Raw genomic sequence first — 72,089 nt, 5'->3', positions numbered from 1 at the left:
AAATAACTTTCAGCTTTAAAATTGAGTGTATAACAAAGGCAAGACGATTTCTACAGTTTTAAAATCCATCCTGAGAAATAGTGCCATCTAAGATTAGTCAATTGGTTGAGTTTCTGAGAGAAAAATTTATTTCTGGGGACTAATTTGCAAATTGTACTTTATAAGAAAATGAAAGTTATGCATCATAATGTGTTTCCCTTTTTACTTTAGTTTCTAAGGAACTTAGGAATTAGATCTTAGAAATTTTATAGCAAAATGAAGCTTCCAATGACAGTAACAACTTCTCGAGAGCTTTCTTTTGCTTCTGGATATAGCATATTACACTAGAAGTGTATATATTTTTAATTTTCAATGTTGTTTAGCTTTAAAGTATCTCAACGTTTATGGAAAATGCATAATATAAATAAATGAATAGTGTTTAATAGTTGGTTATTATAAAATGAATAAATAAAAAAGTCACATCACTAACATTGCTTTCTACAGGTTTTTAAATTTTACCATTTTTCATTGAGATGAATTATTTAATGTACTAATAATGTTATGTTTTTGTAAGGGATCTTAAATCCACTCTGATCCAAATGATTTATTTTCAAAACACCACGAGCTTTCAAATCAAAGCTATAAATCTACAATGCCATGAATTACTTGATGGTAACTTCTTAGAAGTATAGCTCTTCAAAATAAAAGATAAACAATTTTTGGATGGGCAGTTTGTAAATCTAAACTATTTTGATGATGAGAAAATTTGCTATTTGCTACAACCCTAGGTCTTTGCAAATAGCCCTTTTCAGCATATTGCATCACTAGCATCTGTAGCTCTACTTGGTTATTTTAGTTAAGAATTGAAATTAACATGTTCAAAAGGGACTGGCAGGCCCTATTGTCAATTCTTATGCTAGAGTTGTATATATCTTCTTTTCTTTTTTTTTTTTTTGTTTTTTGTTTTTGACAATTTGGCTGGCAACCTCCATAGAGATTCTACTCATTTAGGAACTAAATGGAAGTGGAAGTGATTACTATCATTGATATATGAGTGACTTGGAGAAATTCCATGCCAAGGAGATTATTTTGCTGGATTAGATTATTTCATTATCTACTAATTTCTTGTCAGAATTTTGAGTCAAGTTGTTTTGAATACAATGATATGTATACAAACTTTGTTGTCTGTGACCATTTATTATTTTGATCATTTTTAAATGCATAAATTATTTTTAAAGTTAGCTTTCTCAGAAAATATTATTTCCATGAAATTATTTATTCAATGTATTTTCAACTAAATGATATATGTACACATATACAGGCAATTGAATTTATTAAACACCTAATGATTGGCCTTATTAGACATGGCACAGGAGCCAATGTCCTAACACTAAAGGAGGTCTAAGTGGAAAAGAACACGGCCATGTCAGGGATGAGGTCGGATTAAACTTATCATTTCATATATTTAGTGTGTCTTTTTAAATGGCACAATTAGAGTAGACTTTATATAATTTCAACAAGTAAGAAGGAACACTGGAAACAGAAGCATTCTTCTCCAGTCTCTGGAGGGAATAAGGGAAGCCTCAAGCTACAATTTTTAACCTGAATAAAACTTTTAAAACTCAACTCACAAGTAGTGCATTTGGCCTTGAAATATCAAGTGACTGATTAAAAAGACTTTAAAAATCAATAAAACTGGTTGATTAATCAAATCAATCAAAAGTGTTGATCTGGAATCACCCAAATGCCTTATCTAACCTACAATATGTTCCCATCTTCTAAATTTCAGTTTCCCCTACAAAAGGCAAAACCACCTAGAGTGCATTAATGACTGGACAACTTGAAATGCCTATATCTATGGCATTTTTCTCCCCAAATAGAAGAGTGCCAGGTAAAATAAAACTTTTTTCCAACTGTTGCTTTCAAGAATATTCACTGGATTTTCATGTTTTCGGATTTAAGGGGGATTTATGAAAAAGAGACTGAAGGCGCTTGTTTTCAACACCGTTGATATTACTGATTAGCTGATAGTCCCGAGGCATTATTTTCATTGTGCAAAATAAGCATAAAAATACTACAAGCAATTAATTGCCTGCTTTTCGTATCATGCTTTGCAATGGCCTATCAGCCTTTTATTAATATTAATGAGGAGAATTAGCACAGAAGATCAGGGAGCCACGATAACGCTGAGAACCTGTAAGGACCCTACGGCTCCCTTGCTTTATTATTTTTTAATCAAAGTAGCTGACTTGAAGGCACAAAATTAAAGAACAGAGTCTTTTATGACTCCACAATGACTCGAATTAAAATGATCTATACTTGCAAAATTCCCGGGAACCATTTTGTGCTTGTTAAAAACAGTCAAAAATTGCATAAATTCATGATTTAAGGGCTGTGGTTTCCTTTTCTTAATGAACAGTCCACTTTATGTGTTTCTCCCAACTTGCACATGTGGACATAGTAAAGCAAAAGAGGGCGGGCAGAATGAGCAAGAGAGAGTTTAAACTTACGATTTACACTGAGTAAAAGAGAAATGCTCATTTGTTACTTCTTCTAGGCGCACTACAAGTTCATGGCATTTACACACAGTTTCATTGAATGTCCTTGAAAAACGTGTGTAAAAGAAAAGAACTGGGAAAGCCACTTTTTCGTTAGTAACACAGAGCTATATAACAGATGGCAATGGTTTTGTAATAGAGCGCTGCAGTGCCCAGCCCTTACCACTAGGCCATTGCTTGCCGGAGGTTACCCCACACCCACTGTTACCAGGCAGCGGTTACCGGGAGACCATTAGTGCGAGACAGAGCCACGTTACAAGTCCTGCTTAGCCATTGGTCAGTGCCGCAGTGGGCCCCGCTCCCAAACTAGCGTCAATGAATATCGTTAGAGGGGCATTGAGCCAATGTTCGGGGAATGGTCTTCAGGTGGAGAGTGAGGTAAGGGGCAGATCCCAACCTTCTCCCTGGGGCCCTCCAGCTCACCCTGCCAGGGCCCAGGCCCTGAAGCGCAGTGAACCTTTCCCCCATCCCTGCCTCTATGACCTAATGACAGCGACAGTCTGCATGGGACACAGTCTAGGGGACCTGGCCCCCACTGTTTGGGCAGCCTGAGGAGCCTGAGGGCCAGTTGGGTCCTGGGCACCTGGCTCCCTCAGCGATGACAGCTGGGCAGGGTCTGGGAACCTGGCCCTGAGGGAGCCACCAACTGAGATCTGAGTCTTCAGCTAGGCCTGGGCACTAGCGTGAGGACCCAGACTGGGTGCTGGATGAATGATCTGGGGCAGGGTAACTGCCCTCCGCACCCCCTACAGGGACCCCCTACTCTTGGCCACGCCTGGACCTCGAAGGGTGAAAGTTGTGCCTTGGGACCGTCCCCTTTCTTGTCAGTACAGAGAGTAACATTTGTTTGGTGGAGATTTACAGGAACATCTTACCTGACTTTGACCTGACCTCAAGAACAAAGGATCTGACACCAAGAAGTTTGCAACAACTAACCACACCCCTCCCTTACCTTTCCTATAAAAGGGCTTTGTTCAAAGCTTTCTGGGAGTTTGTTTGTTTTTTTTTTTTTTAAGGCAGGAGACACCCATCTCCTTGCATGGCCCTGCAATAAACCTTTCTGTTTTCCAAACTCCAGTGTTTTGGTATTGTTTGGCCTCACCGTGCATAGAGCACACTTGCATTTCAGTAAGTTTAAAATCCATTCAACCTGGAAACTGAAGTCTCAATTGAGGTGCTTAAGTGCATCTATAAAACTTATTTTCCTTTTGACAACCAAAAATTACAGTCTCTAAAGAATCTGTATGTTGTTTCAAATATTGATGTTCCCATCAAATTTTGTGTTAAAATTATCATGCTGTACAAAACTTTTAAAACGAGTGACTTACATTAGACAAATGTGTAACTAGAAACACAGACAAATGACTCTTTCAAAATCATAATAACAATATGGATATGAACACAATGAAATATTGTATATTAATTTTAAGATGGCATAGGTCCAATCTCAATTAATGGAATTCAGAATTCTAAAACATTCATGAGCAAAGTCTCTTTTACATCATAGTGGCACAAATAACAAATTTCAAGGAGATAGAGTTCTCATATTGGTAAAAAGGTGGGAGCTGATGTTGAGTTTAGGAAATTCCTGTATGTCCAGAGAAGGCAAGGAGATCTCCATCAGATGAAGAGGGGTCCAGGACACAAGCTGAGTTGGAAGTGTTGGGAGTTAAGTATCAGAGTAATCTTAAAAAAAAATATTGTCCTGAAAAGTATTTCTCAAATTGTGGTCTGGGATCACCTTTATCAATGTCAACCCAAGAGCTTACTTAAACAAAAGAACAAAGCAAAACAGATTCTTGGACACCCACCTCAGACCTATGAACTATATGTAATCTCCAGAAGTGATGCCTTCGCAATTTCAAAATGATTCTGCTATGGGAAATCAGAATAATGGTGTTCACTGTTTTGTTTTGTTTTTTAATAGTAGATTTTTTGTTTTGTTTTGTTTTTCTTATTTTTCTTAATCATAAGAGGACTCCTTATCTATAACAAAAAGAAAAAGAAAACTGGAGTTGCTCTGCTGAAAGTATACTGTGAGAGCATTGATCTCCTCAATCTTGGTACAACATTGTCTTCAAACAGCTATATCCCCCCAAACACTGAGACACTTCCCAGGAGTCATAATCATTCTCTACCTCAAGGATTTTTTTCTTCCTCCCCTTAAAACCCTTCCAGTCCTCTCTATCTTGTAGCAGCAGTCCTTAGAGAACATAGCTGAAATGTCTGATAAATCCTAACTTGATTTAAATTTGTTTTATGTTATTATTTGCACCAGCATTATAGATGCCATTCAAAATATTCTTGGGTAGAAGTTCAGAATGTGGACACTATATTGGCAAAGAGGTTTGTGTTATCCAAGTCACACAGTTTACTGGTTAAACATCTCCAGGGATAATCTATCTCTCACCTGGAGTTTCTTCTCTGCCTTTTGCCAAAATTGTGTCTGTTTTACCAGAAGCCCAGTTGTTCTTGATGAGTTTCTCCATAAAATAAAATAACTTTATTTTTGGTGTCTTACATTTATTTAAGAAAAAATAAGGATACATATGACATCTTATCCTGTAAGAAATTCTTACATTTAATTAAATCCAACTGAGAAAATTCCTCATTCTGATTTGAGTCCTTACCCAATCCTTCTTCAACCAACATCCTCCAGAAATTTATTATATCTTTTCTTGTTCCAAGTGTCAGCATCCACTTTCTGATTTGGATTGCTCTTCAACTGTGCTGATTGAGAAGATGTAATTTGTCTAATTCTTCATACTTTGTACACTAAAATTATTAACTTAAAGCAAACAAAAACAAGATTTTCACTACTAATAGGAAAACCATGTTTGCAAATGGATGTAAATGAGTTCATGTGAGTGGTTGTGAATGACACAGAGACCAAGGGAAGCTACTGGGAATGAAGAGCAGATAGCAATCTGCCCAGATATAGAAGGAGTTTGTGTCTATAAAACAAGCTTATTACAGTGCCTAGTACATGGCATATGCTCAACAAGCATGACCCACTGTTATTATTTACCTGTATTATGACAGATGCTTTCACATGTGTCCTCCACCTTCTAAATTAACCAATGCTTTTCATTCCCCATAAAACCTATAAGCTAATGCCCACTGTCTGCAGAACTGCTGTGGCCAGTTGGTTTATCTCTTATGCTATCTGCCTTTCTGATCCCACCAGGTGAGTTTTACACTTACCAAGATTAATTTATGTTGATCTACAAAATTGTTAATGCCATCTATAATTTATTAATTTATTTAAAGTTTATGTAATATGTGTTTGAAAAGAAAACTCTAATTAGGAACTTTGGAAGAACTTTATCAAGTTTAGAGATTAAAAACTTTTTAGAAGTTGCGATAACATTTCCAAATGTTTTAAATATATATTTAAAATATATTTCCAGCTATAACTATCTTTTGTAATTAACTGATGAACAACCATAATGAGAGAACTTACACTCTGTTATTATCACCCTGAGGGCACTGAAACTTGGACTGACATACAACAAAGACAGGAAGTAGATGAAGCAAGGCTAGAAACCATACAGCCTGCTTCAGAGTTGTGTGCAGGGTCCACACTAAGCTTGCAAAACCCCACTTAAAGAAATAGAAAGTTTGTTTTATTTTAATTATTCTCAAAGTCATCATCATTATCAGTTACTCTCCTTAGATACTTTTTAAGATTCATTTCTCACCATTCACTGGTCCTAACAAATGCAGAATTAAGAGGATTTAAAAAATAGTTTCCCTGTTAAATAGTTTTTTCTTTTTTTAAACTTAAGAAAACATTGTATTGTGTTGCATTGTACTGTATTGTATCATATTGTATTGTACCATATCCTATTGGATTTTCTCACTTAGGATTTGTATCTAAAGTTACAAATGAAAACATGCCTTAAGACTGAACCAAAAATGGGAATATCCATGGTCCCCTCCCTCTAGAATACATTAAGTGAATTGGACGGCTGAAAGAACCACCATCAATTTGATGTGCAAAATTTTAGTGTGTAGTCATTATTATATTTAAAATTTGAAATCATCTGCATATTAGTCGAGAGTGGGAAACTGCGGTGGGTATGCATGGAGCTTCCCCTGCATGGAGAGGTTGGCACATTCCCATCCACTCCCAAGGTGGTGGGTAATCCATAAACACTGAGGAGTCCCTCCAACTAGGTCAGCTTCCTAATGCATCTGAGTACTGACAATACAAATAAACTTCATGATCAACACGCCAAGACCTAGTTTAATTTTTCAAACTGTATTTTGCATTTTGATGAGGGAAAAAATATCTGAACTGAGGGTGAAACAGGGAGAACAATGGTGGTGTGCATGCTACATTTTTCATCTTAAACAGCATGATTTTCTTTAGCCATTTCTGGAGTAACAAATCCAGTAACTGAAATTCATGCTTGGAATGCCTTAAAGGAATGCAAAGGCAAGTTGGTTTTTCATCTTAAAAAGCTATTCTGGTTAATTTGGTCTTGAAAGGGGATGGAGAAAAGGTAGGAGATCAGATGTAGAGAGAATATACTCATCTATCTTTGAAGTTACAGACTTGAATCTCATTGTATGTTTAAGGCATGTGAAAAATACATGGAGTATTCTACTGGGTGGTGTAGGCTTTTTCTTTTGCTCACTATTTATAGTAAGTACTTCTTAAGTAACAAGTTATACTCTGGGAAACACTGTACCAAAATCAGAATCTCATTTGCACCCTCTTCACAGGTGACAAAGATGATGATGATGGTGATGATGATGATAATTAAAATAACACAGTTAACAAGCTGTGAGTAAAAACCACCTAAAATTCTACCATCCTGAGAGTCACCATGAACATTTCCATAACCATCGTTTCACAGAGCCTCATAAACCTCATAAATGGGATAATATTATATGCATTGTTATCATCCAGAGTAGTTGGCTTTTTTTTTTTTTTTCTTACCTTCATGGTCATTATCTTCATTTGAAAGGAAACCATTATTTACTAATATATATTCATATAATTTTATTTGTGCATTTATGTATGAAGATAGGTTGATTAACATGCATACATATACAGAAATTTTCTTTGTTATTGTTTGTTCTTTCAAAATGGAATCTCCTACTGCCATCTTTATTTATTTTTTTAGTAACAAAATGTAAATTTTTCCCTCAAGTCAACAGGTTGAAATCTCATTCGTTCATTTAAAATATTGAATAATATTTCATGGTAAAGATTTACCAAAATTTGTTTATAGACATTCACTTTATTGTCAGTGGAACTTTTTATTTTTAGGATATATATTTCCAGGAGATATCAGGTTGAAGAATATCTATAAATTAATTTTAAGAAAGATTGCAAAATTGCATTGCCTATCTTGGTTTTCTTCAGAGCACTTATATCATCTATCCTTTACTTATTTTATGTTTCTCCCACTAGAAGAAATAAATCTATATAAACTAAGGTTGAATCCTTTGTTCATTGCTATATCTTCAGAGCCTGGTACATATCAAGTGTGCAATTAGTATTTGTTGAATGAATAAATGATTATTTAGGAATTGCTAAAACAATGATAATTAATAAATATCATCATGAATGGAGGCCCTCTTCTTTGTATTCCTGATTTAATGGAAATGACAGAGTTCCTCCATTTAAAATAATGTTGAAATTATATGATAAAAACTATTCATAAAAAACTAACATGCTTTTCTTTTGTTCCTCTTTGCTTAGAGTTTTTGTTGTTGTTTTAAAGACAAATGAGTAATGTCATGGAATTACTTTTCAGCATTTACTATTTAATTATGTGTTTACTTCTCGAATTCACTTATGTATCACATACACTGATTGAAATATCCTTGTGTTTCTGGAATAAATAACATTGAGATATAGTATTTTTTATATACCACTGCATTATATTTTGTTAACAATTTATGAAGAATAATTCCCTCTATAATTATAATTAAGATTGTTCTGTAAGCTTTTGTTTGGGGGTTTTATTTTTGTTGTATTTTTGGATTAAAATTGTACAGTCTTAATAAAATGACTTGATAAGATATTCACCTTTTTATAACACCTAGAATATTTTAAATATTGCTGGAATTGTATATTCATTAAAGCTTAGGTAGAATTTACAGTGAAACCACCTGGGCTTTCACTGTTTTAATGGCAGACCTTAAATCAACATCAGAGTCTCTTCTAAGGTAACTGTTCTATAAAAGTTACCTATTTTTCTAAACTTAATTTTGTTAATTTTTTTGTATATAGAAAATTGTTGACCTTTTCTAGTTTTCAAAGTTATTTTCTAGAATTGTGTGTATCCTATTTCATAACTTTGGGTTTTGGCTTTTTACATTCCAGATTATACTATGTCTGGTATTTTTGTTTTTCTCTTTTTTCTCCAAAGTAGGCTATGGAGGGTTATCTATTGAATTGCTCTTTTCAAAGACCTACACTTTAAATTTACACACATACATACACACACATATGTATGTCTACTAAAAATAAGTTTCTGTAGCCTAACCTGTGTTTCAAACACTTGGTGTCTATGTTTCCCTATATAGAGAGCCTATAGGGAGAACAAGAAGCCTGGATAATTAGAAGCACCAAGATGATATTATGAGTGTTTTTTTTTAATCTGGACAGAGCCAGTGTAAATCCTTGGTTAGAGTACATCAAAATCACTTGGCCAGCATTTAAGTCAATAGGAGAGTATTTAGCTGACTTCTAAGCTAACCAAGCAGGGACTTCAGTGGCACACACAGCAAAGAATATAGTCTTTACACAGTTGGTTCAGAAAGTCACTAAACAACAGCAACTACAAAAGCAATAATGACTTCTAGATGGAGAGGGGTCTGATTTCCAGATTTTCTACATTATATTGTTTAAAAAGTTCAGTTTTCAACAACAAGAACAAAAAAATACAAAACATGTAAATAAATAAGTATGGTCCATCCAAAAGAAAAAAAAAATCAATAGAAACTGTCTTGAGGAAGTGCAGACATTTTACTACATGAAGACTTTAAATCAGTTATTTTAAATATGTTCAAAGAACTAAAGGAAAGCAAAGAGCTAAACTAAAGCCTAAAGAAATTATAAGAATAATGTCTCACCAAATAGAAAATATCAATAAAGAGCTAGAAATTATATTCAAAAATAAAATGATAATTCTGGAGTTGAAAAATATAACTTAAATAAAAATCACTAGAGGGCTTCAACAACAATTCAGAAGACAGAAGGATCAGCAAACTTGAAAATAGGTCAGTAGAAATTATCCAGTCTGAGGAATACAAAGAAAATAAAGCCAAATGAACAGAGTCCTGTGGCATACCATCAAGCTTACCAATATGCACAAAATGGGAGAAAACTTTCCAATTTTGATGAAAAACATGAATCTACACATGCAAGAAGTTCAACAAATCCAAAAAAAGTGGAATAAGCTCAAAAAGCCCTGTATTAATCAGCATTTTCCAGAAAAGCAGAACCAATAGGATTGGTGAGTGTGTCTCAGTCTGTCTGAGCTGCTACAAAAAAAATACTGCAGACTGGGTGGCTTATAAATAACAGAAGATTATTTCTCACTGTCCTGGAGGCTGGGAAATACAAGAGCATGGCACTGGTAGATTGGGTGTGGTGACTGGTGAGGGCCCACTACCTGGTTCATAGACTATGGCTTCTCACTGTTTCCTCACATGGTGGAAGAACATGAGGGAATCTCTCCAGAGCCTCTTTTATAAGGGCACTAATCCCAGTAATGAGGGCTCTGCCCTCATAATCTATTCACCTCCCAAAGGCCCCACCTCCTAATACCAACGCATTGGGGGTTAGGTTTCAATGTAGGGATTTTGAGGAGACTATAGCATTCCACCCCTGGCTCCCCAAATTCATGTCCTCCTTGCATCCCAGTAGCCCCCAAATTCTTAACTTGTTCCAGCGTCTGTTCCAGCATCCACCAGTTTTTTTTTGTTTTTTTTTTTTTATCAACTTAAAAGTCTAAGTCAAACTTAGCATCTAAATAACATGTGAGTGAGACAATTCATTCTGAGGCAAATTGCTCTACCACTGTGAACGTGTGAAATCAAACTTGTCATGTGCTTCCAAAATACAATGGTGGGACAAGATATAGGATAGAAATCACCATCCCACAAGTGAGAAAAAGGAAAAAATAAATGGGGTAATAGGTTCCAAGCAAGTCCAAAACATTAAGACCCACTGGGGTGGTGGGCCTGCCTTCTGGTCACACTAGGGTAGTGGCCCTCCTCCTATAACTTTAACCAGTTCCACCCCCATGACATTGCTAAGTGCAGCTCATGCTTCAGGTCTCATGGGTTGGAATCAACCCCAGGGCTGCTGCCCTGGTTGAATTTGCATGCCAGTCTGGGTTCACTGGGGCAGTCTCACCCCACGGCTCCACTGGGTATTACCCTAGTGAGGAAATCTGCATGGTGGCCCTACCCCTGCAACAGCCTTCTGCTTGGGTTGTACACCCATGGTTCCAGGAGGCCCCATCTTTTGAAATCTAGGTGGAGGCAGCTATGCACCCCCTGCTTCTTTGCTGGATAAAACACAAGCTACACCAGGGCCTTTGGAGCTGCATCTAGGGTGGCTGAGGAGCATGGCACTGGAATTCAGGGTGCAGAACCTTCAATGTGAGTGCCGAGCAGCTTTGGTCCCTTCTTTAAAATTGTTCTGCCCTGAGCAGGCTTTGTGTTCTCTCCTGAACAGTATTCCTCATTTCTTTCACTATGGATAGGTTGAGAATTTTCCACATTTTTAAATTCTGCTTCCCTTTTAACAATTCAATCTTTAAGTCATTTCTCTCTTCTTGCATTTTACTTTAAGCATTTAAGAGAAGTCAAGCAATACTTAGATATTTCCGCTGTCAAATATTCAATTTTATTTTTTTAAAGTTCTACCTTCCACAAAACCCAAGGACACACACATAGTTCAGCCAATTTCTTTGCCACTTTATAGCACCATGGCCTTTCCTCTATTGTCGAGCAACATACACCTCATTTTTGTCTAAGACCTCATCAGAATAGCCTTTCCTGTCCATATTTCTACCAACATTCTATTCACAACCACTTAGTTATTATAAAAGAAAATTGAATAATGTTAGTTATTATAAAAGAAAATTGAGGTTCTCTTTATAGCTCTCCTCTGTTCCTTCTGGGCCTTCATCAGAATTGCCTTGAAAAGTCCAGGCATGGCAAGTAGACTTTTTCTAACACACACCTCCAAAATCTTCTAGCCTCTACTGATTACCCAGATCCAAAGCTGCTTCCACATTTTTAGTACTTGTTAAAGCAGCACCCCCACTTCTTGATCTAGGACCCAGTTTTTGGTCTTAGTTTGTTTGTACTAGTATAACAAAATATCATAGACTGGGTAGCTTATAAACAACAAGAATTTACTTCTCACCGTTCTGGAGATTGGAGAGTCCAAGATCATGGTGCCAGTAGCCTTGATGTGATAGCTGGTGAGTTCCCACTTCCTGGTTCATAGCTGTCACCTTCCCACTGTGTCCTCACATGATGGAAGAGTGTGAGGGATCTCTCCATAACCTCTTTTATAAGGGCACTAATCCCATTCATGAGAGCTCCACCCTCATGACCTAATCACCTCCCAAAAGCCCCACCTCCCAATATTATCACCTTATCATCACCACTTTAATGGTTAGGATTTCAGTGTATGAATTTTGAGGGGACACACAAATATTCAGGAGATATGCATATATGTGTGTGTGTGTGTGTGTGTGTGTGTGTGTATTTTAAGGAATTGGCTCACATGTTTATGGAGGCTGAGAAGTCCCAATATCTGTAGTCAGCAAGCTGGAAACTCAGAAGAGTGAATGGTGTAGTTCCAGTCCAACTGCAGAAGACTAATGTCTCAGATCAATAAGTCAGGCAGAAGAACATTCCCTCACTCAATATTTTTGTTCTATTTGGGTCCTCCATTGATTGGCTGAAGGCCATCCATATTTGGAAGAATAATCTGCTTTACTAAATCTACTAATTCAAATTTTACTCTCATCCAAAAATGCCTTCACAGACATACCCAAAATGATGTTTGACTAAATGTCTAGGCATCTCATGGCCCAATCAATGTGACACATAAAATTAACTTTTACAACTTCATACCTAGTACATCACACATTTTTAAAAGATACAGTGTCAAATGCCAAAGATAAATAATCTTGAAAGCATCAAGAGAAAAATGAATTATCACATGCAAGAGATTCTCAATAAGATTTTCAGCTGTTTGTTCATCAGAAACCAGAGAGGTCAGAATGCAGTGGGATGACACCAAGTGCTTAAAGACATATTCAAAGTGTTGAAAAGTGAATTCTATATCCAGCCAAAAAAGTAATGCATAGTTGCAAATACACATTGCTTACTAAAATAATCCCCACCCTTTGCCATTCTGATGGCATTATGAGAAAGCTAAGCAAACTCTAAGGTATGAATAAGGGATATGGGGAGTTTCCATTTGGAAGTACATATTACTCATCTGTACACATCGTAACACCAACAATATATTCATCTTATTATATGTCCATTTGCTTTGGCAATACTAAACATTTATAGAGCAAATAATTTAAATGTTGAATTGTTTTGTTGTTATTTGCTAAAACTAGGGCATGACTTTCAAATAAACTCATTTTAGTCTTTTTCTATAATCCTGTCAATATATTAGAAAACCTCTTTAAAAATTATAAAAAGTCACTTTATGCTGGTTTAATTGAAAAGATGTTAAATTATGATTTATTTTCCTCTTTGATTTAGCACAGTGATTCTTACATTCACACCAATTACAAAGTTATCCCCCCATCCCCTAGCCCAGTTCACATGTTCAATGTTAAATCATACAGACAATGGTTGTTCTTCAGAACACATTCTCAAAGATTACACAGATCATAAGAGCATCTTATTTCCCTGTATTTTACTGTATTAATTTATCAAACTCATTTTTAATCTATTCACATTTTCTGAATAGAGTTTTAGCAGTGTGCTCCATTGTGTTAAAAGAAATATTATTTAAACTGTGGAAAACTCATCTTTAAGAGTTAGTGTCTTTTCTTAGATTTGTTATTTCATGGTGAATTGATACTTCTAGCTTGCATGTCTTCTCTCTAGGCATTAGATCCAAATTAATTCCATTTATCCAATCACTAAGTTCAGGTACTAACATGAGACAAGTGCTGTGAAACTACCTTCATAGAAGGCATAGTCTAATTATAGAGGAAAAAGCCAGTATTCAGGCATACATCATTTTATTGTGCTTCCCGTTATTGTAGTTCAAAGATTTTGTGTTTTTTAAAAATTGAAAGTTTGCGGCAACCTCACATCAGGCAAGTCTATCAGCACTATTTTTCCAACAGCGTTTGTTCACTTTGCCTCTCTGTCACATTTTTGTAATCTTCTCAATATTTCAAACATTTTTGATGTTATATGTTATGGTGATCTGTGATCCGTGATCTCTGTTGTTTCTACTTTGACGTGCTGAAGGCTCAATAATGATTAGCACTTTTTAGCAATAAAATGTTTTTTAATTAAGGTATACATGTTGTTTTTTAAGACATATGCTATTGCACACTTAATAGGCTATAGTGTAAACACAACTTTTATATGCACTGTGAAACCAGAAATATTTGTGTGACTCAATTGTGATATTTGTTTTATTGTGGCAGTCTAGAACCAAACCTGAAATATCTCTGAGGTATGCCTGACTCAGACAGGACAGTGTTGATAAGTATTGATACTAGGAGGAAGAAACAGAGTGCTCTGAGACACAGTAACAAGTGACAAACTTTCTACTGGGCAATAGGGAAAGTCAACTGAGATGATGTAAAAATGATCTGAGATTTGAAGGATAAGGAAATCCAGTTGGGAAAGCAGTGAAATATTCTAGGATTGGCTAGCATGGGGTAGGATTTCAGTGTTTACTTGCATAAGCTTCAGCCATTTCCATGTTATTTTAAAGTCAAGAATAAATGCTGCTTTGCTTTAAAAATTACAGGTCATGATCTCACTGTTGCACATTCATTGGCAGGGAACCTGGTTTTCCTGGTGTTGGACAAGAAGTGAGAAGGGACATCTTTAATATTCCATTTAAGAAAATTAGGGCTGCTTCTATCTTCAAAGTGAAATACAAATATTTCAAAATTCTGGAAAGATTTCAAAGATATTCTGTCAATGTTTCTAAAGAAGAGATCTGAAATTTTTTTCAAGAAGTTACTAGTAACCAATTATTTATCTGTTTGTTTTCAGGTAGTTGGCATTTAAAAAAAATTTTTTTTTCTAATTTTAGGTTGCTGGGGTATTTTCTTTGCATAAAGATGCAATAAATTGAATGATTTTTTGAGAAAGAGAGGAAGTGATTTGAGGCCCAAAGTTTTCAGTTATCCCATGAGAATAAGTGCAGGCAATTTGTTATTCCACCTCAGTATCCAAAGGTATGAGATTTAAATGCTTATATACAGAAGCAACTAGGTGAGCATTCTAAATTTACAGTTCCTCCTGAAGTCACACAAATGTTTGAGATATTACTGTAAAAATTACTTGTTAATATATATTTGCATATCTTTGGAACAGTAAAAATTACTTTTAAAAGTTGTTACAAGTTCCAAAGCTAAAATATCTGAAAAGCTCATTAAAATGAGATGCAATTTATTCACTAACTCACAGGTGAATATTTTTTTAGTAATGATAGAAGAGCAAGGCTAAAGAAAAATACACCTTTCATGCATTGCTGTTGAGAGGCTAAATTGGTACATCTTTTCAGGAGAAACACAACGATAAGAGTTTAAAAATAGGCATGCCCTTTGACTCATAATCATATTTTTAGGAACTTATCCTTAGGACATTGATAAGAAATTCTAGGAATAGATGTATATAAAAGTGTGCTTTATGGTCTCATAAACTTGCAAGTGACTTATACCCAATTAGGGAACTTGTTAAATATATTATGGTATATTAATATAATACTATGCAAGTATTAAAATGATATAATTAAGATTTATTTTCATTGAAAATATTTATAATATAGGTTCGGTGAAAATTGATTCATAATCATATTAAGATGGATTTAGGGGGTTCTTGTTCAAAATGGCAACATAAGGGGATCATGAACTTACCTTCTCTCACAGATACGTGAATCTACAGATACATATGGAATGATTCTCTCTGAAAGAAACCTAAAAACTAGTGGGGTCAATAGGAAAAAACACACACTGAAACAGGTAGGAGAGCCTGAGACACAATCTCATCATAAACCCACCCCTAGTATGGCAACCTACAATCAGGAAGGAACACACAACTCTCAACTTCCCCCTAATAAGTGAAAGTTTTGAACCCCACATCCAACACCCCATCTTTTAAGACGCACCTGAGAGATGGGTCCCCACAACATCTAGCTCTAAAAGCCAACAAGGCTTGCATCCATGAGACCCTAAAAGCTATGGTGAACTGAGAAACAATTCTGAAAAGTCTCACACAAATCAGATTTGCTCTGGCTAATGCCCCAAGACACAGTGCAGAGACAGCCATCTGAAACTTGCCCAGTCTTTCTGTGAAAGAGGTCTATTTGTTTATCTTAAAAGACTTGGTGTGAGGGGCAAATGTCTAGTTTAACACACATATAGGAGTCAACTGAAATACTGAACAAAGATCATGGAGGCCAGCATGTGCCACCTTCCTTCTCTCCCTCTACCTTGCTCCAGGTTGCTGATGTCTCCCAGAAAGAGCCTTGTGCACACATCTGGGGCCCTGGTTTTTAATGGCTGCCACCCAGTGGACACCCCTTAATTATGTGGTTCTGGTAACCAGCAGGGCTTGCATTTGCAAGTGCACAAGACTGTAACAAATGGAGAAATAGTTCTTAGCCAGCTACTTCAATCCCTCCAACAGACAGAAACACCCAGTCTTTCCATAAAAGAGGTCTATCAGGTTATTTTCACAGCTACAGAGAGCTAATTAGACATATATCTAGGAGTTAATTGCAATTATCTCCAGAGACTTGTACCATCTTCATGTTCTCCTTCTGCCTCATACAAGATTGCCAGTGTTTCCAAGAAAGGACCTTGTGCATACATCTGTTGCTCTAGATTTTAAGGCTGCTTCTTAGAGGACACATCCCTTGAGAGCCTGGCTCTGGTGGCCCAGGGGTTTTTGTTCACATGTTCAACAGCACTGTAGCAAACAAAATATTTCAAAACAAAATAGTTATTGTTTAAAATAGAACAAAATAGTACTTAACTGGCTCAGACAGAAACACCCATATCACAGTCTTCCTCTGAAAGCTGTATATTTGCATACTTTAAACTCTGCTTCCTGAGGGTCTTGCTTCCAATCAAACTGAATCTAGGTGCTCACTGAGATAATCCCGTCAGGGCACTGACAGGTCTTGGTAAACCCTCAACTGCTGGGGACTACTTAGAGCAAAGTAGCCTTCTTGGAAAATCACAAAGTTTTGAGTGGCAACGAAGAGCGAGGGCAGGGTTGAACAATAAGTTTTATCTCTTACATAATTTAATCCTTCAAGACTGGGAGAAGTGGCTGTTTTTATGAATGCATAGAAATCCAAACTGAGAGTCAAGAAAAATGAAGAAACAGAGGAATATGTCCCAAACAAAAGAACAAAATAAAACCTCAGAAAAATACCTTAATGAAATGGAGATAAGCAATTTGCCTGAAAAAGGGTTCAAAATAAAAGTCATAAAGATGCTCACAAGCTCAGGAGAACAATGCATAAACAAAGTGATAATATGAAGAAAGATACAATACAATAACTGAACTGAAAAACATGATGGAGGGGTTCAACTCTAAACTAGATGAAGTAGACATCCTATCAGAGCAGCACAAGGAAAAAATAATTTGAAAGCATGAAGAAAACTTAAGGGACTTATGGGATAATATCAAGTGGGCCAATATTTGCGTGATAAGGGTCCCGTAAGGTGAAGAGAGGAAGAGAGAAAAGAGCATAAAACTTTGAAGAAAAGTGATGGTTGAATACTTTCTTAATCTGGGGAAAGGAAAAACACATTCAGATCCAGATATCTTACAGAGCTTCAAGTAAGATGAACTCAAAGTGATGCACATCAAGACACATTACATTTAAACTGTCAAATGTTAAAGACAAGGAGAGAATCTGAAAAGCAGCAAGAGAAAAATGGCTTTTTACATGCAAGGTAACTGCTGTAAGTCTATCACAAGAGATTTTTCAGCAGAAACTTTGCAGACCAGAATGGCAGTGGCACAATATATTCAAAGTGCTAAAAGAAAAAAAAAATAATAATAATAATGCCAACAAGTAATACTCTACCTGAGAAAATTGGTGAGGTTGTAGAGAAAAGGGAGCCCTTGTGCACTGTTGGTGGAAATGTAAATTGGTGCAGCCACTATGAAAAACAGTATGGAGGTTCCTCAAAAAAAATTTAAAAAATAGAACTATCATATGATCTAGCAATTCTGTTTCTGGGCATTTATCCAAAGGAAACAAAATCACTATCTGGAAAAGTTATCTTCTCCCCATGTTCACTGTAGCATTATTTACAATAGCCAAGACATGGAAACATCCAAAGTATCCATCAAGGGATGAATTGATAAAGAATTTTTGATAGGGCTTCCCTGGTGGCTCAGTGGTTGAGAGTCCACCTGCCGATGCAGTGGACACGGGTTTGTGCCCCTGTCCGGGAAGATCCCACATGCCGTGGAGCGGCTAGGCCCATGAGCCATGGCCGCTGAGCCTGCACGTCCGGAGCCTGTGCTCCGCAATGGGAGAGGCCACAACAGTGAGAGGCCTGTGTACCACAAAAAAAAAAAAAAAAAAAAAGAATTTGTAATATATATATATACAATTGAATATTATTCAGCCATAAGAAAAGAAAGTTCTGCCAATATTTTTTAATAATGTAATTTACTTGAGGACATTGTTAAGTGAAATGAGCCAAATAGAGATAAATAGATATTGTATGATCTCACTTGTATGTAGAACCTACAAAACATAAAAACACAAACAAAACAGACAAACAAAAAGAAAACCTAAACTCATAGCTACAAAGAACAGATTGATTGGTTGCCAGAGGCAGGGGCTGGGGTGGGGAGTAAAATGGGTAAAGTGGTCAAAAGGTGCAAATTTCCAGTTATAAAAATAAATAAGGGCTTCGCTGGTGGCACAGTGGTTAAGAATTCCCTGCCAATGCAGGGGACACAGGTTTGAGCCCTTGTTCAGCAAGATCTCACATGCCGCAGAGCAACTAAGCCTGTGCACCACAACTACTGAGCTTGAGCTCAAGAGCCCATGAGCCACAACTACTGAAGCCCACATACCACAACTACTGAGCCTGTGTGCCACAACTACTGAAACCTAGAGCCTGTGCTCTGCAACAAGAGAAGCCACCAAAATGAGAAGTCAATGCACCACAACAAAGAGTAGCCCCCACTTGTCACAACTAGAGAAAGCTGGCATGCAACCATGAAGGCCCAACACAGCCAAAAATAAATAAATAAATAAGTCCCGAGGATATAATGTACAGCAAGGTGACTATAATTAATAATATTGTATCGTATATTTGAAAGTAGCTAGGAGGATAAATCTTAAAACTTCTGATCACAAAAGAAATCATTAACTAGGTATGGTGATGGAAGTTAGCTAGATTTATTGTGACAATTATTTCACAATATATACATATCTTGAATCTTTATGTTGTACACCTGAAACTAACATTACGTTACGTGTCAATTATATATCTATAAATGTAAATTAATCTTTTAAAAAGATGGAGTTAGTAAATAAGAATTGCAGAAAAACTTATAGAATGCTACACTCGCAAAAGCGTTTGTGTTTATTTCTACATGATAAGATTAAAAGTGATTTGTTTTTTTCTGTTTTTGATCATCTACATTTTCTAAAATAAAATATATATTCCTTTCTTATGAGGAGAAATAATGTATTATTTTTCAATTAAGTTTCTAAATGTAATTTACATTAACAAGTAAAATACCGCCACTAAATGTAAGGTCAAGAGGTTTTTAAATTTTGCTTTCAAAGTTTTGACTAAAGGTTTACCTGATAGAGATGCAAATTTCTAGAGTGACATTAAGGATATTTTTCTTATTTTTCCAACTCCTGAGTCACATTTCTAAGTTAAATCCTTATTTATGAGATTTTATGACTGGCTATATAGAAAAGAAGCATTATTCAGGATAAATGATATTTGTTAAGGTTTTACAAAATACATACAAGATACAGATTTCATATGGAAACAATTTGGAAATAAAAATGATTATACACTGATTTTTAACTCTGTGAAGTTTCTTCCATTGGCATTTATGGTGGTTTTTCTATCATCAGATGGCAATGTCTATACAAATATTTATACTTTTAATGCTGGTTTAACTGGTAATATTTCTCAATATTGTCCCATTCAAGGTGACCTCAGAGATTATTCAAGTGAGTTGTATTCCTCAGAAAGAATTGAATATTTGAAGGTTCGTTGCCATTATTTAAAAATAAAAATTAATATAAAAATATTAATAAAATAAAGAGAAAAAAGAAAAACAATTAGTGATCTGAATAAATTTTCAGAACCATTATTATGATCCTATGATTGTCTTTCAGAGACACAGAAATGCTACAGATGATCCTTTCTCTCTACCTGAATGTTTAGACTGGAGTCTGGACAAACCATTTAGTCTCTCTTCTTTTTTTTTTTTTTTTTTGCGGTATGCGGACCTCTCACTGTTGTGGCCTCTCCCGTTGTGGAGCACAGGCTCCGGACGCACAGGCTCAGCGGCCATGGCTTACGGGCCTAGCCACTCTGCGGCATGTGGGATCTTCCTGGACTGGGGGAAGAACCTGTGTCCCCTGCATTGGCAGGCGGACTCTCAACCACTGTGCCACCAGGGAAGCCCTAGTCTCTCTTCGTTAAATATCATTTCAAGGAAGGAGAAAATCTTCCAGATGAGAAACTGAAGATAACATGATGCTAATTTTCTCCTAATCCAAAATTCCTCTGGAATATTAATAAAGCATTTTTGAGTGCTATTAAATAAATGGGATTTATACAACAATTTCTAAAGCTAACAATGAAAACCAACAAATTCAGGTGCTTCAAATCATTCAAATATATCATTTAAGACATAGCAATCTCTGAAGTCAGCTGAGCAAATGTTTCATTTACTGCTGAAGAAACTTCTAACTTATCCCAGATGATTCATGAGTGAGTGACTGAGTGGTGAGATGGAACTGCAAATGAATCGACTATTTTCTTCCATTATTTATATGTCTGTCTGTCTGCTTATCTATCTGAAAAATCAAAATCCCAAATAAAAGTGGAAATTATCTTTTTCATTAGTGTTCATAAATCCTTGGGGGTTTATTTTTGCAGAAAGTTGGAAGGAATATCCTTGAAAGCAGAGAGAGGGAGATAGAGAGGGATTAGCACATTGAAATTATTTGCTGGCAATTTTCAATCTCTTTATAGTTACTTTTCCCCTTGAATTGTCTGGCAAATTGTTGATTTTATTGTTCATATTTATTTCATTTTTGTCTCCTTGATTCTTGTAAACTGCATATGAAATATGAAGAAAGCAAACAAGTAAATTTGGTGGATGGTCTATCTTTAGTCAGAATGACCCACACCAGAAAATTCCAGATGAGCTCATGATTTTAATTGGTGATGAAATGACATACATGTATAATTCTAACTTCCTCATTTTCTGATTTGTGATTATTCACATGGGGCTGAATAGGGTAGGAATTCTTTTCAGAGGTGTGGCTTTTTCTTCCTGATAGGATTTTAGACATAGAAGAGGATTTCTAGGTGTACTGGTTAGATGCTATAGCTGAATTATAAGGGAACCAATGGCACTTTTGAGGGTCACCTATGTTGTAACTAGAAAGAAGAGTGAGCACACCTCATATACCAGTATAAATTATTGGAATTGTTACATCTTTAATTTGAGACACTTAAAATTTTTAACACTGCAATTAACTAAATATAGTAATATAGTTAGACTATTAAATTATCTGTGATTAGATGTGCTATTAAAAATCATAAACCAAATCATCAAATCCAATCTTTCTTCTAGGATTTTTATGATTTCAGGACTTACATTCAAGTCTTTAATCCTATTGAGTTAATTTTTGTGTATGGTATAATATAGTAGTCCAGTTTCATTCTTTTGTGTGTTGCTGTTCAGTTTTCCCCAACACCATCTATTGAAGAGACTGTTATTATCCCCATTATATATTCTTGACTGTTTGTCAAAAAGTAATTGCCCATGTATGTGTGGGTATATTTCTGGGCTCTCTATTCTGATCCACTGATCTGTGTGTCTATTTTTATGCCAATACCATACTGTTTCAATTACTATAGCTTTGTAACATAGTTTGAAATCATGAAGCATGATACCTCCAGTTTTGTTCTCTCAAGATTGCTTTGGCTATTTGAGGTCTTTTGTGGTTCCATACAAATTTTAGAATTTCTTGTTCTAATTCTGTGAAAAATGTCATTGGAATTTTGATAGGGATTATCAAATTCCATCTTGGTAACTTTTCATGGAATCTTTTTGCTGGATCCTATGAATCTTATATAAGAATTAAAATGCAGTTAACATAAGCAGGAAATAGCTGGGAGAATATTAAAATATGGCACACAATGTTAGATTGGAAATGAACTTTGAAAATGACATTGCTGAACATGAATATCATTTTATAAGAGAAATAGAATCCCAGAAAGATCAAGTGACTTACTGAGGTCAGAGAAATTGTTTGTGCAATGGGTAGGTATAAAGACCTCTACCGTTTTTCATACTTCCTGCCACTTCCTTGAAATTACTAGCATTCACATCTATTTCTTGTAGCCATACACTTCTGGCCATGACACTTTACCATGTTATATTGATCTGAAAAGGACCTTCAGATCCTTTTCTGTTGTCTCACTCTCTTATACACTAACTGTATCACCTTAAAAATATAACTTAACTGCTCTGCACTTTTGTTTCCTCATTCATGGTATCTATGATTATTAGTATCCATCTCATAGGATTTTTAAAAGGATTCAATAAAAGAGTTCCTCAAAACAGATTGACATATCAACTGGCATTGAACTTGGTGTTGTTTATTGTTTTTATTGTTAATAATATGATTGTTTTCAGATAAATAGAAGAGGAACACGATGATGAGGATCTCTCTATAAAAGAAAAGAGATATAAGGAAAGTAAGTCTGTCTAGAAAATAATATTTTTGAGGAAGAGTCTGTAATTTTGAATTCAGGTCATCAACACAATCTCCTTCAACATAGGCTGTGCTGATGAATGTTTGAAACATAAGGAATAGCTAAAATGCAGAAATAACTCAAATGTCTATCAACTGATAAATAGATAAACAAATGTGTTATATACATACAATTATGTGGTGTTCAGCCTTAGAGACATTCAACAACATGCATGAAACTTGAGGACATTATGCTAAGTGAAATAAGTTAATCACAAGAGGACAAATTCTGTATGATTCTATGATACATGGAGTGGTCAAATTCATGGTGGCCAGGGGATGAGAGGAGGGAGGGAATGGAAAGTGTTGTTCAATTACTATGGAGTTTCAGTTTGGGAAGATGAAAAAGTTCTGGAGATCATTGGTGCTGATGGTTATACTACAATGTCAATGTACTTAATAGTAAATTTTAAAATGGCTAAAGTGGTTAATTTTATGTTATGTATATTCTATCATCATTAAAACAAAAGAAACAAAAAAACATAAGGAAAGGGTGTTGCACTGAAGTATAAAAGTTTTGAAGATCTGTACCACAGGAGTCTTAGTAAAAAACTGAGATGGAAAGCCAGCAGTGTGCAGTGGCAGCACATAGTGTGAATGAGGGAAATATGTATTCCTCACTAGAACAGTGGTTATTAGCACAGGGAACAGAGGTATAAATGATTGTGCTTCTTCAGAAATGCCAGTTCCCCACATTTTCCAAGCCAGCAGCAAAGGAAGAGGTGGTCACATCAGTTGTTGTCACCTAACCCCAAGGAGATAAATTATAGAATTTGAAAGACCAGAGGAATTATGACTGTTTATTTTCATTCAGATATTGAATATAAAGAAGAGTTGAAAGAAACTATTTAAAGCTTTCTATGTGTCAGAGACTATGGTGGTTACTTTATGTAATCCCATCATATTTATTTTTAAGGATGTCTAATATTTTCTGGAATGGAATTGATTATCCTTCAGGAACAAATACTCATGCACAATTTTTTACCCTTCTACACTAATACATCGATTAAACATTTACCAGTAGAGCTTGAAGTGTGTGTGTGTGTGCATGTGTGATGTGAAGTATTATCTTTTAAAAGGATAAACCACTATAATTTTTTACAAATTTATTTATAGGCAGTGGCAACTTACAGGCATGATTTTCTGAAAGAGTTAAAAAAAGAGCTACCTAAATCTTTCCAAGATGCTAAGAAATAACAGCTTAGCACTACTTCTGTTATGTCTTTATATTGAAGGTCATAAAAACTAGATAGGCCAGATGTTAAAGAACCCAGCCCTGGAAATCAGACAGGTTCACTGATGTGGTCCACAGTCCTAGGTGGAGACCAAGTGGCAAATGTGGATTATTTCAAGGAACAGGCCAAACAGAAAGAACTTGAAACTCAAAGTGGAAAAAGGCAGAGGATAATCTGTGAATAGGTCTCAGATTTACCATTTACTCTCTATCTAACCTTGACCAATTTACTTAATTTCTTTATGCCTCAATAGTCTCATTTTTAAAACAAGGATTTCAATATCATTGATATTTAACTCACAAAGTTCAAGGGAAGATTAATTAAAATAACACCAGTATAATAAGTAATGCATAGTAAATTCATACAATGTGCAAATAATTTAGACATTAAATTAATAAATTAATACATTAATAAGGATGTTCTCAATAATAGCTATGACAATAATATTTAATAATATGAATTGATATAATAAATTAACATAAGTATAAAATTAATATTAATTATATTTAACCAACAATATGAATAATTATAATTAAGATTAGTTTTATGTAAGACTATTAATAAAATTAATAATGAAAATAAAAATTCATATTACTTTTGTGTCAGGCATAGTGCTAAATGTTTTATAGCTGTTACAGTAATTCACACTGTCAACAACCCTATGAGATCTGTATTATTATTCGTATACTCCTGCCCCCCACTGTGAATAGAACATAAGACACAGAGAAGATAAATAACTAAAGGACACTAAGTGGCAGAGTGAGGATTCCACCGCAAGAGGTCTGGTTTCAGAGCTCATGCTACTCACAGACACAGTAAATGTGCATGAATGGTAATCAGTGGCACTACCCATTGCATTTAACTCAGAAAGAGCACAGGGCACACTAGCATATGCTAATTGTCATTAATCAATTGATTTCTTCTACTTCTATCTTTTAATTTTACAAATGCTCTATTTTAGTTATATTAGTCCTCTTATAAGGTGAACAGTCAGCTCCCTTACATTACTACTGAAAATGGACCTGTTCTTACATATAAAAATGGAAGGTGATGACCCAGTTGGTGCAATAGGATTTCTCTTAAATACCTACCACATTAAACTTGTAAATTCAGATATCAAAACTGGGAAGAACTAGGGAACTGGTGAAAGAAACAATGCAGAGGACAAGCTTTAAGCACAGGAGAATGAGTGAGCAAGGGGGATAAGAAAAATTTACCTGCTCTAGAGTCATCTAGATTGTTGAAATAGGTAGATTTTATTTAATGTTCCAATCTAAGAACCAAGCAGATTCCCTAGACTGAAAAAATACAGATGTGGAAAATATTTCTAGGGCAGAGAAAGAAAGGCTTCAGCATAGTTGTCAGGTTGGAGAACACCCATGTGGTTGGAACTATGGTTCTCCAAGCCAAAATTCCTACTCCTACAGTGGGATTGAGGCTTAGCTCAAGAAAGGCCTTCAGTTTTCATATGACATTCCAGCAAAGGGTGAGATTAGTCACCTCACACATAAAGTCTTATGCTGGAGGAGATCTTCATGATTAGATAGTATTACAAGAAAGTTCAAGAAGGAGACCTAGGGTGTTAAATAATCAGTCCCAAGTCACACAGCCCATGAGCTTGGTCTTAATGTCCCCATCTGGTTTTCCTTCTACATATCTACTTTTATTTTATGTCTCATTTCCACTTTTACCACTTTACTAGGCAGCAGACATTTACCATTGAAGGGTGCCTCTTGCTTAACTTTCTATGTCAGAAGACTTCTTAAACCATAATCAACTGGGCTGACTGCATTTTGTTTCCCAAAGACAATTGCATTTTTAAGTATAGAAACTGAATCTACATTATAGTTGTGCCTATTTCTTTTTCTTAAACCAGAGTGCTGTCAACGAGAAAGCTGGAGGCTGTACTATCTACAGGCAGCCTTCTTTATTTTATTATATTATATTATATTTTATTTTATAATTTTTGATTGTCAGCCCCCTTTACCTTATCTCAATTTAAAGATGTCCAGAAATGGGCACCTTGTTGTCTACTGCAATGCCTTTTGGTATTTTGTTACTTAAGTGCATCCCTGATAATAATATTGTGGAGATACTCTTTTTATTTTAATTTAATTTTTATTTTTTTCTCTGCCTAAAGAGGTTTTGTGGCAAAATCTAGCAAATGTCACTATCAGCTTGTAAATCATTATGTTAAAGAAGTAGAATCTATTAATGTATGAATGTGCAAAACAGTCCTAAGACATTCTCAGCAAGGCAGAAGGGAACAAAGGAAAAAAAAAAAGGATACTCTGCAAACTTTTAGCAAAGCCTACTTATATATAAAGCTGAAATGACTATAAAGAGTTATGAAGAAGCAGAGAAAATACATCATATTCTGGAAGACAAAGCTTGTACTGTTGAATTGCTTTGCATTTTAATGTGTAAATTTGCTCTTGGCTTTTCCATTAAAAAAAAATCAAACCATTTGGCATTCTGTGTGAGACATAAATGTATTAGAAATGTACAGCAACATTTATTAAAATATATAATGGAAAAAAAGGCTAAGATTAATTTTCCCCTTCTCTTTTTATTTGAGGGCCACCACTAGGACATTTAATATGGATTAAACCAGATTTGGAAAGCTTTCAACTAGCCAGTTAACACAAATGACTAAGAGCTTAATTGGCATATATCTTTTAAATACATTCAGTAGAGGAATTGGACTGTTTATTGCATTGTAATTTATAGGTTTTTTGTTTTTGATTACATAAGGGAAATGCATTTTTTATGCCTTAAAAGCATTCTTTTGTGATGTCAAAAATGTATTACATTATTGTTCAGAAAAAGGTGTTTCAATTTGGTGTGAAAATCTAAAATCACCAGAGTGGAAAAGATAACAAGTAGATTCTTCAAAGTCTTGCCATTTGTGATTTTTTTTTTTTTCTTCCAAAGTTATTTTCTTTTGGTTAGATAATGAGTGCAACTCTGCTCAATGGCATCTTTCAATTCTTTCTAAGTGTTTAAATCTTATATTTAGTATATTTGTGGAAAGTCAGTTTAAACAGGATTAAAATAAGTATTTAGTTACTATTTCAAACAGACATAAGGAAAGAAAATGACGTTGAAAATAAAGTTTGAGTTTTTTCTTTCTTTTTTTTTTTTACAGTTGGTGGTAATATAAAAGTAATTCTGGGCTTCCCTGGTGGCGCAGTGGTTGAGAGTCCGCCTGCCGATGCAGGGCACACGGGTTCGTGCCCCGGTCCCGGAAGATCCCACATGCTGCGGAGCGGCTGGGCCCGTGAGGCATGGCCGCTGAGCCTGCGTGTCCGGGGCCCGTGCTCCGCAACGGGAGAGGCCGCAACGGGAGAGGCCGCAACAGTGAGAGGCCCGCATACCGCAAAAAAAAAAAAAAAAAAGTAATTCTATCTCCACTTAGGTAATACCTAAGGTAACTATGTGGATCAGCTGTTCCATCAAAGATAATTATAAGAAATAAACTCCTAAAGAGGCAAAGCAGCTCTTCTTGCAGTAAAGTTTATCAGCATACTAAGGAGGATCATTTTCTGAAGGCGAGGCCCTTTGTAACCATTTCCACCTCCTCACATGGCAGCCCGTTTCTCTCCCGAGCTGGTCCCTGTGGCCCTGCCTCCTCTGTTTATCCCTCTTCTTATTGCCCTCCCCACATTCATCATACTCTTAACAAAGACAGTAAAGAATCACTGCTTATTCTGAAATTGTTGTGAACTCTTATCAGTCAAAAGGAAAAGGACACTTTCCTTTCCCTGGGAGTTTGCTGTAGTGACTGTTTTTGTAGGTCAGCCGGGAGGGAAACACTTTCTTTGGGATCATATCCTTCATTATTCAGAGGAGAGATAGTTATCATTCTGAGAAAGGAGAACACCCAAGCCATATATCTCCCCTCCCATTCTCTCTTCTCCAAAGAAAATGATTTGCATACATGTTTCCTTCTGAGCTTTGTCCAAGTCTGCTTTTGACATATGCTACCTGGAAAAGTGACTATAGAGAGAAAACGGGTACACTAATCAGGCATTGCCAATGTGGGTTGGAGCAAAGCAAAACTCTTCACTTCTGACGGGAAGATGGCCCCGGGGGGAGATAGCTGCCCCTTTCCAGCTCCCGAAGACTTCTTTAGATGTCTTTTGAAAGCAACTTGCTCTGTAAACTCTGGTAAACTACGTATAGTTCCTATAGTTGCACTTATCCAAAATTAATTATAAATATTCTACATATTATGGGGCTCTTCTGAGGCAAATAAAAAATAATACATGTGAAATGGTTTTGAGATATCATTATGAATTCATGAATATAAGGAATTGCCGTCTTTAGGAAATCAACCAGAACTAGTCTCAAAAGTACTAACCTAAGCTTACAGTTTGATTTTTAACTTTAAAATATTCACATATTCACATATTGCATACTTATATATATAATATTTATTTAGATAATCTTCTCTCTTAATTCACATTTGATTAACCTGACCTGTGTAATGATACAGAGGTAAATGTTTTATAACTTTATATTTAAATTATGCAGAGAACTCTACTTCTGACTTGCCTTATTCTAATGTCACATCCTATGTGCACCTACTTCTATTGCAGCAATTGTTATCATATTATAAATATAATATACTAGTCTTTAGACTGGTGCTTTTCAAATATTTTAAACAGTGCAATTTTTCTAATGATATCTCATTTAAAACTTCAAAGCATAAGACATAAAGTTAACAAAAGTGTTAGTTCCATTCACAAAAGTGGATTTTATATATTCAAACATGGCATTTATTTTTTAAAGATTCGACCACTGAAGCAGCAATACTATTTATATGAGGACAATAACCACAGCCTTTTTAAATCAGTTACTATGCTTGGCCTCTTTTTTATTCTATCTCTTGAACTTGTATCTACTGAAAAGCAACGACACACTGCCTGTTTCTTTATCCTTCAGAATCTGGCCTTTTTCTTTATTTACAAGCCAACATAAATCTTTTAGATCCTTACAGAGCCATTTAATGGGTCTCTCTATGGAGTATACTCAGTTTTCACTCAGCCTCTGATTATCATTTTCCTTAATACAGAGAATGCAAAATATAATATTTAGATTTGACTTTTTTGACATGGTATTGTGGTGCTTAATAATATTAATAAAACAGTAATAAACACTCACTGAACTCTTACTCTGTGCCAAGAATTATGCTAAGTAATTTATGCATAATGGATCTTTTAATTAAAAGAAAAAAGCTACAACAGAATATTAAATGATTATTTTATTACAAGCTTTATTACATTTTTTACTCTGTTAATAAATGTGCACCAGACATCAGTGACCCGTTTGTAGATAATGTGAGATAAGAACCAGTGAAACAATATTCACTAGGTAAATCAAAAGCACTCAACTCTAAGGAGGGTCATTTGTTGGGTAGAGAAGTAATTGGCCTCTATTGGGTGTAACCCATCAATTCTCCCAAAGAAGAATTAACCAGTTGAACAGGATTTTTATTTTTTTAACCACTGATTGATGGAAATGTCAATCAATGTATTTGTCAATCTTATTAACTCAGCCATACTTAAAGGCATTAAAATCACATCAGTGTTTTGCTATTTGCCCCTCTGCAACCATGTATTCATACTAAAAGGCGGGTACAGAAATACTGTCATAGAATCTATACAAAATGCTCAAATGAATCATATAATTAGAGCATTCAGTGTTATGTTACTTAATAAAGTGGTATTTTTGTATACGGTTAAGGGTACACGTCTTTATAAGTCTGTACGCATAAACAAAGTATGACCATATGTATTTATTGTATGTTTTATATATGTATGGGTGTATATGTGTGTATACATGTGTATGTGTGTATATATATATGATATCTATAGATAAACACATCCACATCTCTCCTGTTACTTGGTTGGATGCCTTAGGACACATTTTACTAAATGAATTTATATTATATTTGCATTAATATTTAAAACATAAAAATATATGGAATTTTCCTAAAAATACAACAGAGAATGTGTAATAGTAATTAATAAATTAAATGAAAGAATACCTAGGATCTACGTATTGCTGAAGTGAAGGTCTATTAATTCCTGTTCTTCCTGTGCACAAAAGTGGGGGAAACTTTTATGGGAGACAACTGTAATTTTCATAATGTCTAGCTGCCAACATGCACTGGAAAATGAGAATGACCTTTATTTAGGGTAGTGAATGCTCATCAAAGCTCTCAGCCCAGGTGACTCAGTCATGCTGTTAACAGCTAGAAAGAGCCCCCAAAGGCAAGGTCATTATCTGATGATGGGCACTTCTCATCTAGATGCCTCCTTTATGTGCAGAAGTTGAGGGGAAAATAGAAATATACTCCTTGTGAGAAGATCAGCTCTCAGATAAAGTTTTCTTCCCAAGAAGTGACTTTTCCAAGCTACCTCAATCCAAACAACTTGCATGTGGTGCATTTTGAAGATGGATTGTCAGCTGTGCTCCCACAGCTGTGAGAGTCTGGCACACTGGCTCTCAAGTCAGCTAGCAGGAAGACAGATACTGTCATTTGGGGGGGAATGGATCACCCACAGATGTTTAGAGGAGGAGGAGAAGTGTCTATGTCCTTTGGCAAACTCATCAAAATTAAACTCTTACACACAGGCACAGAAAGAACTGGAATCACTGCCTAGCCTGCCATCACATTACCCAGGATACTTTCAAACCATTCATCCTTAGGTGGAAAACAAAATTGTTTGAGATGAAATTCTTTGGCCCTCGAGCAGATGGTACCACATACCTCCATGTGAAGGAAACGCAGTACACCTGGATTTTTTTTATTGCAAAGTTTCTTAAGAGCAAATTCCTGCTCTAGAAACCCAAGACCTATTTTTTTCCCCTCTAGAAATGTTCCAAACTTAGAGTTAATATTTGCTTATGAATACATTTTCATTCTTTCCTTGCCCTACTGTAGCAGTACTCTTTCTTTATACGCTACCTCTCACTTTGTATGCTTGAACGGACCAATAACGTAATTGTCAGGAGTCATTCTGACTAGCAGACATGTGGTTTTGTAGAAACATGCCACTTCAGTCCTTTCTGTTTGTGTTCTCTCTTCTTGCACACTTTTTGCTCTTCTGCTTTACATAACCCAAACACTACTACTCCATTCTCAGCTCTACTATTGTTATGTCTGCTAAATGATCAAGTCTCAGTCTCTTTTATTTTTCTTTTTCCAAAAGATGACTGAGTACCACTAATTCAGAGAAACAATAAAAGAGTGACTGGTCCACATATCAGTGAATCTTTTATTGTGAGAGTAAGCGGTATCAAATGCCTTTCTTAGATGAAAACATGGGTTATGATTGAACAATGGCAGACTGGAAGAATTAGCCTTTTGAAATGGACATGATATGGAAAGGCAAGTTTCCCATCTATACATCCCCCACTTGCATCACAAGCTATTTATTTCTTAGTGTTTACATCAGATAAGAGTTTTAAATAACAGTTGATGTAAACTAAAAAAATGTTTTTAAAAAAGTGATCATTTGCCTTAAACTCATCACTTCTGTTTATAATCTCTTTGGCAAACGTAAAATGCTCAGTTATTAACACAGAGAGGAATGCTTTAAGGGTGATCAATAAGATTCTTTTAAAATAATGTTTCATGCCTGAAGTGCTCCCCTTAACAAGAAACTTAATTCAATTGTTTTATCACTCTGCCTTGTTGAGTTTACTATTATTCATTTGCTTTAAATTACCTCCTTCTATCCATTCACCTAGATCAAATTCACCTAATTCACCTAATCTTTCAAAGTCATATGTACTTCTCACATCTTCTATGAACATTTTCTGGAATAATGAAATTGCATCTTGATTTTCTATAGTAATTTTGAGCTGTACAAAGGTTTATTTGGAATTATTATTGTAGAATTTTAGAATTACAATGCATATTAGAGATTGTCTATTCCCATTTGTAATTTTACAAAGAAAAAACTGAGACCCTTAGGTTCCCTCCTGTTCTATACCTGCCTGGCAAAGCTCAATTTTGTGAATGTGATACATTAGCTTTTATTTTAAAAGTGATCATCTACTATATTTATTTCTAAAATGCTTTTCTTTGAATATTATTACTCTTTCTTTGTGAGATATATACACGTTGTACACATATATATTGTACATATCTATACATATATATCACACACATACATATAAAATATATGTGTGATATTAATGTATATATATTTGCATGTATATATTTATATAAAACACTTCTACTATTATGAGGATTTTCTCATTGAGTTAGGGTTCCCATTATGTTAGTTAGCAATGAAAGTCTCACATCTCAAGAAACCCCTCAGACCCAGGAATCGGATTGTTGGTCACTCTACATCATGTTATTTTGTCTTTTTTGTAAATAAAAATTTAATGTCTATAATATACAATTAACCATTCCTTTACTGCTAAATATTCAGATTGCTTCCAAGGGTCCAATATACCCATATTTTTATATTTCCCTGAATCTAAAACCTCTACCCTGGATGGCACGGACAATCCAAGAGCAAACATTCATCCCCTAGACCTCAGCAATCTAATGCAATAGCCATGAGACACATGTGGCTTATGAACATTAAAATGTTACTAGTCCAAATCAATATGTACAGTAAGCATAAAATATAGCCTAGACCATGAAGACTTAATGCAGGAAAATTGTAAGATATCTCATATTTTTATACTGATTATACATTGAAATGGTAATAGTTTAGCTATATTAAATATGTTGTTAAAATTATTTTTTCTAGGTAAAATTATAGAAATGGAAGATGGATAATTTGCTAAGGGTTAGGAATGCGGGACACAGGAGATAGGAATGCGGGACACACAGATAGGAAACTGAGATAGATAGGGATCTTGGTGGTGACTGAACTGTTGTGTTTTGACTGTGGTAGTGGATACATGAACAGACGTGATAACATTGTAAAAAAACACATTCACACTCACATACAAATGAGTACAAGTAAAATGGATGAAATAAGAATAAGATTGATGGGATAGCATCAATGTTAATATCCTGGATGTAGTATTGTACTCTAGTTTTATAAGATCTTATCTCTGGGGGAAAATGGCTAAAGGGTACAGGGATCTCAATATATTATTTCTTACAGCTCCATGTGAGTTTACCATTATCTCAAAATAAATTATTTAATTAAAAATAATTGTACCTGCTTTTAAATTATTTGATGTTCTTACTTAGAAATTTTAAAATGTCATATGTGCTATCCATTATATTTCTATTGAGAATGCTGTCTTAGGAAAATGGTATATTTACCACCAGTAATTATGCAGATATTTTGTTGACATAAGGCATCCTTCCTTTATTTTTACCACTCAACACACTCTATGAAGAGATATATAATAATTCACCTCCCTATCAACAAATCACTATACAAGGTGAGGGGAGATATTATTATATTACTGTCAGTCCCCACCTTTTATGTCAGTAAATCAATATCTTTATTTTTCTCCTAAAACTTCTAGAAAAGGGGACCCTGAATTCATCACTGTAGCCTTACACCTAAATTTCTATACAGCCCATCTTATATCCCCTGCAATTTTGGAACCTCCCTCCACTGAGAAGCCTCATGTTTAGCCAATCTAGAAGAGTTTCTGAGATTTCAGAGGTAACCCCTTTATCTTTCAATAGGAAAAATAACAAAATCCTATTCTGGAAAGGCTCAAGTCCTGCTTTGTGAGCTGACATTTACCCAACATGATGCTATTCCTGCCCCAAAGCTTCCTGTTCTGAGGACCCATTACCATGAGAAGCTAATTTCTTTGGTGTATAAACTCTGATAGCCTTCCTCATTAAGTGGCCATATGTCTCACCATTATCTCACAACCTGAGCCTTTTCAAACTCCTCCTCTACTGAGGACTTTGATTCTTTGGCTTTTTCTTACAATATCCCCATTAGAATTAAATAGGCCTATATCTTCAAGTAAACTACTTTATCTCTCCTATCAAAAGAGGTTTGGGGACCTCCTTTATATTTCAGTTGAAATAGACTACACCAACTCTCTAATTATCAGTTAAGCATCATCCTAAATATTCCTAAACATTTAAAAATTGCCTCCTCTCAGACATGATATATTCCTGGAAGATAGCTCACAGTCAGTAAAATTATTATTTTGAATATTTTGAATATATTATTTTGAATGGCAAAATAATGCAAAGATTCTGACCCATTACATTATTTCTCTATAAGAGACTTTGGACATTACTCATTGATATTCTCATCTTCAAGACAATTTAACATTTTTTCTTTGTAAGAAATGTAAGGCAGAATGAAACAACACAACATAAAATATATCAAAACAACAACTAAACACCCTATGGCAAAGGAAAGGATAGCTATATTATATTTACATCATTAATAAGATTCCAGGTTTATTGAGTTCCTACTGTATTAATTTTAGAATAAGATGGGAATGACATGAAATAAAGTTCATGTTACTCCTGCAAAGATATATAAAAAAGTTTCAAGGTATATATGAAATGTCAAAACTGTCTTTTCAGACTTCTGACTTTTAAATCCTACTTGTAACCAACAACTGATTATTAATTTCAGATATCGAACAATCTGAGTTGGTAATGACTTGGTTGAACAGGATTTTTATTTTTTTTAACCATGAACCATGAGAGGCTAGAGTGGAATAAAATTAACTCAATGATATGTTGTGCTTGAAGATAAGATGCTACAAAGAGCCCCAAAGATGAGTATATAAGCAGAAAGTAGGTGAGTGTCAAGAAACCCTAAATAAGAGAAAAGAAAAGATGATATGGGAAGGGGTAGAGGAAATTCACAATTGTTGAGTGCCAGCTAGTGAGCTAAGCATTTTAACTTTTTTTTTTCCCTCTCATTGAGTCATCTCAGTCACACCATGAAACAGACAATGCTAAATTAGTCCAGAGGTGAGGAACTAAGACTCAGATTACCAACAGGATCCAAATAATATTTACTCATTTGAACTCAATTTCTGCATGAATTCAAAAAATTGTGCTTTATCTCTTCTACCACAAGCCCTCATGGGAATATCATTTTGAAGTTCAGTCTTTAAGAAAGACAGGATTTCTTTCTGTTCTGGCTGTGAAGGAACTAGCAGCAAGGTTAAATGAAGGTGACTGGAAGAAGTAGTCGCACAACACCTGGGACTATGTAGTCTAGCAAACAGGCAGCTTCATCAGCAGAAAGAAGCAGAAGCAATGACCTCTAACAGGTGGTGGTATGTTCTGTCCACCCCTGCCTTTCCCATCCTGCTGGTTACACTGATAGATGCTTTTACCATCTCAACTAATGGGAGCTAGACAAAAAGGGTATCAGCAAGCTCATCTCTCTAAACAGTAGACTCTCTGGCAGTCCAGTGTGCCAGGAGTAAAACCTTGGTAACCATGAGTACCTAAGTCACAACATTTAGGTACTTTCCTGTCACAATGGACCAACTATTTTGATTCTGTTTTCTCCTTGTTTTCTTGCATATCCCTCTATTCTAAGAATAGAAGTTTTGACATTCTGCTTAATTTTCATAAATCCCCTGAACGAGCCATTGTTTATACTTTCTATACTCATAATAGCACTTACAGCATCACCATTGGTTTGGCTTTGGGTGTTATTTAGCATTTGGATTTCACTCTGTATTGAACCTTCTCAGACGTTAACACTTAATCTAATCAAGCAGAATTCACAAAATTTGCACACCAGTTGGCTACCTTTAAGGGGCCACATCTATAACTAGACTAATTTCCCCATTCATCATCCTGTCCAATTCAAATTCCATCTCTTCCCTTCCTTGCTCATGTGGCTGAGGTCCTAACAATTCATGCAGTCGTGCCTAAGAAGAATAAGGCACGGTCAAACGGATCCACTGGAAATATTATGTTCAAAAGGGGAAGAAAACTGACAGCAGTTAGCTATAATCCCGCTTCAGTGTCCCCTGACATAACACCGCAGATAGACTGCCATTGGCAAAGCCACAGGCAATGTTGTTAAATTTTTGTTTTTTAAGGTTTTAGGTGAATTAATCTTAAATGCTTTCAAGTGAGAATTACTCAATAGTCTAATAGTGCTTTGTTTTCCTTTCTCTTTAGATATTTAGTTAAAGACTTCAGCAAGAAGACATGCAATAAACCTGTGAATGTAATGAGTTTTTAGAGTACAGATTTCAGTGATATTCAACTTTTGAGGGGGAAATATTATCTCCAAGAAAACTACATGTGGTATTCCATAGAAATATCATGGCTGCTTCATGTTTTAATTTTAATCCATTCAATTTTCCTTTTCTTTCAATATTTTGGTTACAGTATTAGAGTTCTTTAAAGAAACAGAACCAACAGTAGATATAGATATATAGATATAGGTATGTAAGAAATTTATTGTGGGAACTGGCTCACTCAATTATGGCATCTGAGGAGTCACATGATATTCCCTCTGCAAGCTGTAGAACCGGGAAAGCCAATGGTGTATATTTCAGTCTAAGTCCCAAGACCTGAGAACCAGGACGTCAATGGTATAACTCTCAGTTGGAGACTGAAGGGCTGAGAATGTAAGTCCTGGAGCAATGTCCCAAGAATCAGGAGCTCTGATGTCTGAGAGCAGGAAAGGAACAATGTCCCACTGCAAGAAGAGAGAGAAAGAGTTTGCTTTCCACAATTTTGTTCTACTTGGGCGCTCAATAGATTGGATAATTCCACTCACATTGGTGAGGGAAGATCTTTACCTCAGTCTACTGATTCAAATGCTTTATCTCTTCCAGAAACACCCTCTCAGATACATCTAGAAATAATATTTTACTGGAGATCTGGGCATCCCTTAGCCCTGTCAAGTTGACAAAAAATTAACTGTCACAGTTCCTGGTCTATTACCTCCCAGATTCTTACCACTGCTAACCCCTGGCCTCCTCTGTGTAATATGCCTTTTCTCACGCTCATTTGATCTGCTTTCTTACTTCTTCCTTTGTCTTAACTCCCTGGATATGATAACACTCACACCTCCAAAAGCTATGGGATTTTGGTTATCCTAGTACATCCACCTTATCTTTCTCCCAAATCTTTCTCCTTTTGTAATGGACAAGCTGAGGTAAAATACAGCAAAGAGTAGCTGAAGGCAAAAGTACCTCCAGGGCCTACATCCTCTTCCTCCCCTTAGTTTGCACTTTTCATTGCTGGCTTTGTCTGTTATCTTTTCCTCTTAGAAATAAAGACACATAAACTTGTCAGGGTTAAATTTATTTTCTTCATTCATCCGGGACATTCTTCCTATCCTGAACAAACAGCTAGTCTTTTTCCATGGCTCTGTAAAATGAATTATTTGATTTGAGAGTCCGTAATGAATTTTTCTTGGTCTTAATTAGATCATTAAACCAGGGGTTGAGATCAAAACATGTCATCCTAATGATATCTGTTTAATCAAAATGTCCATTTGTTTATATTACACCAAGTTTAGAGAGCAATTCCAAAGTGCTTTCCAGGGTGTTAATTGCTCTTTTAGGTTTCTTTCTTTCTTTCTTTTCTTTTTTTTTTTTTTTTCTTTTTTAATGTGGAGGTGAAGAATGTGCTGCAATGGACAAGAAATGATTTTACTAGGTCAGTCACTGGTTTTCCTTTTCTGTCTCTCATTATCCTCTGTTTTTCAATGTTCACCCTAAATGTCAACTTTTCTAAGAAATCTAGACAAGGTTTGCCTATGATTTTTCAGCATGCTAGGTAATCCCTGTATCTCCATTTATCTACCTATATGTAAAGGAGTTAGTAAAGAAAACAGTCCCTAGCAAAAAAAAAAAAAAAAAAAAAAACCAAAACACCTTTCTTAATATATTTTTTTAGAAATGGCAACAGATGACAGCAGCTATCACTAGCTCTCCCAGCGGGAAAAAGGAGGACTGCCAAAGTGGCTGACAAAGGAGTTTACACAAAGAGGTGAGTCTTGGTTATCCTTGTGAAATAAGATATCATATGTGCTCTAAAACAGAGTTTCTCAAAGTTTGGTCCCAAACCAACAGCAACAGCATCCCCTAAGGACTTGTTATAAAGTTCCACACCTGAACTGCTGAATCAGAAACTCTGAAGATGGTTCCAGGTGATTCTGAATGCACACTGGAGTTTGAGAATGCTTAGAAGATAGACGGTAAAGCACTCCCAGGTTACTTAGAGCAGGGGCCCCCAACCCCCAGGCTGCAGAATTTATGTGAAAAAATAGCATTATCTGTTTATCAATAAATAATCATATATGGAACAATATCTATGAGCCAAGCATTTAATATTTTTGCCAACTTTATTAAATATGTATCAATAATTCCATTTCCCAGATGAAAACACATTAAGTAATTTAGCCCAGAAAAATAACTTACCCCAGTTGCTTTATAACAAAGCCAAGTTTCAAATGCAGGCTGTCAGACTACAGAACTTGAACCTTAACTGCTGTAACATTTTGACTCCATAATATAAAGATGGCATTTCTCTTGTTCCCACCTGTGTCCCAACATACATATATTCCTGGCAAAGATAGACACTTGGTATGTTTTTAAGAATGAGTGAAAAAATGGAACTAATTTGAGATGGGCATAGAGAGCAAGTAAAGAGTAATGCTCCTCTGTTTTCTTATCTACCTAGATTTTCACCTGCCCACTTTTCATCTACTTTTTATGGGATTCTTCTTTGTTAGGAAATAGTTCCATTACTACACAACAGAAACAGAAACCCAAAGCTGTGATGCTTTGTTCTAAGTCGATATCCTCCAAATACAGCCAACCTTTGAACAACACATGCTTCAGCTCCATTGGTCCACTTATCTGTGGATTTCTTTCATCAATATATACTACAATACTACATGACCTAGATTGGTTGAATCCCAGGGATGCAGAACCAGGGTTATGGAGGGTCAGAGGGCCAACTATAAAATTATAAGGGGATTATAACCTGGTGGAGGGTTGGGGTCCCTAACCACCTACACTTGTTGTTCAAGGGTCAACTATGTAAATTCATTCCTATGTTTCTCAGGTATTGGTCTACATTTGAATCACCTGGTGAACTTGTTAAAGTTACAAACACCTAGACCCCGCCATTGAAGATACTCATTCCCTGGTTCTGAAGCAGGGTCTGAGTTCTGGAATTCTTTTTTAACTGAACCCCTAAGAGGTTGCTATGGAAACCAGTGAAACTTTTTTTTTAACATAAGGAAAAAATTTTAATAGATTTACATAGACAGTTGTTTTAGCCCCAAGGCAAATAAATATAAGCAAATTAAATAAATATGCAATTCAAGTGGGGGAAGATTGTAGTCCTTAGTGCTGTAGTTGATATTATACATAGATTTTTCAGGACCAAGTTACAGTTTCTTAGTGATCTTTCACTGAGTTATAAAAATACACTGAAGGTTAATTTGAGAAAATAAAATTGAAAGACTGAGAGAAAAGAGTCCAGTGTTAATGAGGTGTTGATTACATTTGGTATCACTTGCACTGTTTGAAGTACACTGGTCTTTGTTAACTGGGTCAGCTAGAGGTCAAGAGAACAGGTGGTTGAGCACAATTACATAAGTACCTGTTTAATATTTGGCTCTTCAATTTCCCTAATGTTGATCAAAGTGGAGATATGATCATTACCCAAAGATTGTTTAGAGAGACTGAGCCTTGACTGATGAGAAAGGAGCTAATTAGAAACTCACCTTTCCAATCTGGAAGGTGATCAATTTTAAAGAAGAATGGCGAGAAACAGACTGACCTGATAAAATTGGTCTCTTGCCACTCTTCTTGTCCCTCCTACCACCAAACATTTTTTGTTCACTTTTCCTAATTTAATTATCCCCTGGCTCTGTTAGAACATACACATTTGTTTTCTATTCTCACTTTTTTCTCCTTCTTTATTAACTGGATCTAACCCTGTCACAAAATCTTTAAAATCCAAATAGATCACATACATTGTTTGTCCTTACCTACATGTAGATTTATCTTCTTTAATAGTCTCAGTAGATTGTGTGCACAAAAGTTTTCTTTATAGAACTCATATAGCTTTGATTTGGAACAGTGTGCTACCTATACACCCTACATAAATCACTTGCTGGGAAGAACTGCAGTGGTGGGTAATGTGGGCACATTTTAGGGCACAGATCTTGCCTAACGAATACAGGTATTGGGAGTACCTAGATCTGGAATTCAATATATAATTAAATCTAGTGAAACTAGTGAAACTATTTTAGTTTCAGTAACTACATAGGGAAACATTTTGAGAATGAGATATTATGAAAGTATAGAGCATTGATATCTCAACATGAGTTTGAAAATTAAGTAAAGGAATGAGTGACAGAAGACTAAATCAAAGATTTTCATCTTTTCTCACTAGTATTAATGTATACTTTAAAATAAGCATTATGCAATATATGATTTAAAGTAGCAAATAATAGTTTTTCTAAATAATTAGAAAACATTACAGAGGTGGTAATGCTATTCTGCTTTCATCAGCTCCTGAATAAATTCTTAAAGTAATAAGTATACTTATCAAAACTTTCTAGGTTGTAAGCAAGGTAACCATTGGAAAAAGAGCAAACTTATATTTTTAAACTTTTTAGTTGAAAATCATATGGTAAACCCCCATTATGGGAAATTGGAGATAATAGATAGATGCATAAAGAAGAAAATCACCATCACTAGGGTTACATACATAGTTAACAACTTCAGCATCTGGCATCCTATCTCAGGGCTGAAGGTTGGTGACTGCTACAAGAATATACAAACAAATAAATAAATTTATCATTTTATTTTTCCTTTATTGCTCATACATCTAATTCAACAAATATTTATTGAGGACCAGCCAATGGATCTACATAAGAGAATCAAGAGTAAAAATCCTGCCCTCATAGTACTTACATTCTGGAGGACAAAAGGAAGTGAATTTTATATAGATGAAGATGGAACATTTTCTTATAGATTCTCTTTCTTACTCATCATGTAAGCACTCAGATGCAGAACAACCAGCCTGGTGAAGGACAAAAGTGGCCACCAAACTAGTAGGTGAACAAGATAACTCAAGAGACTCTGACACTGGTCAAGATCATAAATTCACATGAGGAAAGGATATATTTCTTGTAAATGATGAGAAGACTGTATACTCATTTGAATCCACTACAAGAAATTTTCTCAGGTATGGAAGACCTTCTATGGTTTCTGCATAGCCAAAGATGTAAACAAACCACAATTTATGCATGGAAAATTGTCTTATTTGCTGCCCAAAAATCCTAAATTATATTCAATTAGCAAGAATTTTGTGGCACTGTATCATGTGGTCTAGATTGAAATGAAATGCTATTAAGAATATAAGTCAAGTATAGAAAGTGATCTCTGATATAGAAATAGTGTACATTTACACTTTGGTTCAATGTATAGGCATACTTGTGGACCAACACTTTTTTGTGTTAAGGAGGTATTAAAAAATCCAATTGTGCCAGGCAGACAAATCTCACATTAAAATATATATATATATTAGAGTATAGCTGATTTAAGATGTTGTGTTAGTTTTAGGTGTACAGCAAAGTGAAACAGTTATATATATATAAATACTCTTCTTTAGATTATTTTCCCATATAGGTCATTACAGAGTATTGAGTAGATTTCCCTGTGCTATACAGTAGGTCCTTATTAGCTATCTGTTTCAGTCCCAATCTCCCAATTTATCCCTCCCCTCTTACCCCCTGGTAACCATAATAACCATAAGTATGTTTTCTACATCTGTAACTCTATTTCTGTTTAGTAGATATGTTCATTCATAAACGTTTTTTAGAATCCACATATAAGTGTCTTGCTTACTTCACTCAGTATGACAACCTCAAGGTCCATACATGTCACTGCAAATCACATTATTTCATTCTTTTTTATGGCTGAGTAGTATTCCATTATATATATATATATATATATATATATATATATATGAGTATAGCTGATTTACAATGTTGTATAAGTTTCAGGTGTACAGCAAAGTGAAACAGTTCTTCTTCTTTATCCATTCCTTTGTTGATGAACATTTATGTTGCTTCCATGTCCTCCTGGTTATTGTAAATAATGCTGCAATGAACACTGGGGTGCATGTATCTTTTCAAAATATGGTTTTCTCCAGATATAAACCCAAGAGTGGGATTGCTGGATCATATGGTAGCTATATCTTTTAGTTTTTTAAGGAACCTCCATACTGTTCTCCATAGTGGCTGTACCAATTTACATCCCCACAAACAGTGCAAGAGGGTTCCCTTTCCTCCACACCCTCTCCAGCATTTACTGTTTGGTTTGTAGATTTTTTGATGATGGCTGTTCTAACTCGTGTGAGGTGATACCTCATTGTAGTTTTGATTTGCATTCCTCTAATAATTAGTGATGTTGAGTATCTTTTCATGTGCCTTTAGCCATCGGTATGTCTTCTTTGGAGAAAGGTCTGCTTAGATCTTCTGCCCATTTTCTGATTAGGTTGTTTGTTTTTTTGATATTGAGCTGTATGAGCTGTTTGTATATTTTGTAGGTTAATCCCTTGTTGGTTGCTCCATTTGCAAATATTTTCTTCCATTCTGAGGGTTGCCTTTTCATATTGTTTATGGTTTCCTTTGTTGTGCAAAAGCTTTTAAGTGTAATTAGGTGTCATTTGCTGATTTTGTTTATATTTTCATTACTCTAGGAGGTGGATCAAAAAAATTCTTGCTGCAGTTTATGTCAAAATGTATTCTGCCTATATTTTCCTGTAAGAGTTTTATAGTATCTGGCCTTACATTTAGGTCTTTAATCCATTTTGAGTTTATTTTTGTGTATGGTGTTAGAGAGTGTTGTAATTTCATTCACTTACATGTAGCTGTCCAGTTTTCCCAGCACCATTTATTGAAGAGACTGTCTTTCTCCATTGTATATTCTTGCCTCCTTTGTCATAGATTAGGGGACCATAGGTGTGTGGGTTTATCTCTGGACTTTCTATCCTGTTCCATTGATTTGTATTTCTGTTTTTGTGCCAGTACCATACTGTTTAGATGACTGTAGCTTTGTAGTATAGTCTGAAGAAACGGAGCCTGAGTTCTCCAGCTCTGTTTTTCTTTCTCATTATTGCTTTGGCTATTCATGGTCTTTTGTGTTTCCATGCAAATTGTAAAATTTTTTATTCTAATTCTGTGAAAAAAGCCATTGGTAATTTGATAAGGATTGTATTGAATCTGTAGATTGCTTTGGGTAGTATAGTCATTTTCACAATATTGATTCTTCCCATCTAAGAACATGGCATACCATTTGTTCCATATTGATATAGCATGTTATATCTCTCCATCTGTTTTGTCATTTTTGATTTCTTTCATCAGTATCTCATAGTTTTCTGAGTACAGGTCTTTTACCTCCTTAGGTGTGTTTATTCCTAAGTATTTTATTCTTTTTGTTGAAATGGTGAATGGGATTGTTTCCTTTATTTCTCTTTCTGAACTTTCATTGTTCATGTATAGGAATGCAAGAGATTTCTGTGTATTAATTTTGTATCCTACAACTTTACCAAATTCATTGATGAGCTCTAGTAGTTTTCCGGTAGCAACTTTAGGGTTTTCTATGTATAGTATCATGTCATCTACAAAGAGCGACAGTTTTACTTCTTTTTCAATTTAGATTCCTTTTATTTCTTTTTCTTCTGTTTGCTGTGGCCAGGACTTCCAAAACTATGTTGAGTAATAGTGGCAAGAGTACACCATTGTCTTGTTCCTGATCTTAGAGGAAATGGTTTCAGTTATTCACCATTGAGAATGATGTTTGCTGTGGGTTTGTCATATATGACCTTTATTATGTTGAGGTAGGTTCCCTCTATGCCCACTTTCTGGAGAGTTTTTATCATAAATGGGTGTTGAATTTTGTCAAAAGCTTTCTCTGCATCTATTGAGATGATCATATGGTTTTTATTCTTCAATTTGTTTATGTGGTATGTCACATTGATCGATTTGCATATATTGAAGAATCCTTTCATACCTCAGATAAATCTCACTTGATCATGGTGTATGATCCTTTTAATGTGTTGTTGGATTCAGTTTGCTACTACTGTGTTGAGATTTTTTGCATCTATATTTATCAGTGATATTGGCCTTTAATTTGCTTTTTCTGTGACATCTGTGCTTTGGTACCAGGGTGATGGCGGCCTTATAGAATGAGCTTGGGAATATTCCTTCCTCTGCAGTTTTTTGGAGGAGTTTGAGAAGGGTAGGTGTTAGCTCTTCTCTAAATGTTTGATAGAATTCACCTGTGAAGCCATCTGGTCCTGGGCTTTTGTTTGTTGGAAGATTTTTAATCAGAGTTTCAATTTCAATACTTGTCATTGGTCTGTTCATATTTTCTATTTCTTCCTGGTGCAGCCTTACAAGATCTTACCTTTCTAAGACCTCATCCATTTCTTCTAGGTTGTCCATTTTATTGGTGTATAGTTGCTTGTAGTAGTCTCTTATGGTCCTTTGTATTTCTGTTGTGTCAGTTGTTACTTCTCCTTTCTTCATTTCTTATTTTATTGATTTGAGTCCTTTCCCTTTTTTCTTGATGAGTCTGGCTAATGGTTTATCAATTTTATCTTCTCAAAGAACCAGCTTTTATTTTCATTGATCTTTGCTATTTTTTTCTTCATCTCTATTTCATTTGTTTCTGTTCTGCTCTTTATGATTTCTTTCTTCCTACTAACATTTGGTTTTGTTTTTTCTTCTTTCTCTAGTTGCTTTAGGTGTAAGGATAAGTGGTTTATTTAAGATTTTTCTTGCTTCTTGTTGTAAGATTGTATTGCTATAAACTTCCCTCTTAGAACTGTTTTTGCTGCATCCCGTAGATTTTGGATCATTGTGTTTTCATTGTCATTTGTCTCTAGGTATTTTTTGATTTCCTATTTGATTTCTTCAGTGATCCATTGGTTATTTAGTAACATGTTGTTTAGCCTCTATGTGTTCGTGTTTTTTACAGTTTTTTTTTTCCTGTAATTGATTTCTAATCCAATAGCATTACGGTCAGAAAAGATGTTTGATGTGATTTCAATTTTCTCAAATTTACCGAGGCTTGATTTGTGACCCAAGATGTGATCTGTCCTGGAGAATGTTCCACGTGCACTTGGGAAGAAATTGTATTCTGCTGCTTTCGGATGGAATGTCCTATAAATATCAGTTAAGTCTATCTAGTCTAATGTGTCATTTAAGGCTTGTATTTCCTTATTAATTTTCTGTCTGGATGATATACCCATTGGTGAAATTGGAGTGTTAAAATCCCCCACTAGTATTGTGTTACTGTTGATTTCCCATTTTATGGCTGTTAGCATCTGCGTTATATATTGAGGTGCTCCTCATTATATGAGGAGCACCTCAATATATGGGTGCATATATGTTTACAATTGTTATATCTTCTTCTTCTTGGATTGACCCCTTGATCATGTAGTGGCCTTCCTTGTCTCTTATAACAGTCCTTGTTTTAAAGCCTATTTTTTCTGACATGATTATTGCTACTCCAGCTGTCTTTTGATTTCCATTTGCATGGAATATCTTTTTTCATCCCCTCACTTTCAATCTGTATGTGTCCCGAGGTCTGAAGTGGGTCTCCTTTAGACAGCCTATATATGGATCTTGTTTTTGTATCCATTCAGCCAGTCTATAACTTTTGGTTGGAGCATTTAATGCATTTACATTTAATGTAGTTATTGATATTTATGTTCCTATTACCAGTTTCTTAATTGGTTTTGGTTTGTTTTTGTAGGTATTTTTTCTTCCCTTCCTCTTTTATTCTCTTGTGGTTTGATGAGCATTTTTGGTGTTGTGCTTGTGTTGCTTTTTCTTTTGCGTGTGTATCTATTGTAGTTTTTTGATTTGCTATTCCCATGAGGTTTTGATAAAGTAGTCTATATATATACAAGGTTGTTTTAAGTGGTTGGTCTCTTAATTTCAAATGAAATTCCCGTTTCCTGCATTTGTACTTTCCTCTTCTCACAGTTGCTGCTTTTGATATAGCATTTGTGTATGGATGATTTCCTACTTTCACTGTATGTTTGCCTTTACCAGTGAGCTTTCCCATTTGTGATTTTCTTGTTTCTAGTTGTGCCCCACCCACCTATCTTGAGAAGTTTCTTTAGCATTTGTTGTAAAGTTGGTTTGGTGGTACTGAATTCTCTTAGCTTTTCCTTGTCTGTAAAGCTTTTGATTTCTTTCTCAAATCTGAATGAGAGCCTTGCTCGGTAGAGTATTCTTCGTTGTAGATTTTTCCCTTTTATCACTCTAAATATATCATGCCACTGCCTTCTGGTCTGTAGAGTTTGTGCTGAAAAGTCAGCTGATAACCTTATGGGAATTCCCTTGTATGTTATTTGTTGCTTTTCTCTTGTTGATTTTAATATTTTTATTTGTATTTAATTTTGTTACTTTGATTAATAGTGTTTCAGCATGTTCCTCCTTGGGTTTATCCTGTGAGGGACTCTGCGCCTCCTGGACTTAAGTGACTTTTCCTTTTTCGTGTTAGGGAAGTTTTTGACTACAATCTCTTCAAATATTGTCTCAGCCCCTTTCTCTCTTTCTTCTTCTTCTGGGACCGCCATAATTTGAATGTTTAATGTCCCAGAGATCTTTGAGATTGTGCTAATTTCTTTTCATTCTTTTTTCTTAATTCTGCTCTGTGGCACTGATTTCCACCGTTTTGTCTTGCAGCTCACTTATTCGTTCTTCTGCCTCAGTTATTCTGCTATGCATTCTTTCTAGTGTATTTTTCATTTCAGTTTTTGTATTGTTCATCTTTGTTTGTTTGTTCTTTAGTTCTTCTAGGTCTTTATTAAACATTCCTTGTATCTCCTTAATCCATGCCTCCATTCTTTTTCTGAGATCTTGGATCATCTTTACTATCATTACTCTGAATTCTTTTTGGGGTAGATTACTTATCTCCTCTTCATTTAGTTGTTCTTGTAGGTTTTTATCTTCCTCCTTTGTCTGCAACATATTTTTTGGTCATATCCTTTTCTCTAACTTACTGTGTTTGTGGTCTCCTTTCTGCAGGCTTCAGGATTGTAGTTCTTCTTGCTTCTGGTGTTTGCCCCTGGTGTGTGAGGTTGGTGCAGAGGCTTGTGCCATTATCCCCTTGTTAGGAGGTTTGACTGGTGTTGTGGTGACCAGAGCCTGCCCTGGATATTGAGCGGGGCCTCCCCTTTGCTTTGTTGTTGTCATGCCCTTTCAGGGGCAGGGTCTGCTCCCTAGTTGTTGGAGTAGAGGCTCCCAGATCTGTTTCTTAGGTTTCTTAGCTGTGTTTCTGATCCGTCATTCAAGGTAGGTGGGATTGGAGCACTCACACTGGGAGAGAAGCCACTGAGTATTCTTCCTATGGAGATGTTCACCTGTGAATGTGCTCTGCTGTGTCTCCTTTTGCCCACTATGTGGGCTCACAAAGTACACTGTTGTCACTGCTCTTGGTTCCACCTTAACTGTGAGTATGCTGGCAGTTGGACCTGGTGACTCTTAGGCATTGTTTTCACCAGGCCACTGTCTCAGATCCACTGATGTCAGGTCCCAGGACTGCAGTAGTTGTGCACCTGGACCTGCTGTGGGAAGTATGGAGACAGCTTGAACTCTGGCCTGGTCCAAGCCCCACATGTACATGCCCACAAAGCCCACAGCTGCTAAAGCCAGACCTGTCCCCAGCTGTAGGAGCACTTGTTGTCCTTGCAGATGTTTCACAGGTGCTGAATTTACGAAGCGGTCAGTGGAGGTGTAATTTCACAGTTCGTGTAGCTGTGAGGAAAGATTTCAGCTCTTCTTCCCTAATCACATGGCTCCTGGTGCTCAGCTGGGTTTTCAGCCCCACCTCTGTGTGTGTTCCTGTCACCAGAGTCAGCTCCAGAGTTGCCAGAGCACAGGAACCTGTCAGTGAGGAAGGAGCCGAGGTGGTGATTGGGGAAAGCAGACCACCCAGGAGGGAGGGTGCTGGGGTAGCGATTGGAATGCACAAGATTGTCAGTCAGCAATCAGGGTGAGTGGGTCACCCAGGTTTGGAGGGAGGGCAAAGGAGGTCATGGCAGGGACTTTCAAGCTGTCTCTAGTGGTAGCCGTCCCCTAGTGCCTGTGAAGGCAGGGGCAGGCCTGTGAGGAAAGAGGCTGCAATAGCAACCCCGCTCTTTGTGCATCACTCAACAATGGCACTATGCTTCTGTGGTGGTCTGGGCTTCCTCCAGGATCATTCCCAGTTGTGGAGCTCAACACTCCCATTCCCTCAGGCTGTCTCCTCGCAGCCAACAGTAGTCCCCTCCCCCAGTCTGCTCTCTAAACCCTACAATGTAGCACCCAGTCCCTGTGCACACTGGCAGACACCCATCTCAGGCTGCTGTGTGCAGTGCTGTGGCACGGACCATCCGTTTAGGTCTCACTCTGTCCTGCCTGCCACAGATGTGTTGATGGTCTCTCCTCCAAGCCCCTGAATCTCCCCTTATATCCCAGCTGCTCTTCCTGCCAGTGAGGGGCATCCCCAGATGTGGAAACCTCTCCTCAGTTTCAGCTCCCCACCAGGGGCTCAGGTCTCGTCCTGCTTCCTCTCCTCTTCCTTTTTCTTCCTTTATTTTGTCCTACTCAGCTATGTGGGGATCTTTCTTGTCCTTTTTGGGGTCTGAGGTCCTCTGCTGGTGTTCAGCAGGTGCTCTGTGAGAATTGTTCCATTTGTAGATGCATTCTTTATGTTTGTGGGGAGAGAGCAACTCCACATCCTCCTACTCAGGAACAGAAACACAGACATAGAGAATAGGTTGGTGGTTGCCAAGGGGCTGGGGGTAGGAGAGTGATGGATTGGGAGTTTGGGATTAGTAGAAGCAAACCAATATATATATATAGAATGGATAAACAACAAGATCTTACTGTATAGCACAGAGAATTATATATCCAGTGATAAACAATAATGGAAAAGAATATGAAAAATAACGTATATATAAATATATATATATATTTATAACTGAGTCACTTTGCTTTACAGCAGTAATTAATACAACATTGTAATTCAGCTATATGTCAATAAAAATAAATAAATAAATCACAAGAGAGAAAAAAAATGAAAAGACCATCCACAGCCTTAAAGACGATAATACACATATAAAGAATATATATATATATATATATATATATAAAACTTTCAAAGCTCAATAATAAGAAAATAATACAATTTTTAAATGGGCAAAGGATTGGAACCAATATTTTACCAGAGAAGATATATTTATGGTAAATAGCACAGAAAAAGATAACATCATCCGTCATTAGGGTAATGAAAGTTAAAACAATAATGGGGTACTGCTACACACCCATTAGAATAGCAAACATTTAAAAAGCAGAATATATCAAGTTTGGTGAGGATGTGGAGGAATTGGAGCTCTCAGACACTGCTGATGAAAATGTAAAATGTTATATACACTTTGGAAAAACACTTTGACAGATTCTTAAAAAGTTAAATGTTTACCTACCATATGATCCAACTATTCCATTCCTAGATATTAAACCAAAGAAAAGAAAGCATATATTCATAAAACCATTTGTACATGAATACTCATAGAGGCTTTATTTGTAATAGCTAAGAACTAGAAACAACTCAAATGCCTTTCAAGAGGTGAATGAATAAATAAATTTTGGAGTATCCATGCAATTCTAATAAGCAATAAAAATAAATAAACTCTTGCTATACATAACAGCTTAAATGTAACTTAAAACAAAAATGTTGAATAAAAGAAGCCAAGCCAAAAATAAATAAATAAATAAAAAGGAATACAGAGAACGCATGGTGTGCCTCAGGCTGCTGCAATGTCCTGCTGGCCTCTGCTGCCAGAGGCTCACCCTGCATCCGTACCCCTCCATCCCCCCAGGCCCGAGTGAGCCAGAGCCCCTGAATCAGCTGCTCCTGTAAACCCATCCTGTCTGAGCGAAGAACAGATGCCCTCAGGCGACCTAAATGCAGAGGCAGGGCGAAATCCAAACCTGAACCCCGGGAGCTGTAGGAAAAAAGAAGAGAAAGGGAAATCTCTCCCAGCAGCCTCAAAAGCAGTGGATTGAGTCTCCACAATCAACTTGATGTATGCTGCATCAGTAGAATACCTGAATAGACAACAAATCGTCCCAAATTGAGGAGGTGGACTTTGAGAGCAAGATTAATTATTTTTTCCCCTTTTCCTCTTTTTGTGAGTGTGTATGTATATGCTTCTGTGTGAGATTCTGTCTGTATAGCTTTGCTTTCACCATCTGTCCTAGGGTTCTGTCCGACCATTTTTGTTTGTTTGTTTTTTAGTTTTTTAAAAAAAAATTTTTTTCTTAATAATTATTTTCTATTTTACTAACTTTATTTTATTTTATCTTACTTTATTTTATTCCCTCTCTTTCTTTCTTTCTTTCTTTCTTTCTTTCTTTCTTTCTTTCTTTTCTTTCCACTTTTTCTCCCTTTTATTCTGAGCTGTGAGGGTGAAAAGCTCTTGGTACTACAGCCAGGAGTCAGTGCTGTGCCTCTGAGATTGGAGAGCCAACTTCAGGACACTGATCCACAAGAGACCTCCCAGCTCCACATAATATCAAATGGCAAAAATCTCCCAGAGATCTCCATCCCAACACCAACACCCAGCTTCACTCAATGACCAGCAAGGTACAGTGCTGGACACCCTATGCCAAACAACTAGCAAGACAGGAACACAACCCCACCCATTAGCAGAGAGGCTGCCGAAAATCATAATAAGTCCACAGACACCCCCAAAACACACTATCAGACGTGGACCTGCGCACCAGAAAGACAAGATCCAGCCTCATCCACCAGACCACAGGCAGTAGTCTCCTCCACTAAAAGGCCTACACAACACACTGAACCAACCTTAGCCACTGGGGACAGACACCAAAAACAACGGGAACTACAAACCTGCAGCCGGCAAAAAGGAGATCCCAAACACAGTAAGTTAAGCAAAACGAGAAGACAGAAAAACACACAGCAGATGAAGGAGCAAGAGAAAAACCCAAAAGACCTAATAAATGAAGAGGAAATAGGCAGTCTACCTGAAAAAGAATTCAGAATAATGATAGTAAGGATGATCCAAAATCTTGGAAATAGAATAGAGAAAATGAAAGAAACCTTTAACAAGGACCTAGAAAAACAAAAGAGTAAACAAGCAAATATGAACAGCACAATAAATGAAATTAAAAATACTCTAGAAGGGATCAATAGCAGAGTAACTGAGGCAGAAGAATGGATAAGTGACCTGGAAGATAAAATAGTGGAAATAACTACTGCAGAGCAGAATAAAGATAAAAGAATGAAAAGAACTGAGGACAGTCTCAGAGACCTCTGGAACAACATTAAACACACCAACATTCAAATTATAGGGGTCCCAGAAGAAGAAGAGAAAAAGGAAGGGACTGAGAAAATATTTGAAGAGAGTATAGTTGAAAACTTCCCTAATGTGGGAAAGGAAATACTTAATCTATTCCAGGAGGCACAGAGTCCCATACAAGATAAATCCAAGGAGAAACACGCCAAGACACATATTAATCAAACTGTCAAAAATTAAATACAAAGAAAACATATTAAAAGCAGCAATGGAAAAACAACAAAGAACACACAACGGAATTCCCATAAGATTAACAGTTGAACTTTCAGCAGAAACTCTGCAAGCCAAAAGGGAGTGGCAAGACATATTTAAAGTGATGAAGGAGAAAAACCTGCAACCAAGCTTACTCTACCCAGCAAGGATCTCATTCAGAGTTGATGGAGAAATTAAAACCTTTACAGACAAGCAAAAGCTGAGAGAGTTCAGCACCACCAAACCAGCTTTACAACAAATGCTAAAGGAGCTTCTCTAGGCAAGAAACACAAGAGAAGGAAAAGACCTACAAAAACAAACCCAAAATAATTAAGAAAATGGGAGTAGGAACATACATATCAATAATTACCTTAAATGTAAATGGATTGAATGTTCCCACCAAAAGACACAGACTGGCTGAATGGATACAAAAATAAGACCCATATATATGCTGTCTACAAGAGACCCAGTTCAGACCTAGGGACACATACAGACTGAAAGTGAGGGGATGGAAAAAGATATTCCATGCAAATGGAAATCAAAAGAAAGCTGGTGTAGCAATTCTCTTATTAGACAAAATAAACTTTAAAATAAAGACTGTTACAAGAGACAAGGAAGGACAATACATAATGATCAAGGGATCGATCCAAGAAGAAGATACAGCAATTGTAAATATTTATGCACCCAACATAGGAGCACCTCAATACATAAGGCAAATACTAACAGCCATAAAAGGGGAAATCGACAGTAACACGTTCATAGTAGGGGACTTTAACACCCCACTTTCACCAATGGACAGATCAACCAAAATGAAAATAAATAAGGAAACACAAGCTTTAAATGATACATTAAACAAGATGGGCTTAATTGATATCTATAGGACATTCAATCCAAAACAACAGAATGTACATTTTTCTCAAGTGCTCATGAAACATTCAACAGGATAGATCATATCTTGGGTCACAAATCAAGCTTGGTAAATTTAAGAAAATTGAAATTGTATCAAGTATCTTTTCCTACCACAACACTATGAGACTAGATATCAATTACAGGAAAAGACCTGTAAAAAATACAAACATATGGAAGCTAAACAATACACTATTTAATAACGAAGTGATCACTGAAGAAATGAAAGAGGAAATCAAAAACTACTTAGAAACAAATGACAATGGAGACACAATGACCCAAAACCTATGGGATGCAGCAAATCAGTTCTAAGAGGGAAGTTTATAGCAATACAATCCTACCTTAAAAAACAGGAAACATCTCAAATAAACAACCGAACCTTTCACCTGAAGCAATTAGAGAAAGAACATAAAACCCCAAAGTTAGCAGAAGGAAAGAAATCGTAAAGATCAGAGCAGAAATAAAAGAAAAAGAAATGAATGAAATGATAGCAAAGATGAATAAAACTAAAAGTTGGTTCTTTGAAAAGATAAACAAAATTGATAAACTATTAGCCAGATGCATCAAGCAAAAAAAGGAGAAGACTCAAATCAATAGAATTAGAAATGAAAAAGGAGAAGTAACAACTGACACTGTAGAAATACAAAAGGTCATGAGAGATTACTACAAGCAACTCTATGCCAATAAAATAGACAACCTAGAAGAAATGGACAGATTCTTAGAAATGCACAACCTGCAAAGACTGAATCAGGAAGAAATAGAAAATATGAACAGACTAATCAGAAGCAGTGAAATTGAAACTGTGATTAAAAATCTTCCAACAAACAAAAGCCCAGGACCAGATGGCTTCACAGGTGAATTCTCTCAAGCATTTAGAGAAGAGCTAACACCTATCCTTCTCAAACTCTTCCAAAATATAGCAGAGAGAGGAACACTCCCAAACTCATTCTACGAGGCCACCATCACCCTGATACCAAAACCAGACAAAGATGTCACACAGAAAGAAAACTTCAGGCCAATATCACTGATGAACATAGATGCAAAAATCCTGAACAAAATACTAGCCAACAGAATCCAACAGCACATTAAAAGGATCATACACCATGATCAAGTGGGGTTTATTCCAGGAATGCAAGGATTCTTCTACATACACAAATCAATCAACGTGATACACCATATTAACAAATTGAAGGAGAAAAAACATATGATCATCTCAGCAGATGCAGAGAAAGCTTTCAACAAAATTCAACACCCATTTATGATAAATACCAAGCAGGAAGTAGGCATAGAGGGAACTTTCCTCAACATAAAAAAGGCCATATATGACAAACCCACAGCCAACATTGTCCTCAGTGGTGAAAAAGTGAAACCATTTCCACTAAGGTCAGGAACAAGATAAGGTTGCCCACTCTCACCACTCTTATTCAACATAGTTTTGGAAGTTTTAGCCACAGCAATTAGAGAAGAGAAAGAAATTTAAAAATCCAAATTGGAAAAGAAGAAGTAAACCTGTCACTGTTTGAAGATGACATGATACTATACATAGAGAATCCTAAAGATGCTATCAGAAAACTAATAGAGCTAATCAATGAATTTGGTAAAGTAGCAGGATACAAAATTAATGCACAGAAATCACTGGCATTCCTCTACATTAAAGATGAAAAATCTGAAAGTGAAATTAAGAAAACACTCCTGTTTACCATTGCAACAAAAAGAATAAAATATCTAGGAATAAGCCTACCTAAGGAGGCAAAAGACCTGTATGCAGAAAATTATAAGACATTGATGAAAGAAATTAAAGATGATACAAATAGAGAGAGAGATATGCCATGTTCTTGGATTAGAAGAATCAATATTGTGAAAATGACTCTACTCACCAAAGCAATCTACAGATTCAATGCAATCCCTATCAAACTACCACTGGCATTTTTCACAGAACTAGAACAAAAAATTTCACAATTCTTATGGAAACACAAAAGACCCCGAATAGCCAAAGCAATCTTGAGAACAAAAAACGGAGCTGGGGGAATCAGACTCATTGACTTCAGACTATACTACAAAGCTACAGTAATCAAGACAGTATGGTACTGGCACAAAAACAGAAAGATAGATCAATGGAACAGGATAGAAAGCCCAGAGGTAAACCCACACACATATGGTCACCTTATCTTTGATAAAGGAGGCAGGAATGTACAGTGGAGAAAGGACAGCCTCTTCAATTATTGGTGCTTGGAAAACTGGACAGGTACATGTAAAAGTATGAGATTAGAACATTCCCTAACACCATACACAAAAATAAGCTCAAAATGGATTAAAGACCTAAATGTAAGTCCAGAAACTATCAAAGTCTTAGAGGAAAACATAGGCAGAACACTCTATGACATAAATCACAGCAAGATCCTTTTTGACCCACCTCCTAGAGAAATGGAAATAAAAACAAAAATAAACAAACGGGACCTAATGAACTTCAAAGCTTTTGCACAACAAAGGAAACCATAAACAAGACCAAAAGACAATCCTCAGAATGGGAGAAAATATTTGCAAATGAAGCAACTGACAAAGGATTAATCTCCAAAATTTATAAGCAGCTCATGCAGCTCAATAACAAACAAACAAAAACCCAATCCAAAAATGGACAGAAGACCTAAATAGACATTTCTCCAAAGAAGATATACAGGTTGGCACCAAATACATGAAAGAATGCTCAACATCATTAATCATTAGAGAAATGCAAATCAAAACTACAATGAGATATCATCTCACACTGGTCAGAATGGCCATCATCAAAAAATCTAGAAACAATAAATATGGTGAGGGTGTGGAGAAAAGGGAACACTCTTGCACTGCTGGTGGGAATGTGAATTGGTTCAGCCACTATGGAGAACATTATGGAGGTTCCTTAAAAAACTACAGATAGAACTACCATTTTACCCAGCAATCCCAGTACTGGGCATATACTCGGAGAAAACCATAATTCAAAAAGAGTCATGTACCAAAATATTCATTGCAGCTCTATTTACAATAGCCAGGAGATGGAAGCAACCTAAGTTTCCATCATTGGATGAATGGATAAAGATGATGTGGCACATATATACAATGGAATATTAGTTAACCATAAAAAGAAATGAAATTGATTTATTTTTAGTGAGGTGGATGGACCTAGAGTCTGTCATACAGAGTGAAGTAAGTCAGAAAGAGAAAGACAAATACTGTATGCTAACACATATATATGGAATCTAAGGAAAAAAAAATGTCATGAAAAACCTAGGGGTGAAACAGGAATAAAGACACAGACTTACTAGAGAATGGACTTGAGGCTATGGGGAGGGGGAAGGGTAAACGGTGACAAAGCAATAAAGAGGCATGGACATGTATACACTACCAAACGTAAGGTAGATAGCTAGTGGGAAGCAGCCGCATAGCACAGGGAGATCAGCTCGGTGCTTTGTGACCGCCTGGAGGGGTGGGATAGGGAGGGTGGGAGGGAGGGTGACGCAAGCAGGAAGAGATATGGGAACATATGTATATATATAACTGATTCATTTTGTTGTGAAGCTGAAACTAACATACCATTGTAAAGCAATTATGCTCCAATAAAGATGTTTTAAAAAAAAAAAAAAAAAAAAAAAAAAAAAAAAAAAAATGTCATGAAGAACCTAGGGGTAAGATGGGAATAAAGACACAGACCTACTAGAGAATGGACTTGAGGATATGGGGAGGGGGAAGGGTAAGCTGTGACAAAGTGAGGGAGTGGCATGGACATATATACACTACCAAACATAAAATAGATAGCTAGTGGGAAGCAGCCGCATAGCACAGGGAAATCAGCTCAGTGCTTTGTGACCACCTAGAGGGGTATGATAGGGAGGGTGGGAGGGAGGTAAACACAAGAAGGAAGAGATATGGGAACATATGTATATGTATTTTGTTATAAAGCAGAAACTAACACACCACTGTAAAACAATTATCCTCCAATAAAGATGTTAAAAAAAAAAAGGAATACATACGGTATTATGTTTTTATAAAACTCTGGAAAATGCAAACTAATCCTCAGTGACAGAAAGTGAATGAGTTGTTACCTGGGAGGACACTTTTCACAGACCACTAATCTTACCAGTCTGATTAAGAGCCCAAGCAGGAACAGTTTCAGCCTCTTTTGATGTAATTAATGCAATAAACCTCTTTCCCTTTCGTAGTCATCTTTCTAATCCATGATTCTTCTGTGATCAAAAGGTCAGGAAAACACATTATTTAAATGAACAATCTAAGTATTTGTTGATTCCTCTGTCAGTGCCTCAAATGAGAGATGGGCAAAAGCTTACCATTAAGCCATGTCCTAAATGTCAGTGGAACCAAACAACTCATTTTTGGAAATACTAGAACTTGCTTAATCTGAGTCTGTGTCTACACGCAAAATATGCAAGTGATAATAAAGACAGTCACATTAGAAAGAAGGTTAAAACATGTTTACTTTTATGTAAGAATCAACTCAAGTAGGTTTCCCAAAGACAGTGGTCCTTCATTTCATCTGGGGAGGCATTTTAAGCACTTTCATATATAACAATTAATCTGAACTTTCTCTTGTTAAAGTTGGAGAGTGGTCCCTACTTACAGATGAGAAAGCTGAGTGTCAGAAGTAAATTCTCACACAGGCCTCTGTCCATGGAGGGCATGGAATTAAGGCTCAGTTGTGCCAATTCTGAGTTTTGGACTTTAGTATCTCACTTCCCCATATGAAATATATTTGCTAAAATAAATGCACATTAATTCCACATGGTTTACTCTGTTTCTAAGGATTGGGTACCTGTGATATTGTAATATAATAAGAAATGTATATTTGTCTTTTCTCCCTGGTTTCTGGAACAAAGCTACTAAAATCCTTGTAATTATCTGAGTGGTAAGGGAGAGGGGAGCATATTTTGCTATTTATAACAAACCCTTTTTAACCATATTTGAGTTTTTGCTAATAACATGACTTTTGGTGGGCCCCTAGATAACTTTAAGGTGAGGGCTGCCTGCCAGAGGAAGTAACTATATGATTAGAGGATTGGAATTTTCAATCCTCCTCCCTGACCTCCTAAGAGGGGAGAAGAGCTAAAGGTTGGATTAATCACCAATGGCCAATGATCTACTCATTGTTCCTGTGTAATGGATCTTCCATAAAATCCCTAAATAAAGAGGTTCAGAGAGCTTGCAGGTTGGTGAATGCATCCACGTACCAGGGGAGTGGTGCACCTCAAACTCCAAGGGCACAGAAGTTCCTGTGTTCAGGCTATTTCTGGACCTCGTCCTATTTACCTCTTCCATTTGGCTATTCACTTTATCTTTCATTTTATGAATCTTTTATAATTTCCTTTATAATAAACTGGTAATCATAAGTAAAGAGTTTCCGTGAGTTCTGTAAGCTGTCATAGCAAATTAGTGAAACTGAGGAGGGTGTCAGAATTCTGAATTTGTAACACAGTTGGACAAAAGTTGTGTGTAAACTGGAGACCCATATTTGCAACTGATGTCTGAAGTGAGGCAGTTTTATGGTACTGAACCCTTAACCTATGTTATCTGCACGAACTCTGGATAGTGTCAGAATGGAATTAAATTTCAGGACACCCAGTTGGTGTCCACAAGAATTGGACAATTGCTTGGTATAGAAAACATACATTTGGTGTCAGAATTGTTGTGAATAGCCACATAATTTTCTGGTAGTAACCTTTAAGGAACTCGAATCCCTAGTACCTTTAAGTCTATAGATATTTGATCTTTTTTTTTTTACCTTTTTGAAACTTTTAATTTTAAAGGAATTTCAAACTTTCAGAAAAGTTGCAAAAGTAGTGCAGATAAATGTCTTATTTTCCCCTTGACACCAGAGAGGAAGCTGTTGATGTGATCTCTTATCATCCTCAAATATTTCTGTTGCATTTCCTACAAACAATGATATTCTCCAAAATAACCAACATAGAACTGTCAAAATCAGGAAACTAATACTGCCTTATTACTGTTATGGAAGCCACTGATGCCTATTCAAGTGTTTCCAATTGTCCCAACAATGCCCTTTTTAGTAAACTATTCCCATCCAGTATCATGTGTTGTTTTAGTTATAATGTGTCTTTAGTCTTCTTCAACCTGAAAAACTTCCTTAGTTTTTCCTTGACTTGCATGAGCTTGATATTTTGAAAATTACAGGCCAGATATTTTGAATAATGTCCTTCAGTTTGGTTTTATCTGATTTTTCCTCATGAAGATATTTAGGTTATGTATTGGGGGGGGGCAGAGATGTCACAAAAAGAGATCTTGCATTCTTCTAATTGTAGTCTGTTGGTTGGCACATTATTTCCATTTGTCTCATTAATCATGATTCTCAATTTGATCACTGATTAAGATGATGTCCTACCAGGCTTCTCCACAGTAAAGTTTCTGTACTAACTAACTAACTAAATAAATAAATAAATAAGAAAGAGAATGAAAGAGTGAAATAAAAGACAGTACCACCCATGAGGGGACCCCTGTCATGCAGGTGGTCCCCATAATGTTTCAGACCCTGGCAGAGATCACAAAGCAGTGCAAAGAAGGTAGTGCCAAGGTGGCTGCCAGTCAAACTTCAGGGCTTTATTCAGACGACTGTTAACCCTAAATTTAACCTTTTAATCAACTGTTAAATTTAGTGACATCTAGGACTTTCCAAAGTATTTAAGAGATTCTCTCAATCCTCTAGAAGCCAGGGCGCCTGACATGAAGGTTGTTTCTGAGTCAGCACTGTCAAACCAAACATTTGCACCCTGTTTCCATTTTTCACGAGAGCCACTAAAGACCTCTTTTGCAATAAAGTTTGTCAAATTTATAATTACTTAGAAAGAAGAAAATTTCTCCTTGTTCTAGACTGGCTTTGCCAGTACTGACTTAAGCATTATATCTTTTTTTTAAGGTTTTTAAAAATAAATTTATTTTTCCTCTTATATGTAGTCCATGCAAGCCATGATTTCTGTAATATTCAATTAATTAAAAGTTTATTTAATATATAACATAGATAAACAACAAGTACCTACTGTATAGCACAGGGAACTATATTCAAAATCTTTTTTTAAAACTTTTTATTTTATATTGGAGTGTAGCTGATTAACAATGTTGTGATAGTTTCAGGTACACAGCAAAGTGACTCAACCATACATATACACGTATCCATTCTCCCCCAGACTCCCCTCCCATCCAGGCTGCCACATAACCTTGAGCAGAGTTCCCTGTTAAGCATAATATCTTTAAAATAAAATATCAACAAAAAACCCTGAGCTGTAGGTCCCAGACTTGTCTGCCCATCTAGACATCCAGAGTCCCATATACGCAGAGTAAACTACCAAAATTGATGTAGGAAAAGAGAGTAATCAGGATGATTTCTTCTGCTCTAATCTAATCTTGACCTTACTATCCCAACCTGTGCTCAATGACATCATGCTGCTGGCTTTGGGGAGAAAGGAAAATGGAAAAGAAAAGGCAAAGTGTGAGAAAATGAAATCTAAGCCTGCATTCTACCTGTTCCATCTGGCCCTGACTGAGTCTTCACTCACCCCAAAGAGGTGGCTGCAGCAAAGTCTCAGAGACTTCAGCACTGCTAGAATTGAACACCTGCTGCAGAAGACCAGACTTACCCAACCTCTTCTGCTTACGCCCCACAAGCCAGTTGTCTCTAAAACTGGGCTCAGGTGTCATCATAGGTCAATAATGAACTCACTGTGGAAATTATTTTCCAGCAGCAACACCACCTTCTGGGAGAAAATCCTAAATATTATTGTTGATCCCAGACCTTAGTCCTCTCCTCTGCCTTTACCTGTCTAACCCTTGAATGACACCTACATTGATTTAATGCTTCACATTATCATCCTTACCACCATCATCCCTTGCTGACTTTCTCGAGGAGGGTTTACGGCTTATTTAATGCTTCTAAGTTTGAACGGAGTGCTAAGTACCTGGCTTATTTGGCTTCAACCCCTCTTAGGAGTATAGGACTTGTTGGACCCCTTTGAGACCCCCAGCCCTCTAATCACCTTTCCTGGATGATGACTGACTCGTAGGTCTCCCACAGCAAAGGGGCGTGAAGAGGAGAAAAAATGGGACAGGAGGATGTGAGCTTCTGATACTATGCATGGCAGCTGAGGAAGAGAAGGAGGAGGAATTCAGTAATTTAAACATAAAACTGATAATTCAACAAGACAACAATGGGTTGACTTCACCTTGAAGCCTCTACCTTCAGCATTAACTCTAAAAATATCCTAAGTGAGAAAAGTAGAGTTGGAAGAGTCTTTACAATTTCTGTAAATCAATCTTTTAATTTTCAGGTTTAAAGTGCAGACACCAAGATGTCTAAGTTTGAACAAGAAAACCTAGGGAGTTTGCAAAGAAACTGGATTCAATTTCTGAATCCAGATTTCTTCCACTGGACCACCCCTTGTCTAAGAGCAAGAGGTGAGAAGGGTAGGAACACCAAGCTCCAGGAAAGGGAAATAGCATCAAAATGGAAGTGGTGGGAGGGCACTGAAGACAGCTTGACTTACTTGACTTTATTTACTTATTTACCTTATTCCCTAAACGCCTGCTGCTTGAAACTTCATGTTTGTTACAGAAGCTGGGAGGGAGCCTGCAATCTCACGTGTTGGAGTCAGTTACATTTAGGTATCTTCATACTTCTTCTTGGCAGAAACCACATAAAAAAGGCCCCTCTGTGCCTCCAGTACAATCGTGGAGGGGTTACTGTGGGGCATCGTATGGTTTCCATCACTGCCTCCAGGCATGGGGCTCTACAGCACTCCTCTATGAAAACATTCTCAGGACATTTAGGGCTTCTCAATGGCTTAACAAGTATCTCTGTTTAAGCTAAATATGCTACTTTCATGTTAGAATTCCTTTCAACTTCTCTCTCTTCTTCCTCATTGCCCTCTCCCCACACCTACCTGCTGGAAAAGTATGCTTAGCAACTGTCATCTTTACTTTGCTTAAAATGGACAGTAATATTGTTTGTAATATGTCTTAGGGCTCAAAGTTTCAGTTCATCCCTTCAAGATTACCATTCAGAAGTCATCTTTATCAGAAAAAGTGAAAAGTGTCTTCTTCCTTACTTAATTTTATCTGTTAGGGTTATTCTCAGAATCATCATGATTTAAAATACAGAGATACTTCCAGGTTCAAGAACATTTAATTATTTTATTCCAAAACATCATTAGAAAACTTAGGAGGGAAAGAAATATAATGAAGTTAGTTTTTTCATATTCTAGTAGAAACAAACAAAATGTTTTGCAATGTGATAAGGTCTTTAATAGGAATGTACCATTAGGAGATGCCCAGGTAGGAAAATAAGGAAATAAAGTTTCCTGAAACAAAGGAAGTCTGAGACAAGATTAGTTTTCCTAATGGAAAAGGGGAGAAAAAACTTTCAGGTATTGATAAGTTCCATGGCGAGTGAAGGGACTTATGTGTTTGTATGAACTGAAAAGTCAGGTGCTTTGGTATAGTTTGATATAGTTTCATCCTGGAAACTTTGGTGTTTCGTACGGAGTGGTTAAGGATGAAACTGGAATGGAAATTTGGAATCAGTTTTTCTTTGCCCTCTCATTCCATATTACAGTGAGTTATTTTTGACTTGGATGCTTTTTCATGGCAATTCTTTCCAAACATGAATCATAAAAGCATAGCTTGAGAAAGGATCCATTCTACCATGATTTACAAAGAATGGGTTTAGCTCTGATGGGAAGCAGAAATGAGGCCAGTCAATCCTACTTTTTGCATCTTTACTTGCTTTTCACTTTGCTTCCTCCACTAATTATGTTATTAATTTTTTGAAATTTATAAAAGTAATATATGTTCTCCAGTTCATGTACCTTCAGTCAATATATATACTACAGGGCTTCCTTGGTGGTGCAGTGGTTGAGAATCCGCCTGCCGATGCAGGGGACACGGGTTCGTGCCCCGGTCTGGGAAGATCCCACATGCTGCGGAGCGGCTGGGCCCGCGAGCCATGGCCTCTGAGCCTGCGTGTCCGAAGCCTGTGCTCCGCAATGGGAGAGGCCACAACAGTGAGAGGACCGCGTACGGAAAAAAAAAAAAAAGAGAAAAGAAAAAATATATATATACTACAGATCAACCAGACTATACACTATCAGATAACCTTTATTAAACAAAATATAGTTGGCTGTCTTCCATTGCTAACAAAAAATATATACATTTTTAAAGTCATAACTCCTTGGCCTGGTATCAGCTTGGTCTGGCCTCATGGTCAGCACCTTACAACAATCCCTAGACAATCCATTTGCTTGATCCTTAATCAAGATGGGAGGGATTCCCATTGACCCCCTTTCCTGCAATCTGCATTTCTTTCCAGTTTCCATTTGTTCAATCATACATTTTCCTTAATTAAACCATCTGCATTTGCACCTCTCCAAACTTACCCATCTTTCAGGGCCAGATTAATTCCTTACATCTGGTGTGAAGTCAACCTAATTCCAGTTTAGAAATTGATTTTATGAAATTACATAGTATTTATCTTCTACATCAATTACATTGTCATTAAAAATACATGAGAGACAGAATGACAAGTTGGAAAGGGAATATCTTTGAAATAAGATCCATGTTTCAATCTGAACTCTTCAAATGCATGACTTCCTGTTCTTCTTCTGAAAATAGGGTAATATCTTAAAATAATAAGAACCTTAAAGCATTATTGTAATTGTTAGATGAAATAAATATGTAAGTATTTGGCATGAAATAGCCTCAATTCTCCTTTCTTCAAAATGTTTTCAAGTTTAGTATCACAATAGTATTGGTATACACAATTGTCATGCACTGCTTTGGATTCTTATTTTTCATGTATCGTCTTTCAAAACATATTTTAGTGTCTTAAGGGTAATAACTGTGTCTCTTGTCTAGTATCTCTATATTATCTAATTCATAATAGGTTCTAACTAAATATTATTTTTCATTATCAGTGTATTTTATATGAATGCCAAATAGTTATTTGGAATAAAAGAATCATTTCTTACACACATAAAATCATATATTGATGTTTTTACTAATTGTTTGGTAGGAAATGTCAGTTAAACAAGCTCCTTTTTTCTCAAATCTTATCTCACTGTTCACATCTTTTTTAAAGAGTAAAATCACTTTTTTGCACCCAAATCCGACATCCCCATTGTGGAGCCATGCTTAGGAAATATTAAAATGAAGTAGCCAGATGGCCAAATCCAGGTGTGACAGAGAGATATGGAGAGGTTCTTATCAGAATGCAGTGAAGACCCTTCAAATTAGTCTGCTAGCACTTGGGAAATCTTCTAAAATCACTTCATATATATATTTCCCCATAAGTCTCTCTTTCTAAAGACCATCTCCATATTGGGTCAGATTATGCATATTAAGGGATCTTCAAAAGCCATGCTAAATTAAGCTGCAAGCACTACACATTACAAATGACCCAATAAAGCCTCTAAGTCTCTGTGTGTGTGACTCATCAACTTCCAGAAAATCAGGTCAGAAATTACTCAGTTTAGCAATTAAGGCTCTGAAATGGAACAATAGCCATTTAGACAGAATGCTTAGTATTATCATAGGACTGCAACAAATCTTAAAGCCTGAGTCTTTTCCTCAACTTGCATCTAAAATCTAAGCAAGATAGTTGCTGTTGTTTTTTAGATAGCTCATCAGAGAACACTCTACCTCCAACCCTTGGCTTATAATGTATTATTCTGTTATCATGTTAGTTCTATATTCTTTCTGTGATTAATGCTATCAACATATATATAATTAACTAGTGAAAACAAGGATATAGTCTGAACTCTAGTCTGACATTCAAGGTCTTTGGCAATGGGACCCCAAACATCTTTACCCCAAGCATTCATTAAATATTTAACTGCAGATATTGCATCCCTACCAGTTGCTCCTAGTTGCTTAGAGTCCAGTGGAAAAGACAGATGAGTACTCAAGAAAGTACAATGTCAGGGCAAACACATAGAAGATAAGATTGAAAATAATGTTAAAATAGCCCAGAGGAAGGTGCCTAATGGGAGCTAGGGTTTTAAAGAGAATTTAAGATAAAATATCAGCCAAGCTGAATCTTGGAGGAAGAATTGGGCATAAGAGAGGGGTAAATGGTTCATATTCCAAACAAAGAGATGAACATGTGCAGAGTTAAATATACTAAATGTGTTATCTATTTTGGAAATTGCAATTAATTCAACAGAGTTAAAATATATATAACAATGTCCATTTGTCAAACAATGGAACTGTGTGTAAGATTAGCTTCCCCAAAAATAGCAACAGCAATATTTTGGACCCCATGTACTCTTCCAGAAACTTGCCTTTCTCCCGTTAAGAAAGGGAATCCATTTCCCACCCCTTGAAGCTAGGATGGTTTGTAACTAACCCATACAGTGTAGAGAGAGTGACCTTACAAGACTGAGGCTAAGTCAAAAAAGGCCACAGGTTCCACTTGACTCTCTCTTTTCCCTTGCAATCTTTCCACTGTATTGTGAGAAAGCCAAACAGAAACTTAGAAAGTCCATGAGTAAATGTTCTCACTGACTGCCCAGACTGTGTGAGTCTTCCCAGCCAACAGCCAGCATTGACCAATAGAAATGTGAGTCTGCCCTCAGATGGTTCTAAGCCTCAGCCTTTGAGCTGCCTCAGCTGATATTGACTGAGCAGAGATGATCTGTCCCTGCCCAACTCTACAAAATTTGTACTTTATGAACAAAATAAATGGCTTTATTGGTTTAAGCCACTACATTTGGGGGTGGTTTGCAACACAGCACTGATAACTGGCTCAGATTGGAAGATAGCTAGGTCCTACACAGTTTTAGGATCTTAGGCAATGATTTTAGAGTTTAACATGAATGTTATGGGGAATGCTTAATCAGGGAAGTGTTTTGATTCGATTTTCCTTTCAGCACAATTATTCTAGCAGCACAATAGAGACTGAATTGGAAAAAAAATGAAACAAGAGTCAGGGATACCTGTTAATATCATAGTTTAATAATTTAGACTAGACATATAAAGGTTTAAAACACTTCAGTAATTATGGAAATGGAAACTTGGAATAGGTATGAAATATATCATAAACAAGAAATACCAAAGGACTTGGCATCTATTGAATATATTGCAGAAGATGAGATTAATTTCCAATTTCTAATTTGTATGACAGGATGAGTGACAAAGTGATCACTCAGACAAAGAATACTAGATGAAAATCATGTTTAGTGGGGAAGGTACATGCTGAGAATAACAAGAATTTGAGGTCATGTCTAAAGTTATAATGTCAAGTGGAAATATTTGGAGGTAACCTGGATATATGATCTATAAATCAGAGTATACATTTGCAATGAAAATATAGATTTGGGAAACATTAACATAATGGTGGTGAGTGAAGTCATGGGAATGGAAAAGATTTTCCTAAGATATTTTATAAATGGAAAAGAGAGAAGATCAAAGATGATGACCTGGGAAACAGCAACAATAAAAAATGCAGAGAGAGAGATACACAAAGGGAACCAAGAAGCATCCAGAGAAGGAGGAAAGGGATCAGAAGAGAGTGTTAAGAAATCCAGGTGTACAGGTTATCTAGTATTTTGTAAACAATTACACAATGGCTTAGCAAAAACAACAATAAGAATGTGTTATCTCACAATCTGTAGGTCAGGGATTTTGAAACAGTGTAGCAGGTTAGTTTTGACTCCAGATCGTCTCATGATGTTGCTACCACGATATCATCTGGGGTTGCAGTCACTGAAAGCTTGAATAAGGCTGAAAGATATGCTCCCAAGACAGTTCACATATGTGACTATTGTCAAGAAAGCCTCAGCTTTTCACCTCATGAACTTCTTCATAAAGGAGAGGCACAATACGGCAGCTAAACTTCCTGGGAGTGGGTGATCCAAGAAAGCAAAGGAAGAAGCTATAGCATCATTGTGACCTAGTCTCAGAAGTCACACATTATCATTTCTGCACAATCCTATGAGTTACACACGTCAGCTCCATTCAGTGTGTGTGTGACTATGAAAAACACAAATATCACAAGGTGGCTCATCTTGGAGGACCGCTCCACTCCAGGGAAGGTGACTATCTAAAGAAGTGAGTGGTCTTCAGTATAAAAGAAAAATTTTATTCTACATGACCACGCATCATTTTTCCATTCCAAATAGTTTACCTACTTTCTTTAACTATACCATGAACTTTCTCTTTTTTGATCTATTGTTTATTCTAATTCTCTCAACTAAAAGTTCTTCTATTTTTCCTCTCCTTCCCTATCTACATTCTCTAAATCCTTCTCTACTTCCAGTCCAGCTTGTTAAAAAATTCCTCCTTGTTATTTAGTCTGAGAAGCCACTATGATCTCTTTCATCTCTGAGCCACCCTGGCATCTCACTTATCAGGCATTTATTCACAAATAGTTATTAAGCATTTTCTATATGCCAAGCCCTAATCTAGGAAGTGAGGATACAGCAATAAACAAAAAAAAAGTTTCTCTTCTCATGGATCTTATATACTAATGAGACAAAGGGAAATAAATAAATAGACTCATATAATAATTAAAGTAGAAATGCATCCTATGACAAAAAATAAAGCAAAGTTATAGGGAATAGGTAGCAGTGTGTGACTTTAGGTAGGATTGCCAGAGAAGATCCCTCTGAGGAATTAAGTTTGAGAGAATTCTAAATGAATTTAGGTTGAGAAAAGAATGTAGAAATAATAACAACAAAACAAAACTTGGTGCTGTACTTACCTATTGCTACCTAATAAGCCATCTCCAAATTTAATAAGTTAATATTTTAAAGAATTTTTTTTTTTTTTCTTCAGAGATCTGTAATTTCCACAGGGCTTTGTTAAAGTAGCTTATCTGTGCCACACCAGTGTCAGTTCAAGCAAGTCGCCTGGGGCTGGAAAATCCATTTCCAAGATGGCTCACTCATTTAGCTGGCAAACTGGTCCTGGCTGTCAGTTGTACATTTCAACTCGGAGCCTTAGTTCATTTCTACATGAGCCTGTCAGTTGGGCTTTTGGAAAACCCTCACAGAAAGATGGCTAGGTTCCAAATTTGAGTATTTAAAGAGGGAATGTAAACTTCCTACCTCTTAAAACCCATGCCCATAAATTGGCACAGAGTCATTTTCACTGCATTCTTTTGGACAAACAGCCACAGAGGCTACCGGATTCTAAGGGGAGTGACATTTAGCTATTTTTAAATCTACTGCAACTCTTTTTTGTGTGTGTGTGTTATGCAGGCCTCTCACTGTTGTGGCCTCTCCCATTGCAGAGCATAGGCTCCGGACGCGCAGGCTCAGCGGCCATGGCTCATGGGCCTAGCCGCTCCGTGGCATGTGGGATCTTCCCGGACCGGGGCACAAACCCGTGTCCCCTGCATCGGCAGGCGGACTCTCAACCACTGCACCACCAGGGAAGCCCTGCAACTCATTTTTATATATTGTTATTTATCATTTCTAATCAGAAATAGTTCCAGAATTAAACTGTAAATATTTTGAAGGTAGACACTGTCTTATATTCTCTTTAAATGAGCACTGAGATAGCTTGGAAATAATATAAGAAACACTTGTTTAAATAAATACAAGAGCATTATAAGGTCAAAGGGATATATACCTCAAACATGTGAACATTCTTAAAAGTATTTATTCATATCTTCTTATTCCAGCTCCACCGTATGGACAAATATGGGAGCATAGCACTTGATAAGCAGTTCATCACTTAACAAGGTTAGATTCCAATTATGCACAAAGGCATAATAAATAGGGAATTAAAAACTGGAGATTGTATTAGGACACATGCAAGGCATCATTTAGAATTAGTTACAATATGGCAGTATTTAGAATATAAATTAAACTAATGTCAACTGAGCCAGCAAGTATCAATTATGTGTCTGGTTGTCCTGAAACAGGTTGAGGGGAGGCCAGGATTTGCACTGAGGTTGGAGATAGTGAAATGGCGAGGCTAGCAGACCAGTGATGCTTTCATGGAATTTACTTTCTGTTGAATTTAAGATCATAAGAAATAAACAAAAATAAGTAACAAAATGCCAGCCAGAGATAAGGTACCATGAAGCACAGGTTATTGGTTAGGCAGAGTGAAAAATACTGGTAGGTTGTTAGGACCTGATGTAAGGGAAATTTTTACTGTGGAAGAGAGACAATGGTTAAGGAAATGGAAATGAGGTCAAGGAAGACGAATTTTGAAAGTGTTATAGTTTGTCCAGAGAATACCCTATTCAGGTTATGTTGGGTAAAGAAAAATAGGTATTTTTCAAAGGGAAATTTTAGTTATATAATCGTAAAATATATCTCCTGAATTTGTCTTTATTTTTATTTTAAGCAAAAGATTCTTGACCTATGTTTTCTCAAAGTAGCACTGTACTTGGATTCTCAAACTAAACAACATTTAAGTCTCCTTTAGCTTTAAATGTGTAATTGTGAGATTTGGGTTCAAGTCCTGATTATGATGCTTAACTTTCTTTGAGATATTGGTAAAAATCCTTTAATTAGTTGGTTTATAATTTTTGATATGTAAGGTAGAAATTATAATAGAATCCTATCTCAGAGAGTGGGATAAGAAACAGATCAGTTAAACAATGTGACTATTCTAGTAATCAACACTTTCTCTAGTCTTTCAGATTCATCTTCCCCAACAAGTCACTTGTATGCTAAGGCTGAGGATGAAATTAAGTGTACTAAGTCAGAATTCCCACGCCAGTCAGGGTTCTCCCTAGGTTGACTCAACCCTACCTATGTAACCTATAGTCTCAAATTAAATATTCCATTGTCCCTAGGCATCTTATGCATATGTGGTGATGCCCTTTTTGAATCTAAAATGTTATACTATACAATTTAATTCTTAAATATAAGCAGTTGAAAAAGTTAAGATTGAAAATGTCCATAGAGATCTTTGTCATTATTTCCCTATATTTTACAAATTAAAAAAAACAAAAAAAAAACAAAACAAAGGTAACAAAAGAAGAGAAGCTCAGAGATACTGAGTCATCCAAGGCCAGAAGACTAGAATTTAAATCTCCTAATTTCAGGAATGGTGCTTTTTCTATTATAACATGTTGTTGATCTGTATTTCCTGCTAGGATTGTATGTAAATTCTTTCAAATAAAATTTAAAAAGTAAAGTAAATTAAAATAAAATACAATATTTAACTAATTGCTATTTGACCTTTTATTTTAGAAAGAATTTGTGACAAAATTATGGTGATGATGCTCAATATTAAATATGTATACCTTATGGCAGCACCCACTGCTTCACTACCTGCTCTTCAAATTGACCTCAAATAATACTGGCTATCCTGTTTTTTACACACCAGCATGAATATAAGCTGTTGGAATGTGATACTGGGGAAAAAAATATTTGCACTGGGCTTCCCTGGTGGCACAGTTGTTAAGAATCCACCAGCCAATGCAGGCAACATGGGTTCAAGCCCTGGTCCAGGAAGATCCCCCATGCTGTTGAGCAACTAAGCACTTGCACCACAACTACTGAGCCTGCTCTCTAGAGCCCACGAGCCACAACTGCTGAGCCTACGTGCCACAATTACTGAAGCCCATGCGCCTAGAGCCTGTGCTCCACAACAAGACAAGCCACCACACACTGCAACGAAGAGTAGCCACCGCTCACCACAACTAGAGAAAGCCCACATGCAGCAAGGAAAACCCAATGCAGCCAAAAATAAATAAATAAATTAATTTAAAAATATATATATTTGCAACATTGTAAAGCAGTTTCTTTGAGACAGTAAACAAAGTATATTCTAGGGCTGGATATTTTCCTGGAAAACCCACAGCTACATTACCCTAGTGGCTATGTGTTTGATCTTCCCTACAATCTCTTAGTCTTCCAAAAGAAAATATTTATTATTTCATTTTGAATGAATCTCTGACCCAAGTTGTGTATTAATATTTTCCTTAGTCGATGAGGATGTGTGTCTGATGAACATAAGCCTGCTGAGTGGGCAGGTAAGCTAGGAAGAAGGAAAACTCAGGGGAATTTTATTCCTGCAAATGATCTTCCAGATACTAAAGAAACCACAACTAAAGATGTAAGTCTTACTAAACTTACCTAAAGATAGTATGCTCTCTCAAATCTGCTCCTGCTTGACGTGCTCATTTCATCATGGCACATTTACAGGCAAAATCATAGAGTGCTTGAGTTTAAAAATAAATTCTCAACCATGTGAATATTAATGGAGAGTCAGGGATATGTTTTATAATAGCTCACTTCCCCCTGTGGACAGGTAACCTCATTGATGCTGGCATTTCCATTGCAATGATTGAATTTATATATTATTTTTAATCATGTTTTAACACACTTTCTCTTGTCTTCCCTCCCTGAACATCTGCCATTTTGAAAGTCTCTCCTAAAAAAATAAAATAAAATGAAATAGAGTATCAGACCTAGAAGTTATCCTAAATGTGACCTAATCATTCTTTATTGTTATTTTTGTTTAACAGATTAAGATATTAAGGGCTGGAAAAGCCACCTGGCCATGCAAAGTCCCATGGCCAAATAGAGCAGAGGTGGAACTAAAAGTCAGACTTCCAAGCCAAGTGCTCCAGCTTTTAAGACAAACTGGAACTTCTTACAGCTTGTCACTCAGTTTAATTCAGGTTACTGTGCCCTTCTAGTCACTGTTACTCCAAATAAATTATATTCCACCTTTTCAATCAATATTTAATATTTATAATTATATGCCAGACAAGGGAGTCATACCAGTGGACTAATAGGCATGATCCCTGTTCCACAATTAGTAAGATTTCACTTTCTGTGTCCTCTATGAAGATCAAAGAGCAGATTCCATGCTTTCCTGAGACACTCAGGTTCATTCAGCCGCCCCCATTCACCTTGTTTCTTGCTGTTTCTCCATCACTAGAAGGCCCACCTATTGCCTAACCTGCTCAGACACTAACTCAACCTCTCTTTCTGTCATTTATACAACCATCCGTTGACGGCAGTTGCTGGCAGATTCTTTTGCTCAAGGTATTTCAGTATGGAAAAATTAAAAGCGTGGAAGAGTGCCTTGAGCAATAGTGGCTGCTGTTAAAGTGCTTTGGCAGTTTGTCAAGATTTAGCCACCTGCCTGGAAGAAGTTTTACTCACCAGCAAATTCTCCTCTCTGGCACTTCCCTGCCTCCCTTGTCCAAAACTCACACACTCATCAACAGTGGATCATTTCTGTATTTTTTCATTATGATCTTCATGGAAGTCAAAGGTGTTTGGTTCAAAAAACTACTATGGCAGAAAAATAGACTTTTTTAAATCTCCAATTTATTTTCTTCCAGATGACTGCTTTCCAGTGTTCCTTCAAACTCAGCATCATCCGTTGCCAGAGCACCTGATGGTTATGTAAGGACAAATCCAAGTGCAAACAGAGTCAGCTTTTCTAATTCTCCTGTTTCCCAGTGGAGGCAAAAATATAAATAAATAAAACTAAAACCACACTGATGGAAAACAATTAAACTAAATCTCAAGATACTGGAAATAAATAATTTTGAATAATGCTGAAAAATCCTCCCATCTTGCCAAACCCCATGCAAGCATTTTGTTTATTTCTTTGAAAAAAAATTA

The sequence above is a fragment of the Orcinus orca genome, chromosome 15, assembly GCF_937001465.1.
Source record: "Orcinus orca chromosome 15, mOrcOrc1.1, whole genome shotgun sequence".
Lineage (NCBI taxonomy): Eukaryota > Metazoa > Chordata > Mammalia > Artiodactyla > Delphinidae > Orcinus > Orcinus orca.
Note: the sequence above shows the minus strand (reverse complement) of the source record.